General features: G+C 41.9%; 1 protein-coding gene across 3 annotated transcripts; it reads right to left on the bottom strand.

The window, feature by feature from the left end:
• Positions 1-893: 893 nt before the first annotated feature.
• LOC141217343 (uncharacterized) lies at positions 894-26,526 on the bottom strand. 3 transcript variants are annotated; one of them, XM_073665766.1, is made up of 8 exons: positions 26,449-26,526; positions 12,497-12,636; positions 12,189-12,368; positions 11,983-12,106; positions 11,807-11,904; positions 11,520-11,610; positions 6,972-8,177; positions 894-6,718 (listed from the first exon to the last, which is right to left on the bottom strand). In XM_073665766.1, exons 2-8 carry the CDS (start codon positions 12,563-12,565, stop codon positions 6,684-6,686), a joined length of 1,803 nt encoding a protein of 600 aa, XP_073521867.1. In that variant the 5' UTR covers positions 12,566-12,636; positions 26,449-26,526; the 3' UTR covers positions 894-6,683. The 3 variants fall into 3 exon arrangements, with proteins under 3 accessions (XP_073521867.1, XP_073521866.1, XP_073521865.1); XM_073665765.1 differs by adding an exon at positions 24,885-25,147 and having other exon boundaries at positions 894-8,177; positions 26,449-26,501; XM_073665764.1 differs by having other exon boundaries at positions 894-8,177.
• Between the last annotated feature and the right edge of the window lie 34,422 nt (positions 26,527-60,948).

Genomic DNA, 60,948 nt, shown 5'->3' with positions numbered 1-60,948 from the left:
AAGTTCCTTGAGGGGTCTAGTTTCCATAATGGTGCCACTTGTGGGGGGGTTTCCACTATTTAGGCAAATCAGGGGCTCTCCAAACGCAACAAGGAGTCCGCTAATTATTCATGCAAATTTTACATTCAAAAAGCCAAATGGCGCTCCTTCCCTTCCGAGCCCTGCCGTGCGCCCAAAAAGTGGTTTCCCCCCACATATGGGGTATCGATGTGCTCAGGAGAAATTGCACAAATTTTGTGGTCCATTTTTTCCTGTTACCCTTGTGAAAATATAAAATATTGGGTCTATTTTCTGTCATAAAGGTTCCTCAAAGTCACGTCGAATGTGATGTGGTCCCTAAGAAAAATGGTTTTGTAAATTATGTTGGAAAAATGGGAAATCGCTGGTCAACTTTTAACCCTTATAACTTATTAACAAAAAAAAATTTTGGTTCAAAAATTGTGCTGATGTAAAGTAGACATGTGGGAAATGTTATTTATTAACTATTTTGTGTGACATATCTCTCTGATTTAAGGGCATGAAAATTCAAATTTCTGATTTTTTCACAAAGTAATTGAAGTCACATCGAAGAAATTTTAACACTATCATGAAGTACAATATGTCATGAAAAAATAATCTCAGAATCAGGGGGATCCGTTGAAGCGTTCCAGAGTAATTACATAATAAAGTGACAGCGGTCAGAATTGTAAAAATTGGCCTGGTCATTAACGAGCAAACCACGTTCGGGGGTAAAGGTGTTAACACAACAAAAATTTAACAGAGCAAATAATATATATCACATCAAAGGAAAGTATCTACATATCAGACAATTGTCTAGTACCAATAAGATGGTGACATATCTATGCTAGGATATGAATGGCAGACCATTTGGGAATAATCAGAAACACCAAACATGAGTTCAGTCATAAACCTTTATTTCACAAGCAATTGGTTACATGGTGGCACTGCAGAAGCGGGTGCCCACACTACATAAAATACAGTGATTGTATAATACACAGTTATATATGTACATTAGGTGATATCCAGAAGTCTATTGATCCTATCCTGAACATTATTGGAGAGTTTGGTGAATGGTCAGGCCTGTCCATTAATCGGGATAAGTCGGTTATACTACCATTTGATGATATCCCTAATTCGAGCATATTAGAACATACACGAACACAAACGGTTGAGAAATTCTAATAAGGAGTATAAATATCACAAGAAGATCTCCGGATTACATTGCACTGATTCTATATCTTCTTCTGGAAAAGTTTAAGGGTATGTGCACACGATGCAGAAATGAAGCAGAAAATTTCTGCATCATTTCTGCATCTCCCTGGCAGAAAAAACGCATGCAGATTGTGCATGCGTTTTTCCTGCGGAATACATGCGGATTCACATGCGTTTCCACATGTGTTTCCGCATGTGGATTGACAAGCGCTTTCCAGGCGATTTTAGCATCACTTGGAAAGTGCTTGACAACTAGGTCACACTATATAAATCCATTCAAACAGCATGGATTTATATAGTGTGACCCGAGAGAATGCTAAAAATAAAAAATAAATGTATACTTTACCCTCTGATGGCCCGCGCTGTCCTGCTCACTCCGTTCTCCCGGCAACTTTGAATTGAAAGACCTGCCGACGTCAGCGTCACGTGACCCGTCACATGACTCTGACATCAGCGCAGGTCCTTCAACTCACTGCAAGTGCTGGGAACCAAGCAGGAGCGCTGCGCGGGCCGACAGATGGTAAGTATATATATATTTTTTATTTTATTCTTGTTTTACAGCTTTTTTAACGGTACCTGGGTGTGGATGAGACTCTCCTCTCCTCTACACCCGGGTACCATCCGCACATTAGAACGCACCAATTACGCAAGTACAGATGCAGTCTTGCGGAATTGGCGCAAGTCAATGGTGGCGAAAATGCCGCGTTTACGCAAAATTAATTGACATGCTGCGGATTTTTGAGCGCAGCGTTTACGCTGCGGAAAAATCCGCATCATGGGCACAGCACATGCGGATTTCAATTGGGGAACATTGCTTCCCTTCTACCATGCGTTTTTCATGCGTTTAAGCGGCGTTTACGCAACTGCAAAAACGCCGCGGAAACGCATTAAATACGCATCGTGTGAACTCAGCCTAACCCATTTCCAAACTTGTGTTTAATAGTACGCACAAGGTAGTGACCCCCGGTTCAGCACAGGCTCCGGCCTTGAGCCCGCACTGAACCAGGCACATGTCAGCTGATTTATACAGCTGACGTGCCTGACGTGCCCACAACAGCCGCGGGTAGAATCATGGCTGTCAACTAGTTAAATGCCGCTGTCAATCTCTGACACCGGCATTTAACTCGCACTTCCGGGAAGCGTGTTGTTAGCGCTGCCCATCAGTGACCCCGTCACATTATTGCGGGTCACCGATGGGTTGGCATGAAAACCCGAGGTCTTCAGGAGACCCCTGTGGTTGTCATTTCTAGATTGCTATGAGCGCTGCCCAGTGGTCGGTGCTCATAGCAAGAGAGCATTTCTGCTGCATACAGGAGACTATTGAAGAAAGCAAAACATGTAAAAAAAATGTTTTTAAAAATATTAAAAAAATATATAAAAGTTTAAATCTACCCCCTTTCGCCCCATTCAAAATAAAATAATAAAAAAAAATACATACATATATTTGGTTACACTGTGTTCAGAATCGCCTGATCTATCAATATAAAAAAATAATTAATCCGATCGGTAAACGGCGTAACGAGAAAAAAATTCTAAACGCCAGAATTACGTTTTTTTGGTCGCCGCAACATTGCAATAAAATGCAATAACGGGCGATCAAAACATCGGATCTACCCCAAAATAGTATCAATAAAAACCAGCAGTTCAGCACGCAAAAACTAAGCCATCACCCGGTCCCAGATCCCAAAAAATGGAGACGCTACGGGTCTCGGAAAATGGCGCCTTTTTTTTTATTATTATTTATTTATTTTTAGCAAACTTTGGATTTTTTTCACCACTTAAATAAAAAAGAACCTGTACATGTTTGGTGTCTACGAACTAGTAATGACCTGGAGAATAATAATGGCAGGTCAGTTTTAGCATTCAGTGAACGTGGTAAAAAAAAAGAAAAACAACTGTGGAATTGCACTTTTTTTGCAATTTCACCACACTTGGATTTTTTTTTCCCGTTTACCAGTACACGATATGGTAAAACCAATGGCGTTATTCAAAAGTACAACTCGTTCCCCCAAAAAAAGCCCTCACATGGCCATACTGCCCGAAACATAAGAAATTTATGGCTCTGGGAACAAGGTGGGCAAAAAACAAAAATGCAAAAACAGAAAATCCCAAGGTCATTAAGGGGTTAAAGAGAAAATCAATGCGTAGTGGAGATTACCATTATCGGCTGTAGGAAAAGGGAACTTATTAAAAATGATATTGATGCCCCAACTCTTATACATTCTGCATAATGCCCCTATTTGGATCCATAATTCCCATTTTCAGAAAATTCATAGCAAGTTTCGTTCTCTTATATGAAAAAAGAAATCGGCTAGGATAAAATGTGAATATCCTCAAAGTGATGAGGAATCTGGTGGATTGGCGAATCCTAATGCACTAATATATTATATTGCAACATTTGGGTGGGTGGCATAGCGCTGCAAACCCAAATAGTATTAAGGGGTTAATTACCTCAGGACACCGTGGAATATTCCTATTCATATAGATAAACTGAATGACCTCACACACAAGAAATCACTATACCCTACACTTGCTCTACTCTACAAGGTCTGGGATAGGGGTAAAGATATAATGGAAATAGGAGACTGCAATGAATCTACACCTATATGGTTTAATAATAAATATGCAGAGTTCTATAAATTAGAGGGATTTCGAAGTTGGGTGGATAAAGGAATATATACGATATAAAACATATTCTGTGAAGGGATACGATACTTAAGTCCTTTGATGAATTAAAGAGGGAATTTGGGTTGACAAATAAACAATTCTATGAATATCTACAGTCATGGCCAAAAGTATTGAGAATGAGACAAATAGTAATTTTTCCAAAGTTTACTGCTTCATTTTTTGTAATGGCAATTTGCATATACTCCTGAATGTCAAAGAGTGATCAGCTTAACAGCAATTACTGTACTTGCAAAGTCAATATTTGCCCAGAAAATGAACTTTAACCCCCAAAACACATTTCAACATCATTGCAGTCCTGCCTTAAAAGGAGCAGCTAACATCGTTTTAGGGATTGATCCATTAACACAGGTGTGGGTGTTGATGAGGACAGGGCTGGCGATCAATCAGTCATGATTAAGTAAGAATGACATCACTGGACACTTTAAAAGGAGGCTGGTTCTTGGTATCATTGTTTCTCTTCAGTTAACCATGGTTATCTCTAAAGAAACACGTGCAGCCATCATTGCACTGCACAAAAATGGCCTAACAGGGAAGAGTATCGCCGCTACAAAGATTGCACCTCAGTCAACAATCTATCGCATCATCAAGAACTTCAAGGAGAGAGCTTGTTGTCAAAAGGCTCCAGGGCGCCCAAGAAAGACCAGCAAGCGCCAGGACCGTATCTTAAAACTGTTTCAGCTGCAGGATCGGACTACCAGCAGTGCCGAGCTTGCTCAGGAATGGCAGCAGGCTTGTGTGAGTGCTTCTGCACGCACTGTGAGGCAGAGACTGTTTGAGCAAGGGCTGGTTTCAAGGAGGGCAGCAAAGAAGCCACTTCTCTCCAGAAAAAACATCAGGGACCGACTGATATTCTGCAAAAGGTACAGGGAGTGGACTGCTGAGGACTGGGGCAAAGTCATTTTCTCTGATGAATCCCCTTTTCGATTGTTTGGGACATCTGGAAAACAGCTTATTCGGAGAAGAAGAGGTGAGCGCTACCACCAGTCTTGTCTCATGCCAACTGTAAAGCATCCTGAAACCATTCATGTGTGGGGTTGCTTCTCAGCCAAGGGAATCGGCTCACTCACAGTCTTGCCTAAAAACACAGCCATGAATAAAGAATGGTACCAGAATGTCCTCCAAGAGCAACTTCTCCCAACCGTCCAAGAGCAGTTTGGCGCCCAACAATGCCTTTTCCAGCATGATGGAGCACCTTGCCATAAAGCAAAGGTGATAACTAAATGGCTCATGGAACAAAACATAGAGATTTTGGGTCCATGGCCTGGAAACTCCCCAGATCTTAATCCCATTGAGAACTTGTGGTCAATCATCAAGAGACGGGTGGACAAACAAAAACCAACAAATTCTGGCAAAATGCAAGCATTGATTATGCAAGAATGGACTGCTATCAGTCAGGATTTGGTCCAAAAGTTGATTGAGAGCATGCCAGGGAGAATTACAGAGGTCTTGAAGAAGAAGGGGCAACACTGCAAATATTGACTTGCTGCATTAACTCATTCTGTCAATATAACCTATCGGTACTCATAATATGATTGCAATTATATTTCTGTATGTGATATAAACATCAGACAAACACTAATAAAAACCAGAGGCCAGCAGATCATGTGAAAATATAATTTTGGTGTCATTCTCAAAACTTTTGGCCATGACTGTACAGTTTCGGCATTCATTTAATGCACAATCAAGATGGACTCCCTTTTGGGTAGAAAATAATACTTTTGTTAAGTTGGTATTAGAGAAGGGAAATACTAAGGGTCGTATTTCTGATATTTACTGAATCCTTCTTGATAATTATTTAAAAATATTTCCTTCTCCAGCTAGACAAAAATGGATGGAGATATAGGTCCAATTTCTGAGGATCAATGGGGAGCGGTATTAGAACTGGTACCCCAATTATCTTTACATGAGGCTCAGAGATTCTCCCAGATCATATTAATACATAGGAAATATAAGACGCCTAGATTCCTATGTAACATAGGATATTGGACTGCTGCTGAATGTCCAAGATGTAAAATGGATGCTGCGGGCCTATTACATCCGCTAAGGGAATGCCGGGAGTTAGGTAAATACTGGGAAGGAGTTCTGTCTATTATAAAGAGGGTGTATAAAATAGATATTCAACCAGACCAAAAAATGCCTATTAGGTATATTAGAGGATGATGTGGAATTTCACCCAATTTCAATAGGGATTTCACGTATTTTATTTCAAGCTAGGAAACATTGCATCCAAATGGATTAACCCCTCGCCTCCAGAAATTAGTGAACTCAAAAATAGGATAAATAAATATTATCAGATTAGAAAAAGGGGTATATAAAAAACAAAACTGAATTAATAAATTTGAGAAAATATAGGGCTTATGGTTGGATACACCTGGAATGCCATCAAGGGGGTTATTGTTGGAGAGACAATTTGACTTATAGGGGAAGGGGGGTATTGGCGAGGTCTAATGTTTCATTCTAATGTGTATTGGAATTCCTTAACATGTGGTATGGGTAATATAGCACACCTATATGTGTATAGGATTATAATGTTTATTACAATATTATGGTTATATAAGAGATTTCAAGAATGTGGAATGTTAATTGTAAGATATAGTAACTGCAAGTTATTAGACGGTAATGGGCAAGCTGAAAGGATATATAGGAGAGATGCATGTATGTCATCCCTATGGTATGTTATTTTTTATTGTATGTACTAGTTTCTTGTTTTGTAAAAAAAAAACTAATGAAGAAAATTTCAATAAAAATATATTGGATTAAAAAAAAGATTAGAAAAAAGGCTTCTACCCTGTGTGAGTTCTCTGGTGCTTAACCAAAGCTGATTTTCTTGTTAAAACATTTCCCACATTCTGAACAGGAAAAGGGCTTCTCCCCTGTGTGAGTTCTCTGGTGATTAACCAAAACTGATTTTTTGTTAAAACATTTCCCACATTCTGAACAGGAAAAGGGCTTCTCCCCTGTGTGGGTTCTCTTGTGACTATCAAGAATCATTTTACAATTAAAACATTTCCCACATTCTGAACAAGAAAAGGGCTTCTCCCCTGTGTGGGTTCTCTGGTGCTTAATCAAACCTGATTTCTGGTTAAAACATTTCCCACATTCTAAACAGGAAAAAGGCTTATCCCCTGTGTGAGTTCTCTGGTGGCTATCAAGAATTATTTTACAATTAAAACATTTCCCACATTCTGAACAAGAAAAAGGCTTCTCCCCTGTATGGATTCTCTGGTGCTTAATAAAACCTGATTTCTGGCTAAAACATTTCCCACATTCTGAACAGGAAAAGGGCTTCTCCCCTGTGTGGGTTCTCTGGTGGTTATCAAGATGCGCTTTTTGGTTAAAACATTTCTCACATTCTGAGCAACAAAAAGGCTTCTCCCCTGTGTGGGTTCTCTGGTGGTTATCAAGATGCGCTTTCTGGTTAAAACATTTCCCACATTCTGAACATGAAAAAGGCTTCTCCCCTGTGTGGGTTCTTTGGTGATTAACATAAAATGATTTCTGGTTAAAACATTTCCCACATTCGGAACAGGAAAAGGGCTTCTCCCCTGTGTGAATTCTCTGGTGCTTAATCAAACATGATTTATGGTTAAAACATTTCCCACATTCTGAACAGGAAAAGGGCTTCTCCCGTGTGTGGATTCTCTGGTGATTAACAAAAACTGATTTCTGGTTAAAACATTTCCCACATTCTGAACAGGAAAAGGGCTTCTCCCCTGTGTGGGTTCTCTGGTGTATAATCAAACCTGATTTCTGGTTAAAACATTTCCCACATTCTGAACATGAAAAAGGCTTCTCCCCTGTGTGAGTTCTTTGGTGGATATCAAGATTCGCTTTCCGGTTAAAACATTTCCCACATTCTGAACATGAAAAAGGCTTCTCCCCTTTGTGAGTTCTCTGGTGATTAACGAAAACTGATTTCTGATTAAAATATTTTCCACATTTGGAACTAAAAAATCTATTGTCCGCTGTGTGTATTTTTTGATGTTTAAGAATAGACTTTCCGAGGGTAAAACTATTTCCATTTTCTGAACGTGAAAATGATTTCTTTGCTTTAGGAGCAGTTAGTTTTTTAATGCTTATTTTATTTTGATTTTCCTTAGTAGTCGGTAATGAATCAGAAGATAGGACCTGTTTCTTAGGATCAGATGATTGATGTTTACTGTGAAGGGATGATGGTATATCTGGAGTAATGGCATTCACTTCAATTGTATCCTGTGGGATCTCAAGATCATCAGATTTAAAAATCTCCTGTCCCTCCGATCTCCTGGTACAATCATCTACCAAGAAAAAAAAACAATTATTAATTTTGATTAAAATATCCTTGAAATTTATATTTTTGAACATTTCTATTTAAAATGTCTAAACAAACACATCCCTGGGCTACATGCTAGTCCAGGGAAATGAAGAGATATATGCTCAAGTTTAAAAATCTATTTTATTAGACACAAATCGAAAAAATAGAGGAATATTTTAAATATTTTAAATTTTCCTCTATTTTTTAGATTTGTGTCTATTAAAATAGATTTTTAAACTTGAGCATATATCTCTTCATTTTCCTGGACTAGCATGTAGCCCAGGGATCTGTTTGTTTAGATTGATTTAGAAGTGGTATGCAATCTTTATTTATTTTTCTATGGGATTCTTGTGTTAATTGTACTTAAAATGTCTGTAGAAATGGCAAGTTATTGACAGAATGACAGTTCACAGTCTAAAAGAAAACCTCATAGGATGAACCAGTAGAGCGTGGTGTCCAACTGTTTGTTCATTCTGCCTCTAAATATGGAATAAAAAGCCACCAAACAATGTTATGTAGGCAAAAATAATACCAATAAAAACTTCTACTCATCTCACAAAAAAAGAAGCCCCCACTCAGGTCCATCATCTGTCAATGGAAAACCAGATGTTTCCACATTATTAGTGGCTCAAAGGCTCTTGAAAAACAACATGGCTTCCATAAACCAATCCAGCAATATCTGATCTCCCAAAGTCAGATCTCCCCCTCGCTTCTTAGCCTTGCAGTGCGCCCAAACCACATTTAGCATCCATGTATTTGGCATTACTATAGTGAGAAGAACCCACTTAATTTACGGTGTGTGTCTCCTGGAGCACAATCTGGGCACTATGTGTTGGGTTATAAAATGACAAATGTGCAATTTTCACTCTCCAACATCCACTGCGTGCTAATTTCCGGAAAGTGACTGTGTAGTCAAAATAGTCACTACTCCTATAGATTATTTCACTGAGGGTTATAATTTCCAAAATGGAGTCACTTTATGGGGATTTCTACTGCTCTGGTTTTCTGCCATTTTGTTATATTAGGGCTTCTGCAAAAGGTGTTTCCCATCTCCTCTGGGACATCTACTTCTCCTGCTTTAACTTGTGTGACATCTGCTTTGTCACTAGGCGCTGCCTTATTCATTCTGCAGGCGGCGCTGGTGATGGAGGAGACATCTGAACCAGAAGCTCTGGGCGGTGCAGGCTCTGTCCACCACTAAGATTAGGGTGCCTGGGACCTGTAGTACCATTCAGTCTGGCAGTATGGGTGTGTGTGCTGTCCAGCTGGAGTAATCTGCTCCCTGCTTCAGCCATTTGGAAAGCACCACACCCTACTAAAGCTGGAAGCATATTGCTGGAAGCTGCCAGATACAGCCTTGTTCTTCTCTGATTCAGTCCTCTGTACTCAGCTCCCGGCTTGTGTATTTGTTTCTGTTGTGACCTCGGCCCGTTTACTGACTACTTTTGTGTCTTCTGATTTTGTATTTTCTCTATCCTCTTGGTTCTGATCCGGATACCTGACTATTCTTCTTCCCATCTATTTCCACAGAACAGCAGGTAACACCGTGGCCCAAGCCTAGGGGTCTCTGTGTTAGTCCAGATCCATGTAGAGGGGTTAAAGGGTGATGAGCAAAATAATTTGTGAAATCTATAAACGGGGTAGATAAGGCAAGCCTGTTCGTGGTAGCCATCTTTTGAGCTTCCAGGTGACCATAAACAGCGCCCCAAATACATTGTGTCTGCGAACTATTCCAGCAAAATCTGCATTCCTAATAGCTAAATGTCGCTCCTTCCCTTTTTAACCTGCCATGTGCCCAGACAGTAGTGTACAAGCGTATATAGGGTATTGTCAGATTCAAGAGAAGTTGGAAAATAATTTGTAAGGTCCATTTGTTTCCTATTATCCTTTGTGAAGAATTCCAAAGTTATCACCATATAAAGTGACAAACGTCAGATTTGAAAAATGGGGCCTGATTAGGAACGCAGAACTGGCTGCAAGAAGGGGTTAAATCAGAGGATTACTGAAGTCAAAAACTTTGTCTACAGACAATAAAACATCTACTGAAATTATCAAACTCAACAGTCTTCATCAGAGAAAAACGAGTAACTAGTGGTGAAACCTCTCTGGGGTAATTGGAGTATGGGGCTCGGTGGCTCTTGGGAATCTAAACTATCGTAAGGGACAATATTTTCTGTCAGATGAGTGCCAAGAAGAAATATTACACATTTAAGGTGAACTTTTTATAATAGTGCAGAGCTGAGGCGTCTTAAATTTAGATCTCAGGCATTTGGAAGAGGCAATGGAGATATTTTTGAAAGACTACCAGGGAGTTACAGAGTCACATAAGTGGGGTATGCCGATCCAACGACAATGAAACTATCATACAGAATGAACTTGTAAAAAAAAGAAAGAATATACAGACATGTAACATCCCCAACAACAACGTATGTATGAAGGGAGAAATCCAACACTAAACTGGAGTTGCACTCATTTATGGTGGACCATTTGGCTCGAACAAGCCGGAACCCCGAACACGAACCTGAATTTGAAATGCCGAACAAATTCGCTCAATACTATTTATGACGTGGAGTGAATCCATGAAACCAGGGCTCGAGCCAACACATCTCCTGCAGGCGTGAATAAATGTATATTACAGCCATCAGCCACGCACAGCTTAGAGATATATCATGGCACAGGTGTAATGTTTTCTGTATAGTTTATCACAATCTGGTTTGAAGTTAGTTGGTTTAAAAAGAAATTGAAAAGTCAGAATAAAGGGAAACTCTGTTGTTATTGTACAGAAATTCACACTTGGCCTCACTGCACATTTAATGTTGTCAATAATAAAAGGGAGGTTTGGTCATAAAGACTGGACCTGGTCTTGTAGGGACCATATGAGCACATTCAGGAGCACAGAAGGGAGAGAAGGTAGATTCATCCAATAAGATATCAGGGTTCTAGGAAGCCAACAGCATCATTACCCTCCACTTTCTCTTACAGGCTCATCATAATATTTTTCTTCAAGTGATTTTCTCACTTGTCAGCACATTCTACGTACGCTATCATTTGACTTTGTAGTTTACAGATCTAGGCAGGTAAGAATCAGCGTCTCCTAATCCCAAGGGGTGGGTGGATCCTCCAGGTTGTAAGTTCTATAGAAAAGGGCTTTCACAATTACACAAAGTAATTTGAATATTTTCGGACGGAGGAGAATGTTATGCTCTAGCGGCAAAATGGTGATCACACGATTGTGATACAGCCGGACTACACCACCGATAAAGCAGCCACAGCCGGTGACTGAGAAGAATCTGTGACTTCTCTGCATTTAGTGGTTACTACTCACCTGGGTGGTCATATGTAGGAATCTCCTCTTTACACCGCTCATCACCCCTCACATATGTCTCTGTAGTATTAATATGGGTCAGATCTTCACCCTGAAACAAATATTATAAAAGTCAGAGACAGATGGAGAAGTCCCATCTATGATCGGCTCTAATCCTGCCATCTCCACCGTTCTCATTACACAAATATAAAACATAATAATGGTGGATAAAACAAGACTGAGCACAAGACCTTCACAGCTATCTGCACATCATAGGAGAGATCACATGACACCTTCTCTCCATCTACCTGATGATCCTGAGGAACATTGGGATCTTCTTGTTTACAGTCCTGTGGAAGAAGAGGACGGGGACATCTCTCTGATGTTGTCCTCTTACTGGATAGATCTGGAGGAAACACATACAGGGACTGGATTCATTCTTTACATACAGTAAAGGCCATGTGTATTTAGTCCTGTCTATTACCTGGTGATGTGAGGGACTGGGGAACCTCCATCATGACGTCCTTGTACAGATTTTTATGTCCTTCTAAATACTCCCACTCCTCCATGGAGAAATAGACGGCGACATCCTGACACCTTATAGGAACCTGAAACATACAATGATACCGTCATCCCCCGATCTCTTCATAGCGTTACTGTATAATGTCCCAGCATTCCCAGCAGTGTCACCTCTCCAGTCAGCAGCTCAATCATCTTGTAGATGAGTTCTAGGATCTTCTGGTCATTGATGTCCTCATGTATCAGGGGGTGAGGTGGAGGCCCCGTGATTGGGCTCAGGGGTCTTCCCCATCCCTCAGACACAGCGTCCTGACAGCGCCCACTAGAGGTCTTCTTCACTACTGTGTAATCCTGTTATGGAGAGACACTTTAATAAATATCACTACAGACAATTCCAGAGTCCTCACCTCTCCAGTTCTGTCCATCTGTTATTCCCATAGATAAGAATGATGTAATGTGACATCATCAGAATCTCTCACCTCTCCAGTAAGCCGGTAGAGGATCTCTAGGGTGAGGTGTAATATCCTCTCCACCATCTTGTCCATCATTTTCCTGGATAAATCAGGACAATTTTCATATATAGATGACCTTCTCTGAGAGGATCCGGTATTTTAAAGATCTGAATGAGAAAAAGATAAGCTGATGGATAAAACCATTTTTCTGCAAACGATGATGCGGAATCCAAAATGTACCACGAGTACCCTTCATCCCTTAATCTGGTGTTCAGGTCTATTGCCTGTATATTAAAATATGTGACATTCGAGCAGTACCTTCTCAACAGTAAAAATTGGCCCTTGGGTTTTCCTCTATTTATGGGGATGGGGATGGTGGTTATCCCACTTCAATAGTTTATTAGTGCTTGAAGGTTTATGGTAGATGAGTGTCCCTAGGGTCCCATTACAATCTTTCTTGATAAGCACATACAGGAAAGGCAACTGGTAATAATTGGTGTTGGTCTGCTCCTTTAAACAAAATGTACTTTTCAGGTTATCCCCCCAGTACCCTCACTTATCTTCCCTTCTTTTGAGGCCCACACAGTCAGACTCTACTGGCCCTTCTCCCTGCGAGTGGTGGTTGTGTATCGCCCTCCGGGCCCCTCCCGTCAGTTTGTGGATCACTTTGCCACTTGGCTTTCAAACTTTCTATCCTATGACATCCCCACCCTCATCATGGGAGACTTTAACATCCCAATAGGTGATTCCCTCTCCCCATCTGCCGCTCATCTTTTATCGCTAACTTCCTCCTTCGGCCTTTCACAGCTTACTAATTCTCCTACACATGAAGATGGAAATACTCTTTGACCTGATCTTCGCCCGACTCTGTTCGATACATGACTTTACTAACTCTCCTCTTCTGCTCTCTGATCACAACCTTCTTTCATTCTCTGTCAAGAACTGTCACCCTGCTAAAGACACCCCCACTTTCCACACTTATAGAAATATACATGACATCAACACCCAGAAATTTATGAAAACGTTGCAATCATCTTTGGCCTCAATCTCCTCCCTCTCATGCCCTGACTCTGCACTGAAGCATTACAACGAAACATTGCAATGCGCCCTGGATGAAGGAGCACCTCCTACACAGAGAACAACTCGGCACAGACGGCGAGAACCCTGGAACACGCTGCAAACAGCGGTGCGCCAGGTGTGCCGAATGGCTGTGGTTAAAATCTAATGAGGCCGAAGATTTCCTCCATTATAAATTTCTGCTTAAAACCTATAACTCCGCCCTTCACCTCTCCAAACAAACTTACTTTAACAACCTCATCATCTCATGGTCCAATAATCCTAAACACCTGTTTGACACTTTTCACTCTCTCCTTAATCAAACAGCACAGGCCCCAACCACCGACCTCAGCACTGACGATCTAGCCAATTATTTCAAAGAATAAATTGACAATATATCCGACAGGAAATTTTCTGTCAATACCCAAATGTTATGCATGCTCCTTCCTCCCACACTGCATCTTGCTCATTTTTGGACATCGAACCAATCATGGAAGAAGAAGTGACAAGGCTCCTTGCTTCCTCTCACTCTACCACCTGCACCAGTGACCCTATTCCTTCACATCTCCTTCAGTCCCTTTCTCCAGCTGCCACCACTCATCTAACTAAAATATTCTATCTCTACCTCTCATCTTGGATTTTTCCCTCCTTTATTTAACCCCTTTACACCCGAGGGTGGTTTGCACATTAATGACCAGGCCAATTTTTACAATTCTGACCACTGTAACTTTGAGGGAATTACTCTGGAATGCTTCAACGGATTCCGCTGATTCTGAGATTGTTTTTTTGTGGCATATTGTACTTCATGATAGTCATAAAATTTCTTCGATATCACTTGCGTTTATTTGTGAAAAAAATCGGTAATTTGGCAAAAATTTTGAAAATTTCACAATTTTCAAAATTTTAATTTTTATGCCCTTAAATCAGAGAGATGTGTTACACAAAATAGTTAATAAATAGCATTTCCCACATGTCTACTTTACATCAGCACAATTTTGTAACAAAAAATGGACCCCAAAATTTGTTGTGCAATTTCCCCTGAGCACGCAGATTCCCCATATGTGAGGAAAAAACACTGTTTGGGCGCACAGCAGGGCTCGGAAGGGAAGGAGCGCCATTTGACTTTTTGAATGTAAAATTTGCTTGAATAATTAGTGGACGATATGTTACGTTTGGAGAGCCCCTGATGTGCCTAAACAGTGGAAACCCCCCACAAGTGACTCCAGTTTGGAAACTAGACCCCTTAGGGAACTTATCTAGATGTGTGGTGAACACCCTGAACCCCCAAGTGTTTTACTGAAGTTTATAACATTGCACCGTAAAAATAAAATAAAAATAAAATAAAATTTTCACACTTTTTAAACAAAAATGTTTTTCAGCCCCCAATTTTGCATTTTCATAAGGGTACCAGGAGAAATTGCACCATGCAGTTTGTTGTGCAATTTCTCCTGAGTAGGCAGATACCCCATATGTGGGGGATAACCACTGCTTGGGCATACGGCAGGGTTCAGAAGGGAAGGAGCGCCATTTGACTTTTTGAATGTAACATTTGCTTGAATAATTAGCGGACGCCATGTCGCGTTCTGGGAGACCCTGAAGTCTCTAAACAGTGGAAACCCCCACAAGTGACACCATTTTGGAAACTAGACCCCTCAGGGAACTTATTTAGATGTGTGGTGAACACCCTGAACCCCCAAGTGTTTTACTGAAGTTTATAACATGGAGCTGTGAAAATAAAAAAATCAAACTTTTTCCACAAAAATTATGTTTTAGCCCCATTTTTTTTATTTTCACAAGGGTAAGAGGATAAAATGGACCCCAAAAAACTGTTGTGCAATTTTTCCTGAGTACGCCAATACCCCATATGTGGGGTGTCACTGTGTGACTTTTTGAACGCAAAATTGGCTGGAATCGAGAGTGGATACCATGTCGCGTTTGGAGAGCCCCTGATGTGCCTAAATAGTGGAAACCCCCCACAAGTGACCCCATTTTGGAAACTACACCCCTCAAGGATTTTATCAAGTGGTATAGTGAACATTTATAACCCAGAGGTACGACACAGAATTTGATAACATTAGGTCATCATATTGAATAACTTGTCATTAGTCTTGAGTGCAAGTGCTCGCTATTTGAGTTTGCATTGGGTGCTTAGATATGCACCATGTATCGTGGGTGCTCGAGTGACATGCTCTAGTCCCCGCCCCGCATGTTTCACGGTTATTAAAAACACATGCGAGGATCGCTCGTGCATGGCAGGCAATCCCCGCAAGGTTTTTTTGGCTGTATAACAAATGCAAAACATTTGTGAAGGAGACTCGAGCATGTCACCCAAGCACCCGCTATAATCGGTGCATACCAGAGCAGCCGATGCAAACTCAAGTAGCGAGCATTTGCGCTCAACATTAGTCACCATATCGTCGTCATTTTTTTCCTTTACTTCTGAAATAATCCCAACCCTAACCTTAGCCCAACCATAACTCTAGCCCAACCCTTGCCCAACTCTAACCCTAGCCTAACCCAAACCTTAGCCTAACCTTAACCCTAGCCTTACCCTAGCCCAACCCTAACCCTAGCCCAACCCTAACCCTAGGCCAACCCAACCCTAGCCCAACCATAACCCTAGCCCAACCATAACCCTAGCCCAACCCCAACCCTAACCCTAGCACAACCCTAACCCAACCCTAACCCTAGCCCAACCCCAACCCTAGCCCCACCCCAACCCTAACCCCAGCACAACCCTAACCCTAGCACAACCCTAACTCCAACCCCAACCCTAACCCCAGCACAACCCTAAAGTTTATTTTTTACGCCGTTCCTCGTGCGGTATAAGTGATTAGACGACTTTATTCTTCAGGTCGGTGCAATTACAGTGATACCAGATTCGTATCGGTTTTTTATGATTGACAGCTGTCACACACTAAAAGATGCATTTTATTGCAGACTAGTTTTTACATTGCCATATTTTTCCATATTTCAGCCGACAGAGTCATGTGATGGCTTGTTTTTTGCGGGACAAGTTGACGTTTTTATTGGTACCATTTTTGGGCACGTGACATTTTTTGATTGCTTTCTATTCTGATTTTTAGAAGGCAGAATGAACAAAGACCAACAATTCAGGAATTGTTTTTTTGAGTGTTTTTTTATGCCGTTCTGCGTGTGGTAAAACTGATAAGGTAGCTTTATTCTTTGGGTCAGTATGTTACAGCGGTACTACTTTTATATATTTTTTTATATTTTGGTGCTTTTACACAATAAAAACTATTTTATAGAAAAAAAGAATTGTTTTTGCATCTCTTTATTCTGAGAGCTATAACTTTTTTATTTTTCGGCCGTTGGAGCTGCATGGTGGCTTGTTTTTTGCGGGACAAGATGTCGTTTTCAGCAATACCATTTTTATTTACATTTGTCTTTTTGATCGCGTTTTATTCCATTTTTTGTTTGGCGGTATGATGATAAAGCATCGTTTTATGTTTCGTTTTTTATTTATTTTTTATATCGTGTTCACTAAAGGGGTTAACTAGCAGGACAGTTTTATAAGCCAGGTAGTTCCGGACGCGGCGATACCAAATATGTGTACTTTTATTGTTTTTTGTGTTTTTTCATAAGATTATTTATTTATGGGTACAATATATATATTTTTTTTATTATTATTTTTCATTTTTTTTATATATATTTTTACAATTTTTTTTTTTTCCACTTTCTGACATTTTTATTACTTATTCACATTATCTCACGTATGGGACTTTCACTTTTTGCAGCCTGATCGGCTGCATGGCATAGAAAGCAGAAGCTCCCCATGCCATGCAGCCTGTCAGCGCTGAACAGGGTGAAGTTACTTTGGTCGTGCACTGTGCATAACCAAAGCAACTTCTTGCCTCCTTGTGTCCCAGATGTTGTCTTGATGACGTCAGGTTACCATGGCAACATCCGGGACCGGACTCAGAAGCCGATGGACGCCGGCAGAGAAGGTAAATATCGCGCTTATCTCCTCTTGCCACCGGAATCCTGCGATCGATTTCGATCGCAGCATTTCGGGGGTTAATGTGCCGGGAGCGGTGCAGGACCGCTCCCTGCACATACAGTAGCACTGGGTTTCAGCTGTAACAATCAGCTGACACCCGGCGGCGATCTCGCCCGTACCGCTTGTGTGCGGGCGAAATCGCCAGGGCGTATTAATACGTATCAGGCCTATAAGGCCCAGGGATACGTACTAATACGCCCTGGGTCATAAAGGGGTTAAACACTCCAGCATACATCCATTACTTAAAAAACCATCCCTCGACCAGAACTGTGCTGCTAACTACAGACCTGTTTCCAATCTTCCCTTTACTTCTAAACTCCTGGAACGACTGGTCCACTCCTGTCTAATCCGCTATCTCTCAGATAACTCCCTTCTTGACCCTTTACAATCTGGTTTCCGCTCTTTACATTATACTGAAACTGCACTCACTAAAATCTCTAATGATCTACTAACAGCCAAATCTAATGGTCGCTACTCCCTGCTGATTCTCCTGGATCTCTCTGCAGCTTTCGACATTGTGGATCTACCTCTCTGACCGCTCCTTCACAGTGTCTTTTGCTGGCTCCTCTTCTTCTCCCCTTTCCATTATTGTCGGGGTTCCTCAAGGATCAGTCCTAGAGGCCCTTCTTTTCTCCTTATACACAGCTCCTATTGGACAAACAATCAGCAGATTCGGTTTTTAGTACCATCTCTATGCTGATGACACCCAATTATACACCTCTTCTCCGGACATCACCCCTGCATTAATACAAAATACCAGTAATTGTCTTTCCTCTGTCTCTAACACTATGTCCTCCCTCTGTCTAAAATTGAATCTGTCAAAAACTGAACTACTCGTATTTCCTCCCTCCACTAACCTATCTATGCCTGATATTGCCATCTCCGTTTGTGACTCCATCATTACTCGCGAGCAACAAGCCCGCTGTCTTGGGGTCATACTTGATTCAGATCTTTTCTTCACTCCTCACATCAAATCACTCGCTCGCTCGTGTCATCTACACCTCAGAAACATCTCTAGAATCAGAACTTTTCTTACCTTTGACTCGGTAAAAACTCTTACTGTAGTTCTTATTCATTCTAGTTTGGACTATTGCAACTCTTTACTTATTGGTCTCCCTCTTTCTAAACTTTCCCCTCTCCAATCCGTCCTGAACGCAGCAGTCAGGGTCATATTCCTCACCAACCGACACAACGATGTCTCTTCCCTGTGCCAGTCATTGCACTGATTGCCCATCCAATACAGAGTTCAATATAAACTTATTGCTCTTACCCACAAAGCTATCCACGATTCAGCACCGCCCTACATCACCTCCCTCGTCTCAGTCTACCACCCGTGCCCTCCATTCTGCTAATGACTTAAAACTAAAATCCTCCGTAATCCGAACCTCTCACTCCCGTCTCCAAGATTTCTCGCATGCTGCACCAATTCTTTGGAATCTACTACCCAGGACAATTCGATTAATTCTCAATACCCACAGTTTTAAGCATGCCATAAAAACCCATTTATTTAGACTGGCCTATCACCTCAACACACTTATCTAACTGTCTCAGTTTGGCCCAAATTAAAATTTTCTTCAAAATCCTGCTCATACCATCTATGCACTGAATAGCCTCTGTCTTTACTGTACACATATTGGCTGGGGACCAGTTCTTGTAGTATTATGTACTTACCCTATTTAGTATACTAAGGCTGTATTATACAATATATGTACATTTTACCTTTTGTGTCTCCCCTATTTCCTTATAGACTGTAAGCTTGTGAGCAGGGCCCTCACTCCTTTTAATATCTGAGTTATGCTTATTCTGGAAAGTCTGTATTGTCTGTATAAGTCCCCCCTAAAATTGTAAAGTGCTGTGGAGTATGTTGGCGCTATAAAAATAAAAATTATTATTATAATTAACCCCTTAATAACATCTGACGTACTAATACGCGTCTGTGCCCTGGGACTTAAGAGCCAGACCCGTATTAGTACGTCATCGCGATCGCGCCCGCACACAGGCTGTGCGGGCGCGATCGCCGCCGGTTGTCAGCTGATTGTCACAGCTGACACCCGGTACTATGTGCAGGGAGCGGTCACGCACCGCTCCCAGCACATTAACCCCCGCGATGCTGCGATCGAAGTCGATCGAAGTCGATCGCGGCATTGCGGGGGCAAGGGGAGGTGATCGGCGATACTCACCTCCTCTTCCGGCTTCCAGCGCAGTCTGCAAAGGCTTCCCGGGTGTTGCCATGACGACCCGATGTCGTCATGACAACATCCGGGTCACCATAGAGCAGGAAGATTGCTTGGACATGCGCAGTGCATCTCCAAGCAATCTTCACACTGTGCACTTCTGACAGCCTTCATGGCATAGGGATGGTGCTCCATTCCTGTGCCATGCAGGCGATCAGAAAAAAAAAAGTGAAAGTCCCAGAGTGGGACAAAGTAATAAAGTGTATAAACTGTGTGAAAGTGGAAAAAAAAAAAAAAAAATGTGCAAAAATATTATAAAAAAATAAAAAAAATAATACACCAAAAATAAAAATATAATGTACCCATCAATAAATATTATTATAAAAAAAATAAAAAAAAACCAATAAAAGTACGCATATTTGGTATCGCCGCGTCCGGAACAACCTGACCTATAAAACTGTCCCACTAGTTAACCCCTTCAGTGAACACGGTAAAAAAAAAAAAAAAAAAAACCAAGCAAAAAACAATGCTTTATCACCATACCGCCAAACAAAAAGTGGAATAACACGCGATCAAAAAGACGCATATAAATAAAAATGATACCGCTGAAAACGTCATCTCGTCCCGCAAAAAACAAGCTGCCATATAGCTCCATCAGCCGAAAAATAAAAAAGTTATAGCTCTCAGAATAAAGCGATACTAAAAAATATTTTTTTCTATAAAATAGCTTTTATTGTGTATAAGCGCCAAAACATAGAAAAATGATACAAATGTGGTACCGCTGTAAACATACTGACCCGAAGAGTAAAGCTGCCTCATCAATTTTACCACACGCGGAACAGAATAAAAAAAAAAAAAAAAAAAACAATTCCTGAATTGTTGGTTTTTGTTTATTCTGCCTCCCAAAAATCGGAATAGAAAGCGATCAAAAAATGTCACGTGCCTGAAAATGGCACCAATAACAACGTCAAGTCATCCCGCAAAAAACGAGCCGTCACATGACTGTCTGCCAAAATCTGGAAAAATTATAGCTCTCAAAATATGGCGATGCAAAAACTAGATTTTACAAAAAATGCGTCTTTTAGTGTGTGACAGCTGTCAGTCATAAAAACCCCATATGATTCTGGCATTGCTGTAATCACACCGACCCGAAGAATAAAGTCGTCTAATCACTTATACTGCACAAGGAACGGCGTCAAAAATAAACTCTTGAGTTAGGATTGGGCTAGGGTTAGGGCTGGGTTTGGGGCTAGGGTTGTGCTGGGGCTAGGGTTGTGCTGGGGCTAGGGTTGTGCTGGGGCTAGGGTTGTGCTGGGGCTAGGGTTGTGCTGGGGCTAGGGTTGTGCTGGGGCTAGGGTTGTGCTGGGGCTAGGGTTGTGCTAGGGTTAGGGCTGGGGTTGGGATTTTTTTCAAAAGTAAGAAAAAAAGATGACGATATGGCGACTAGTGTTGAGAGCAAGTGCTCGCTACTTGAGTTTGCATCGGGTGCTCTGGTATGCATTTAGTATCGTGGGTATTTGAGTGACATGCTCGAGTCTCTGCCCCATATGCTTCGCGGCCAAAAAACTTTACGGGGATTGCCTGCCATGCACGAGCGATCCCCGCATGTTTTTTTTTGGGTGTCTAATAACCGTGAAACATGCGGAGCAGGGACTCGAGCATGTCACTCGAGCACACGCTGTACATGGTGCATACCTGAGTACCCGATGCAAACTCAAGTAGCGAGCACTTGCGCTCAAGAATAATGAAAACTTATTCAATATGATGACCTAATGTAAACAAATAATGTGCCGTACCTCTGGGTTCAAAATGTTCACTATACACCTTAATAAAATCTTTGAGGGGTATAGTTTCCAAAATGGGGACACTTGTGGGGGAGCTCCACTGTTTAGGCACATCACGGGCTCTCCAAACGCGACATGGTGTCCGCTAACAAATTGAATGGAAAATCGGCTCAAATTGTTAGCGGACGCCATGTTGCGTTTGGAGAGCCCCTGTGTGTCCAAACATTGGAGCTCCCCCACAAGTGACCCCATTTTGGAAACAAGACCCCCCAAGGCACCTATCTAGATGCATAGTGAGCACTTAGAACCCCCAGGTGCTTCACAAATTGATTCGTAAAAATGAAAAAGTGAAAATAAAACACTTTTTCATTTTTATGAATCAATTTGTGAAGCACCTGGGGTTCCAAGTGCTCACTATGAATCTAGATAGGTGCCTTAGGGGGTCTAGTTTCCAAAATGGGGTCACTTGTGGGGGAGCTCCAATGTTTGGGCACACAGGGACTCTCTAAATGCAACATGGTATCCGCTAACAAATTGAATGGAAAATCGGCTCAAATTGTTAGCGGACACCACATTGCGTTTGGAGAGCCCCTCTGTGCCCAAACTTTGGAGCTCCCCCACAAGTGACCCCATTTTGGAAACTAGACCCCCAAGGCACCTTTCTAGATGCATAGTGAGCACTTGGAACCCCCAGGTGCTTCACAAATTGATTCGTAAAAATGAAAAAGTGAAAAAAAAAACACTTTTTCATTTTTATGAATCAATTTGTGAAGAACCTGGGGTTCCAAGTGCTCACTATGAATCTAGATAGGTGCCTTGGGGGGTCTAGTTTCCAAAATGGGGTCACTTGTGGGGGAGCTCCAATGTTTGGGCACACAGGGACTCTCCAAATGCAACATGATATCCGCTAACAAATTGTCGGCTCAAATTGTTAGCGGATATCATGTTGCATTTGGAGAGTCCCTGTGTGCCCAAACATTGGAGCTCCTCCACAAGTGACCCCATTTTGGAAACTAGACCCCCCAAGGCACCTATCTAGATGCATAGTGAGCACTTGGAACCCCTAGGTGCTTCACAAATTAATTCGTAAAAATGAAAAAGTGTTTTTTTTTTCACTTTTTCATTATTACGAATCAATTTGTGAAGCACCTGGGGGTTCCAAGTGCTCACTATGCATCTAGAAAGGTGCCTTGGGGGGTCTAGTTTCCAAAATGGGGTCACTTGTGGGGGAGCTCCAAAGTTTGGGCACAGAGAAGCTCTCCAAACGCAATGTGGTGTCCGCTAACAATTTGAGCCGATTTTCCATTCAATTTGTTAGCGGATACCATGTTGAATTTAGAGAGTCCCTGTGTGCCCAAACATTGGAGCTCTCCCACAAGTGACCCCATTTTGGAAACTAGACCCCCCAAGGCACCTATCTAGATGCATAGTGAGCAGTTGGAACCCCCAGGTGCTTCACAAATTGATTCATAAAAATGAAAAAGTGTTTTTTTTTTCACTTTTTCATTGTTACGAATCAATTTGTGAAGCACCTGGGGGTTCCAAGTGCTCACTATGCATCTAGATAGGTGCCTTGGGGGGTCTAGTTTCCAAAATGGGGTCACTTGTGGGGGAGCTCCAATGTTTGGGCACACAGCAGCTCTCCAAACGCAACATGGTGTCGCTAACAATTTGAGCCAATTTTGCGTTAAATTTGTTAGCGGACACCATGTTGCATTTAGAGAGCCGCTGTGTGCCCAAATATTGGAGCTCCCCCACAAGTGACCCCATTTTGGAAACTAGACCACCCAAGGCACCTATCTAGATGCATAGTGAGCACTTGGAACCCTCAGGTGCTTCACAAATTGATTCATACAAATGAAAAAGTGTTTTTTTTTTCACTTTTTCATTGTTACGAATCAATTTGTGAAGCACCTGGGGGTTCCAAGTGCTCACTATGCATCTAGATAGGTGCCTTGGGGGGTCTAGTTTCCAAAATGGGGTCACTTGTGGGGGAGCTCCAATGTTTGGGCACACAGGGACTCTCTAAATGCAACATGGTGTCCTCTAACAAATTTAACGGAAAATCGGCTCAAATTGTTAGCGACACCATGTTGCGTTTGGAGAGCCGCTGTGTGCCCAAACATTGGAGCTCCCCCACAAGTGACCCCATTTTGGAAACTAGACCCCCCAAGGCACCTATCTAGATGCATTGTGAGCACTTGGAACACTCAGGTGCTTCACAAATTGATTCATAAAAATGAAAAAGTGTTTTTTTTTTTCACTTTTTCATTGTTACGAATCAATTTGTGAAGCACCTGGGGGTTCCAAGTGCTCACTATGCATCTAGAAAGGTGCCTTGGGGGGTCTAGTTTCCAAAATGGGGTCACTTGTGGGGGAGCTCCAAAGTTTGGGCACACATGGGCTCTCCAAACACAACATGGCGTCCGCTAATTATTCAAGCAAATTTTACAATCAAAAAGTCAAATAGCGCTCCTTCCCTTCCGAGCCCTGCCGTGCGCCCAAACAGTATTTTTTCCCCACATATGGGGTATCTGTGTGCCCAGGGGAAATTGCACAACAAATTTTGGGGTCCATTTTTTCTTGTTACCCCTGTGAAAATAAAAAAAATTGGGTATAAAGTAACATTTTTGTGAAAAAAGCTAAATGTTCATTTTTTTCTTCCACATTCAAAAAATTCCTGTGAAGCACCTGAAGGGTTAATAAAGTTCTTGAATGTGGTTTTGAGCACCTTGAGGGGTGCAGTTTTTAGAATGGTGTCACTTTTGGGTATTTTCTGTCATAAAGACCTCTCAAAGTGACTTCAAATGTGATGTGGTCCCTAAAAAAATTGTTTTGTAAATTTTGTTGGAAAAATGAGAAATCGCTGGTCAACTTTTAACCCTTATAGCTCCCTAACAAAAAAAAATTTTGGTTCCAAAATTGTGCTGATGTAAAGTAGACATGTGGGAAATGTTATTTATTAACTCTTTTGTGTGACATATCGCTCTGATTTCAGGGCTTAAAAATTAAAATTTTGAAAATTGCAAAATTTTCAACATTTTCGCCAAATTTCCGTTTTTTTCACAAATAAACGCAAGTGATATCGAAGAAATTTTTCCACAATCATGAAGTACAATATGTCACGAAAAAACAATCTCAGAATCAGGGGGATCCGTTGAAGCGTTCGAGAGTAATTACCTCATAAAGTGACAGTGGTCAGAATTGTAAAAATTGGCCCGGTCATTAACGTGCAAACCACCCGCGGGGCTTAAGGGGTTAAAATCAGATGTAAATCTAAGGCCCACTCTATTGATGTTGAGTTCCCCGACAAATGAAAAAGATTGTTCACTCGTCCCTGACCAGGTGATAAAAATGTAGTCAATATATTTGTACCATACCCCCACCTGATGAAGACGGCTTAGACCGTCGAAACGCGTTGTGGCAGTGGTATTGGAGGAAGAATAAAGGTCGGTTATCATCTAATAAATTGTCCAGTATTCCTTTGGCGCTCCCTGAGACCGCTGCACCATTGTTTACATAAGAAATATTTCCATACGGGATAAACAACTGAGGACCTGCGGTGACGTGGCATCTGGTCCAGCAGGATCGTGTGACCATCCGAGGAGCACGGAGTTGCGATGCAAACACCGATAGGACGGTACTACAAATAGAGAGAGGTGACCTGGAGCCTCATTAATAACACGCTTAATCTTGGTTGTGTAGACGTACACAACCATCACAGGTGAGTGCACTGGCACTTTTTAATTTATATAAATAGACCTGTGAGTCTACACATGCGCCCTTTCCCTTTTCTTTTTGCATACCCCAATATATGGATCACATCACTTATGATCATCCCTGAATATTGAGGATTCCTCCCACCAGTCCAGGGATAAGTTAGCATATGAGGGGGCACAGGGGCTCCCCATCGCAGTACCCCTGAGCTGGTGGAAGTACTTCCTGTCAAATAGAAAGGAGTTATGAGTAAGAGTGAATTTTAGAAGATCCTCCATGAAGTCATTATGTCTGCTACACTCTATTGATCTCAATTTCAAGAAATGTCTTACTCCTTTGATACCATCCTCATGTGGTATATCACTGTACAAAGCCTCGCTATCTAGTAAGGCCTGCTCCCCTACATGCATGTATACATGCTCAAGGGTCTACATGTAGGGGAGCAGCCAAAGGAAAACCAATTCCAGAGGAATTATTCCAACTGCAGGACCTCAGGCGGTACTGGGGGAACATTATACTTTGTGGGGCATCATACATACTGCATAAGGGACATAATGGGGACTTTACACTGTGTGGGGCATCATACATCCTGCATAAGGGGCATAACGGGGGCATTAAACTGTGTGGGGGGCATCATACATACTCCATAAGGGGCATAATGGGGGCATTACACTGTGTGGGGGCATCATATATACTGCATAAGGGGCATAATGGGGCCATTACACTGTGTGGGGGGCATCATACATCCTGCATAAGGGGCATAATGGGGGCATTAAACATCCTGTATAAGGGGCATAATGGGGGCATTACACTGCGTGGGGGCATCATACATACTGCATAAGGGGCATAATGGGGGCATTACACTGTGTGGGGGGCATCATACTTCCTGCATAAGGGGCATAATGGGGGCATTACACTGTGTGGGGGGCATCATACATCCTGCATAAGGGGCATAATGGGGGCATTACACTGTGGGGGGCATCATACATCCTGCATAAGGGGCATAATGAGGGCATTACACTACGTGGGGCCAGTAAAGGGGTCCTGTACTATGAGAACAATACGTTTCCTCCCTTCCTGTCTCCATAGTTGGGTCGTATGTATCTATTACAGGAAACAGAACAAAAACCTTATGATTCTTATAAAGGGGGAACAGAAGATCCCAAAAGAGTCTCCGTGCTGAAGGGGTTAATGCCCCCTGCGCCCAGTAATGGGGTCTCCACATACCTCCACCTGCTGAGCCGCCACCACATATATGGCTGCTCTGTGCACACAGGACCTGTGATGAGGTCAGAGGAGGGGAGGAGTCAGGGGTCACATGATCAGGGGCCTCAGTGGATGCAGGACTCTGCTGTGCTGGTTGTCATGGTGCTGGATGAGCTGAAGTTTATGTGTGGGGTCAGGAGACGAAGCTGAAGTTGGTTTCTTATTCGGGGCTGAAATTGGTTTCTTGTTCGGCAATTTCTTTTTTGCTGTTTTTTACAGGTTTAATTGCAAAAAATAGACAAATAAATGAAAAAAATATATATTGCAGCGAGGTGCCCTGATGTGAAAACGCTTAAAAGCAGCTACAAATGTCATAAAACTGGCACAAAAATGGGCATCAAAGTGGGCACTGAAGGACGTTACTGAAAGGGTTAAATGACTTTGGGCCACTGATCTCACATCAACATTACATACATAGTGATGGCCCACATCAAATTCAGGTCACTCCAGCCTGGCCCAAATGGGTTCTGGGCATCAAAGCTGGCAATTTGCCACTTTTCACAGATTTGAATAAGTAACTTGTTATGGGGCCGGGTGGTGGAACCTCTGTGCCGAGGTGCAAGGAGGGACCCAGAGGGGCGTGACTAAGTATTCACCCGAACCGACCCTGGTCGTACGGCAGCTAACGACACCGTGACCAGGGAGGATCCGGGCTGAGGGACCAGGTGCTACTCTGGGGACGACCTTGTAAGAGAGCAGGTGGCTCCCACCGGTCAGATGGCTGGGACTGACCGGTATGGCGGATGGACACGGCAAGCAGGCGGAAGTCTCTGGTAGCTGGCAGGTGGTCACAGTTCGAGAAAGCAGGGCAGGTAACAGTCTTTAGGTTTACCAGGAAGATGGTCACAGCAAGTAACAGCAGGGACTCCAGGCAGGCTGGCAGGAAACAGGCAGGTGCTCCCAGGTGAGCGGGCAGACAGACGAGGCGGGTATCTGGCAGGTAACTGGTGGGCGCTCCCAGGTGAGCAGGCTGATGGACACAGCAGGTAACAGGCGGGTGCTCCCAGGTGAGCGGGCAGACAGACGAGGCAAGTAACAGGCAGGTAACTGGCGGACGCTCCCAGGTGAGCGGTCTGACAGACGAGGCAGGTAACAGTCAGGTAACTGGTGGACGCTCCCAGGTGAGCTGTCTGACAGACGAGGCAGGAACAGTCAGGTAACTGGCGGACGCTCCCAGGTGAGCGATCTGACAGACGAGGCAGGTAACAGGCAGGTAACTGGTGGACGCTCCCAGGTGAGCGGTCTGATAGACAAGGCAGGTAACAGGCTGGCAGGCTGGACGAGGAGTCAGGCTAGCAGCGGAACCTGAGGGCTGAAGCACAGGTGAGACACAGTGCAAACAACTTTGCTCGGGCACCTCCATTTTGGAGGAGGTGCCTTATATATGGGAAGTCCTCCGGCAATTGGCCGGGGACTCCTTAGGACGACGCGCGCGGCCCCTCTAAGAGAAGGGGAGCACGCGCGCGCCCTAAGCACAGTGCCCGGGAAGGAGCGCGCGCCGGCAGCAGCGAGGGAAGGAGCGCGCGCTGGCAGCAGCGAGGGAAGGAGCGCAGGAGGACGCCGCACGCTGAACAGGAAGGTGAGAGGGACGGCGTCTCTGCCTAGCAGAAGGCAGAGACACCGATGCTAGAGTACCCCCCCCCTTTAGGCCCCCCTTTTTTGGGCCAGAGAGAAATTTCTCAAGGAGAAGCGGAGCGTTGATGTTCTCCCTGGGTTCCCAAGTTCTTTCCTCAGGACCAAACCCCTTCCAATCCACCAGAAAAAAAGGTTCTCCCTCTTACCCTCTTGGTGGCCAGGATACTCTCCACTTCAAAGACGTCCTCAGCAGAAACCGGAGTAGGAGGAGTACCTGGATTGTCGGAAAAAGTGTTAAGGACAATGGGTTTGAGGAGGGATACGTGGAAGGAGTTGGGAATGCATAGGGTGGCTGGGAGTTTTAATTTGTAGGCCACTGGGTTAATTTGCCTGAGTACTTCGAAGGGTCCGATGAACCGAGGGCCCAACTTGTAGGAGGGTACTTTGAGCCGCACATATTTGGAAGAGAGCCAAACCTTGTCTCCCAAACGGAATTGAGGTGGATCCAGACGTCTCTTATCAGCATATCTCTTCATCCGCTCGGAGGACAGAAGAAGAGCGGACCTGGTATTCTCCCAAATAGTAGAAAACTCGCTGACAAGAGACTCTGCGGCAGGGTTGTCCACAGAAGCGGAGACAGGAACTGGAATCCGGGGGTACTGGCCATTGACAATAAAGAACGGGGATTGGGAAGAGGATTCGCTCTCATGATTATTATAAGAGAAATCGGCCCATGGTAGGAGATCCACCCAATCTGAATGGTGGGCATTAATGAAGTGCCGGAGGTAGCTGGTCAGGATCTGATTGATTCGCTCCACTTGACCATTGGACTGTGGGTGGTAAGCGGAGGAGAAATCCAGGGTGACGTCTAGCAGCTTACATGTGGCTCTCCTGAAGCGTGAGGTGAACTGAACCCCACGATCCGACACGATGTGGAGGGGTAGGCCTTGGAGACGGAAGATATGGCGGATAAAGTCTTTAGACAGCTCGGGTGCAGATGGGAGGCCAGGCAGGGGAATGAAGTGGGCCATTCTAGAAAAGCGGTCAACGACCACCCAGATGAGATGATCTAGTGAATCCTGCTTTGAGCAGGGGGTTGGACCAGATGACCCAGGAGGTCCCTTCCAACTCTACCATTCTATGATTCTATGATTCTAAATGACTGTACAACCGGCAGAAACAGGAAGATCGGTGATAAAGTCCATAGCAATGTGCTGCCATGGAGCAGCAGGTACGGGCAGGGGCAAGAGATGGCCAGCTGGTAGATGTCTGGGAACTTTGTTACGGGCACAGGATGAACAGGCCGCGACGAAGTCTACAACGTCCTTACACAAGGTAGGCCACCAGTAATGCCGGGAAATGAGCTGGAAGGTCTTCTTTTGGCCAGCATGGCCAGCTAGTTTAGAAAAATGTCCCCAGCGAAGAACCCTTTCCCGATCGGATACTGCTACAAATGTCTTACCGGGTGGAAGACGAGTCAGATCCAAGGGGGCCACATTCATCACCTTGGAGGAGTCAATGATGTGCGTAGGCTCCTCCTCTAGATCGGAGGACAGGGAGGACCGGGACAAGGCATCAGCTTTGACGTTCTTGTCCGCTGGGCGGAAATGAAGAATGAAGTCGAAACGGGCAAAAAACAACGACCACCGGGCCTGGCGAGGATTGAGTCTCTGGGCATTTTGGAGATATGCCAGGTTTTTGTGATCCGTGTAGATGATTACCGGGTAGAGAGCCCCTTCTAGCAGATAGCGCCACTCCTCCAGTGCCAATTTGATGGCTAGCAATTCACGGTCTCCTATGGAGTAGTTGCTCTCAGACGAGGAGAAGATTTTGGAAAAGAAGCCGCAGGTTACCATTCTCCCGGTAGAAGATTTTTGGGTGAGTACCGCTCCGGCTCCGGAGGAGGAGGCATCAACCTCCAGGTAGAATTGTTTATTATAGTCCGGACGATGCAGGACGGGGGCAGAGGCGAAGGCTCTCTTTAAGGAAAGGAAGGCCTCCTCGGCTTCAGGTGACCATACCTTGGGATTTGCCCCCTTACGGGTGAGCACAGATATGGGAGCAGTCCGGGATGAGAAGTGTGGGATGAAAAGACGATAGTAATTAGCGAAGCCCAGGAATCGCTGTATCGCCTTCAAACCTTCTGGACGGGGCCATTTTAGAACAGAAGAGAGCTTCTCCGGATCCATTTGTAGACCTGTCTGGCAGATAACATAGCCCAAGAATGGAAGGGAGGTCTGGTCGAAGAGGCACTTCTCGTATTTGGCATAGAGGTGGTTCTGCCGGAGTCTAAGCAGGACCTGACGAACATCCCTCCGGTGTGTGGGGAGATCCGGAGAGAAGACCAAGATATCGTCCAGGTAAACCACTACGCAGGAGTACAAGAGGTCACGGAAGATGTCGTTGACCAGCTCTTGAAAGACAGCGGGTGCGTTACAGAGACCAAAGGGCATCGCAAGGTACTCATAGTGACCGTCCCGGGTATTGAATGCTGTCTTCCACTCGTCTCCTTGATGGATACGGACCAAGTTATATGCCCCTCGTAGATCCAGCTTGGAGAAGATCCTGGCGCCCTTGAGACGGTCAAACAATTCGGAGATGAGTGGCAGGGGGTATTTGTTTTTTATAGTGATTAGATTGAGTCCTCTGTAGTCAATACAGGGACGTAGCGAGCCGTCTTTCTTTTTGACAAAGAAGAATCCGGCTCCAGCCGGGGAGGTAGATTTTCGGATAAATCCCCTAGCCAGATTCTCCTCAATGTATTCAGACATGGCCCGGGTTTCGGCCGCAGACAACGGGTAGATACGCCCACGGGGAGGAGTGGCACCAGGTACCAGGTCGATCGGGCAGTCATATGGCCTATGGGGTGGCAACGACTCTGACTCCTTTTTACCGAAGACGTCCGCATAGGGCCAGTATGGAGCCGGGAGACCGGGAAGATTAGCTGGAGTAGGCGGAAGGCGAGCTGGTCGGACCGGAACCAGGCAGGTCCTATGGCAGTTTGGACCCCACCGGAGTACTTCGCCAGATCGCCAGTTCAATACGGGTTCATGTGTCTGGAGCCAAGGTAGACCTAGCAACAGGGAGTGAGAGAGTCCAGATAGCACATGGAAGGAGATCTTCTCAGAGTGCAGCATTCCCACCTGCAGAGTTAAGGGTTCAGTGACGAGCAGGATGGGTACTGGAAGGAGTTTACCATCCACGGAGGCAACTGACAAATGTTCAGTGAGAGGCTTTGTGGGAATACGGTATCTCTCAACTAAGGACTGGGAGATGAGGTTCCCAGCCGCTCCAGAGTCCAGGTGAGCGTTTTCCAAGTGCCGATCCTCTCCCCAGGAGAGAGAGACAGGCAAAGTCAGGGAGGGAGAGGACTTACTTTTGTCTAGGACGACCTCTCCGAGCGATCCTAGACACCGGCGTTTCCCGACCTCTCCGGGCAGGAACGAATCAGGTGCTCCTTGCTGCCACAATAGAAACAGCTCCCCTAGGCCCGGCGTGACTCCTGGTGGGATTTGACCAACTTGGTCCGGTCGACCTGCATGGGCTCGGGTGAGTGCGCCCGGGGAGTGACTGAAGAAGAGACAGGTCTCTGGAAGTTAGGAGCAAACCTTCTCTCACGGGTGGTTTCCTTGGTACGTTCCTGGAACCGGATGTCAATCCGGGTAGCAAGTGACATTAGGTCGTCCAGGGTGGGAGGGATGTCCCGACCGGCAAGTTCATCTTTAATCCGAATGGAAAGACCCTCCCAGAAGACGGACAGCAGGGCCTCGTTATCCCAGGCAAGTTCAGAAGCGAGGGTACGGAACCATATGGCATATTGGCCTACGGTGAGACTCCCTTGGCGGAGACGTAGCTGAGAGGAGGCTGACGAGGTCTTTCATCCCGGATCATTGAAGACTTTCTGGAAAGCAGTGAGGAAAACTGACAAGTTGGATACTAGGGGATCCCCTCTCTCCCACAGGGGATTTAGCCAAGCCAGTGCCTGTCCAGTGAGATGGGACATTATGAAAGCCACTTTGGCCCGGTCGGTGGTAAAGTGATGTGCCAAGAGTTCAAAGTGCAGGGTGCACTGGTTTATGAAGCCCCGAGCTTGAGCGGGGTCACCTCCGAAACGAGGAGGTGCAGAAAGCCGGAGTCCAGAGCAGGATGCCATGGTATTGATCGGCAGCGGCGCTGCCGGGGTGCGAGTCGTGCAACTAGCGGTGGTTGTAGGTGGAGCAGTCAGTGTGTCCAGGCGGGAGTGGACATTCCGCAGATGGTTCAGGATGGACTCCTGCTGGGATCTCTGACGGGAGACTTCCTGGTATAGGTCAGAGAGCGAGGGAGCTTGGGTGCCACCAGGTTCCATGGCCCGAGCAAACTGTTACGGGGCCGGGTGGTGGAACCTCTGTGCCGAGGTGCAAGTAGGGACCCAGAGGGGCGTGACTAAGTATCCACCCGAACCGACCCTGGTCGTACGGCAGCTAACGACACCGTGAATAGGGAGGATCCGGGCTGAGGGACCAGGTGATACTCTGGGGACGACCTTGTAAGAGAGCAGGTGGCTCCCACCGGTCAGATGGCTGGGACTGACCGGTATGGCGGATGGACACGGCAAGCAGGCGGAAGTGTCTGGTAGCTGGCAGGTGGTCACAGTTCGAGAAAGCAGGGCAGGTAACAGTCTTTAGGTTTACCAGGAAGATGGTCACAGCAAGTGACGGCAGGGTCTCCAGGCAGGCTGGCAGGAAACAGGCAGGTGCTCCCAGGTGAGCGGGCAGACAGACGAGGCGGGCATCTGGCAGGTAACTGGTGGGCACTCCCAGGTGAGCAGGCTGACGGACACAGCAGGTAACAGGCGGGTGCTCCCAGGTGAGCGGGCAGACAGACGAGGCAAGTAACAGGCAGGTAACTGGCGGACGCTCCCAGGTGAGCGGTCTGACAGACGAGGCAGGTAACAGTCAGGTAACTGGTGGATGCTCCCAAGTGAGCGGTCTGACAGACGAGGCAGGAACAGTCAGGTAACTGGTGGACGCTCCCAGGTGAGCGGTCTGACAGACGAGGCAGGTAACAGGCAGGTAACTGGTGGACGCTCCCAGGTGAGCGGTCTGATAGACAAGGCAGGTAACAGGCTGGCAGGCTGGACGAGGAGTCAGGCTAGCAGCGGAACCTGAGGGCTGAAGCACAGGTGAGACACAGTGCAAACAACTTTGCTCGGGCACCTCCATTTTGGAGGAGGTGCCTTATATATGGGAAGTCCTCCGGCAATTGGCCGGGGACTCCTTAGGACGACGCGCGCGGCCCCTTCAAGAGAGGGGGAGCGCGCGCGCCCTAAGCACAGTGCCCGGGAAGGAGCGCGCGCCGGCAGCAGCGAGGGAAGGAGCGCAGGAGGACGCCGCACGCTGAACAGGAAGGTGAGAGGGACGGCGTCTCTGCCTAGCAGGAGGCAGAGACGCCGATGCTACATAACTGGTGTTTTTCATTAGTTAAATGACTTTGGGCCACTGATCTCATACTAGTATTTCATACATAGTGATGGCCCACATCAAAATAAGGCCACTCCAGCCTGGCCCAAATGGGCTCTGGGCATTAAAATGGGCATCAAAGCAGGCAAATAGCCACTTTTCACACATTTGAATAAGTAACTGGTGTTTTTCAGGGGTTAAATTACGTTGAGCCACTGATCTCACACTGCCACTACTTATGTAGTAATGGCCCGCATCAAATTCATTTTCCTCCAGCCTGGCCCAAATGGGTTCTGGGCATCAAAATGGGCATCAAAGCTGTCAATTTGCCACTTTTCACAGATTTGAATAAGTAACTGGTGTTTTTCATTAGTTAAATGACTTTGGGCCACTGATCTCATACTAGTATTTCATACATAGTGATGGCCCACATCAAAATAAGGCCACTCCAGCTTGGCCCAAATGGGCTCTGGGCATTAAAATGGGCATCAAAGCAGGCAAATAGCCACTTTTCACACATTTGAATAAGTAACTGGTGTTTTTCAGGGGTTAAATGACGTTGAGCCACTGATCTCACACCACCACTACATATGTAGTAATGGCCCGCATCAAATTCATTTTCCTCCAGCTTGGTCTAAATGGGTTCTGGGCATCAAAATGGGCATGAAAGCTGGCAAATAGCCACTTTTCACAGATTTGAATAAGTAACTGGTGTTTTTCAGGGGTTAAATGACTTTGGGCCACTGATCTCATACCAGTATTTCATACATAGTGATGGCCCACATCAAAACTAGGTCACTCCAGACTGGCTCAAATGGGATCTGGGCATCAAAATGGCCATTAAAGCGGGCAAATAGCCACTTTTCACAGATTCAAATAAGTAACTGGTGTTTTTCAGGGGTTAAATTACTTTGAGATACTGATCTCACACCGCCACTACAAACAGAATGATGGCCCACATCAAATTCAGGTCACTCCAGCCTGGCCCAAAAGGGTTCTGATCATCAAAATGGCCATCAAAGCTGGCAAATAGCCACTTTTCACAGATTTGAATAAGTAACTGGTGTTTTTCAAGGGTTAAATGACTTTGGGCCACTAATCTCACACCACCACTACATACATAGTGATGGCCCACATCAAATTCAGGTCACTCCAGCCTGGCCCCAATGGGTTCTGGGCATCAAAATGGGCATCACAGGACAATAAAACTTTCACACTTCTTATCTATGAACTGCTCCAATATTTACGGCCATGGCTGTTTATCTCTTCTCCTATACTGATAGTTCTGCTTTTCATCACCTGTCTCATCTATTGCATTATTTCTGTGTCCTATTTTGTATAAATATGTGACTCTTCAGATTTTGTGGTATACTAGCCTGATGAAGAGACCTGAGTAGTCTAGAAAGCTGCAATTTGTTACCATCTTTTCAGTTAGCCATTAAAGGTATCAACCACTGAGGACTCTCAAATCTAAATACAAAGTTATGATAATTTTGTGAATAAAACAACAACCACATGTGCAGAGAACTTTTATTTTAACAAACTAATATTTCTTCTTAGTTATCGAGTTTATCGCCATTTTGCCTCACAAAAATAATATGTCCGGGTGTAATGCCAGGTTTTAAAAACAGTTTTCAAGAATTCTGGAGTCACAAGTTTTACGCCGTCACCTGGGTGGAAGTGTTCAGCTATTCCATTATAATACTTCCACTCCCGATTATCATCCATGCAGTGGAAACACACAAAATGATTTCCTGTGTTGTAGGTGACTGCTACAGTGTTGTACCTTTTAAAAAAAAAAAATAATTAAAATACATAATATTTGTGAACTCACATAAGGGTTTATTCACATGGCTACTTTAAGTCTATTTCATGCTGAGGCACAGCAATAAGTACACCAACTGCATTTACCTTGTAAATCTATACAGAGACATAAATATTATTTTGGTAGCTTCCTTTAAGAAGCACTCCCATTATTTTTTTTATTTCATATCTCACCAAATGACATCTTCCCCAGGTTTTCAGCATGGCTCTGGTTGTCTTTCGAGTCATGTGACTTCCTGGCTTATACTGGGCTTTATGTGTGAGCTGGAAATCGCTATTATAATTTAATAATTTGAATGAAGCTCCATTTAACCCCGTAACACAACATCACATACATGTACATGATTGCAGGGATGACGGCATGTGGAATTGGGTCAGGAGCTGGGCTCTCTCTACACGGAGATATGGAATATATTAAATATCTGTTTCTAACAGCCAGTAATGAGCTCCAGCAGCTGCTGTTAACCATTTAACTTCTGCTGTCAATCTCTGACAATCAGCATTTAAATGGAATGCCAGCTTCCATCTGCGATCTCTGACACGATCACTGACGGTTTACTATGACAGCCTGCTTAATGCTTCCGTTTCTACCACCCTGGTGCTCCTCCGAAACTCAGCCTAAGGCTATGTGCCCACATTGCAGAAATGAAGCAGACATTTTCTGCTTCATTTCTGCATCTCCCTGGCGGGAAAAACGCATGCGTAATTTGCATGTCTTTTTAACGCCTAAATCAAGCATTTTGGCATGTTTACCTTTCATGCGTATTGTCAAGAGCTTTTCTAAGTGATGCTAGCATCACTTGGAAAAGTGATTGACAAGTGCTGACAGGTTGGTCACACTTGTCAAGCATAGTGCTTGACAAGTGTGACCAACTTTTACTATTGATGCTGCATATGCTGCATCAATAGTAAATGATAGAATGTAAAAATAATTAAAAAAAAATAAAACAATCATTATTCTCACCCTCTGATGGCGCGATCTCCCGTCCGAGATCCTCGTGCAGTCTTCTGTAGTGGTGAAGGACCTGTGAGGACGTCAGCTGTAGAGATGAGCGTTGTTCGACTCGGACTGTTCGCCAATCTCAAATTCGAGCTGTTTTGGGCGGTGTTCGAGCCGTTCGGCGAACACGAACGATTTGAGAAAAATTCGGCTGTTCGAGGTTATGTTCGATAACTGTTCGTGCACCAAAATCATAACTGGATTTTTTCTCAGTAATGATGAAAATTAATGTTAATACGCAGTTTGAGTGGCAGGTCTGCGCCCCAAAACAGGTGTGACTGCTGTCCCCCCAGTCACAGAGGATGAAGAGGCCGCGGATGCACAAGATATGGCAGACGGTGGTTGGCCCGGCCGGCTAGGCCGCATTGTAGCACACTGAGCTTCCCACTGCAACTTATGCTTCATGTCCATGTGCCGGTTCATGCATGAAGTACTCAAACTATGTATTTTTTGGCCTCTACTTAGCTTTTGCTGACAAATGTTACAGATAACACGAGTTGGGTCATCTTTATCGATCTGAAAAAATGCCCAGGCTATGCAAGGCTTAGCACCCATGCGACCTGAAGAGCCACCACGACTTGTGGTGAGAGGCAGAGTTGTGTTTGAGGATGCAGTTGTTGACGTGCTTCCAGTACTACGTCTCTGTCCAGGAAGACGCAACCTGACCTCGTCGTCACTAGCATCTTCCTCCACCTCCTCTGCTGACCTCATCTCTTGGCTGACTGTGGGTTGACAGTAAGTGGGATCTCCGACCTCATCATCATCACCCTGTGCGTTATCACACCCGTCGTCCTCAGAGCCAACCTGTTCCTGCCCTGACAAAAAACTAAAGTTGTCGCTCCAATCAGGTATTTGAGTCTTATCATCGTCTTCCTCATTGTCTCCACCAACAGGAGTTACAGTTTGGGAATGAGGGTCTACATTATGGTCAGAACCTTCTGCGTCTGGTCCTGGATCCGACTCATAAAGATTCTGGGCATCAGTGCAGATCATTTCCTCGTCTGGATTCACAGAAGCGCTGGAGTCGACCTCTGATTCCCAGGCTATAGTATGAGTAAACAGCTCTGCAGACTCAACCATCTGTTCTACCTCATACTCAGACGGGCAGCTGGAGATTTGGGAGCTGTGAGGAAGCAAGTGCGATTTGGGTGACACCTTTGAGGACTGGAGTATTTGTGATGTTGAAGTTGATGTGGAGGAGAGCCCACTTAAAGGAGCACTTGATATCCGTTGAAGCACCTGCTGTTTTTGTGCCTCATCTGGAATTTGTAGCGATTGGCGTGGCCGTAAGAAAGGGATCTTATCACATTGTCCGCTAAAAGAAGTAGACATTTTAGTTTGGCTGGAAGATGGTCTTTCTTCTGCACCTACCCCACGGACACAACCTTTTTTCCCCTTCCCAACACGCCTATTCCCCTTTCCACCAGCAGCAGGCCTTTTTCCACTCATTTTGGTGGTTAACTAATTCACAACTCTGGAGTTGTTTGCACAAAAAAACAATGGATGGTAACCGAGCAGAGCTGAGTGGCCAAACTGTGGTATTAGGCCAAAACTATTGGCTGGGTTAGATGCAGAAAAAAATTATTTTTAATTTGCAACCTGATGGAGGTCAGTATAGATGGACTAATAGACCAAGTCCCACACACCGCTAGAAGCCCAAATATTTTTTCAGAGCTAGATGCAGAAAAAAATTATATTCAATTTGCAGCCTGCTGGAGGTCAGTATAGAAGGACTAATAGAACAAGTCCCACACACTGCTAGAAGCCCAAATATTTTTTCAGAGCTAAATGAAGAAAAAAATTATTTTTAATTTGCAACCTGATGGAGGTCAGTATAGATGGACTAATAGACCAAGTCCCACACACTGCTAGAAGCCCAAATATTTTTTCATAGCTAGATGCAGAAAAAAATTATTTTTAATTTGCAACCTGATGGAGGTCAGTATAGATGGACTAATAGAACAAGTCCCACACGCTGCTAGAAGCCCAAATATTTTTTCAGAGATAAATGAAGAAAAAAATTATTTTTAATTTGCAACCTGATGGAGGTCAGTATAGATGGACTAATAGACCAAGTCCCACACACTGCTAGAAGCCCAAATATTTTTTCAGAGCTAGATGCAGAAAAAAATTATTTTTAATTTGCAACCTGATGGAGGTCAGTATAGATGGACTAATAGACCAAGTCCCACACACCGCTAGAAGCCCAAATATTTTTTCAGAGCTAGATGCAGAAAAAAATTATATTCAATTTGCAACCTGCTGGAGGTCAGTATAGAAGGACTAATAGAACAAGTCCCACACACTGCTAGAAGCCCAAATATTTTTTCAGAGCTAAATGAAGAAAAAAATTATTTTTAATTTGCAACCTGATGGAGGTCAGTATAGATGGACTAATAGACCAAGTCCCACACACTGCTAGAAGCCCAAATATTTTTTCAGAGCTAGATGCAGAAAAAAATTATATTCAGTTTGCAACCTGATGGAGGTCAGTATAGATGGACTAATAGAATGATGCTATGCCCAAAAGATTTTACTTCACTAGGTGCAGTAAAAAAATTGGTATTCTATACACAGGTGGTATATCTTGCAACACAGATAGGCTACTCCACTGACTAACACACTCTGCAATAGGCCAAAAAGGATTAGCTTTGCTAGATTCAGCCAAATGCTGTGAAAAAAACTTGCACAGCACTGGCACAGACCTGCCTGGCAAAAACTGATAGGAACTGATGTAACCTAGTCCTGAAAAGGACTCCAATTACAATTAGTCTTTACTCCCACAATCTATCTATTTAAGAGCACAGACCTGCTTGATAAAAGTCGTAGGAAATGCTGTAACCTAGTCCTTAAAAGGACTGCAATCACAACTATTCCCTACTCCCAAGCTATCTGTATATTTGTGCGAAAATTGGCTTGAAATTAACAAGGTATAGCGCACACAGCAACAGCGGTGCCGTCTAGCACGCAGCTGCAGCAGTGAGAAAATGGTGGCGACGGGGAAAATGGCTTGGTCTTATAGGGCAAGGACATGTGACATACACTGCCAATCACACATGCCCTTGCTTGTGTGAAAAAAAGCACTTCGCTCCGTGTGTGCGCTGCTGATAGGCTGACAGATTGCACCTCCCCACTGCAAATGCGGGAAAGAGAAAAAAAAATGGAGATCTTCATTGTTCCTGCAGAGATCCATCCCCTGCCCCTCCCCCCGCCCCGCTGTACACTCAAACTGCGTATTAACATTAATTTTCATCATTACTGAGAAAAAATCCAGTTATGATTTTGGTGCACGAACAGTTATCGAACATAACCTCGAACAGCCGAATTTTTCTCAAATTGTTCGTGTTCGCCGACCGGCTCGCACACCGCCCAAAACAGCTCGAATTTGAGATTGGCGAACAGTTCGAGTAGAACAACGCTCATCTCTATTCGGAACACTTCCATTGTTCTGGGAATTCTGCTGAAGTTTAATAATGCTTCGGAACTCTTCCATTGTTATTGGAATTCCGCTGACGTTTAAAAATGCTTCGGAACTCTTCCATTGTTTTCGGAATTCTGCTGAAGTTTAAAAATGCTTCGGAACTCTTACATTGTTCTCGGAATTCTGCTGAAGTTTAAAAGTGCTTCGGAACTCTTCCATTGGTCTCGCAATTCTGCTGAAGTTTAAAAATGCTTCGGAACCCTTCCCTTGTTACCGGAATTCCGCTGAAGTTTAAAAATGCTTCAGAACTCTTCGATTGTTCTCGGAATTCCGCTGAAGTTTAAAAATGCTTCGGAACTCTTCCATTGTTCTAGGAATTCTACTGAAGTTTAAAAATCCTTCAGAACTCTTCCATTGTTCTCGGAATTCCACTGAAGTTTAAAAATGCTTCGGAACTCTTTGATTGTTCTCGGAATTCCGCTGAAGTTTAAAAATTATTCGGACCTCTTCCATTGTTCTCGGAATTCCGCTGACATTTAAAAATGCTTCGGTACTCTTCCATTGTTCTCGGATTTCTGCTGAAGTTTAAAAATGCTTTGGAACATTTCCATTGTTCCTGGAATTCCGCTGAAGTTTAAAAATGCTTTGGAACTCTTCCATTGTTCTCTGAATTCTGCTGAAGTTTAAAAATGCATCAGATCCCTTCCATTGTTCTCAGAATTCCACTGAAGTTTAAAAATTATTCGGAACTCTTCCATTGTTCTTGGAATTCCGCTGAAGTTTAAAAATGCTTCGGAACTCTTCAATTGTTATCGGAATTCTGCTGACATTTAAACATGCTTCGGAACTCTTCCATTGTTCTGGGAATTCTGCTAAAGTTTAATAATGCTTCGGAACTCTTCCATTGCTATCGAAAATTCTGCTGAAGTTTAAAAAGGCTTCAGAACTCTTCCATTGTTCTCGGAATTCCTCTGAAGTTTAAAAATGCTTCGGAACACTTCCATTGTTCTGGGAATTCTGCTGAAGTTTAATAATGCTTCGGAACTCTTCCATTGTTTTTGGAATTCCGCTGACGTTTAAAAATGCTTCGGAACTCTTCCATTGTTTTCGGAATTCTGCTGAAGTTTAAAAATGCTTCGGAACTCTTACATTGTTCTCGGAATTCTGCTGAAGTTTAAAAGTGCTTCGGAACTCTTTCATTGTTCTCGCAATTCTGCTGAAGTTTAAAAATGCTTCAGAACCCTTCCTTTGTTACCGGAATTCCGCTGAAGTTTAAAACTGCTTCGGAACTCTTCCATTGTTCTCAGAATTCCGCTGAAGTTTAAAAATACTTCGGAATTCTTCCATTGTTATTTGAATTCTGCTGAAGTTTAAAAATGCTTCGGAACTCTTCCATTGTTCTCGGAATTCTATTGAAGTTTAAAAATGCTTCAGAAATCTTCCATTGTTTTCAGAATTCTGCTGAAGTTTAAAAATGCTTCGGAACTCTTACATTGTTCTCGGAATTCTGCTGAAGTTTAAAAATGCTTCGGAACCCTTCCATTGTTACCGGAATTCCGCTGAAGTTTAAAACTGCTTCGGAAAACTTCCATTGTTCTCAGAATTCCGCTGAAGTTTAAAAATACTTCGGAACTCTTCCATTGTTCTCGAATTCCGCTGAAGTTTAGAATTGCTTCGGAACTCTTCCATTGTTCTCAGAATTCTGCTGAAGTTTAAAAATGCTTCGGAACTCTTCCATTGTTATCGAAAATTCCTCTGAAGTTTAAAAATGCTTTGGAACTCTTCTATTGTTCTCGGAATTCCGATGACATTTAAACATGCTTCGGAACTCTTCCATTGTTCTTGGAATTCTGCTAAAGTTTAATAATGCTTCGGAACTCTTCCATTGTTATCGAAAATTCCGCTGAAGTTTAAAAATGCTTCAGAACTCTTCTATTTTTCTTGGAATTCCTCTGAAGTTTAAAAATGCTTCGGAACTCTTCCATTGTTCTGGGAATTCTGCTGAAGTTTAAAAATGCTTCGGAACTCTTCCATTGTTATTGGAATTCCACTGACGTTTAAAAATGCTTTGGAACTCTTCCATTGTTTTCGGAATTCTGCTGAAGTTTAAAAATGCTTCGGAACTCTTCCATTGTTTTGGGAATTCCACTGACGTTTAAAAATGCTTTGGAACTCTTCCATTGTTTTGGGAATTCTGCTGAAGTTTAAAAATACTTCGGAACATTTCCATTGTTCTCGGAATTCCGCTGAAGTTTAAAAGTGCTTCGGAACTCTTCCATTGTTCTAGTAATTCTGGTGAAGTTTAAAAATCCTTCAGAACTCTTCCATTGTTCTCGGAATTCCACTGAAGTTTAAAAATGCTTCGGTACTCTTCCATTGTTCTCGGAATTCTGCTGAAGTTTAAAAATGCTTCGGAACTCTTCCATTGTTCTCGGAATTCTGCTAAAGTTTAAAAATGCTTCGGAACTCTTCCATTGTTCTAGTAATTCTGCTGAAGTTTAAAAATCCTTCAGAACTCTTCCATTGTTCTTGGAATTCCACTGAAGTTTAAAAATGCTTCGGAACTCTTCCATTGTTCTCGGAATTCCGCTGACGTTTAAAAATGCTTCTGAACTCTTCCATAGTTCTCAGAATTCTGCTGAAGTTTAAAAATGCTTTGGAACTTTTCCATTGTTCTCGCAATTCCGCTGAAGTTTAAAAATGCTTCAAAACTCTTCCATTGTTCCCGGAATTCCGCTGAAGTTTAAAAATGCTTCGGAACTCTTCCATTGTTTTCGGAATTCCACTGAAGTTTAAAAATACTTTGGAACTTTTCCATTGTTATCGGAATTCCGCTGAAGTTTAAAAATGCTTTGGAACATTTCCATTGTTCTCGTAATTCCGCTGAAGTTTAAAAATGCTTTGGAACTCTTCCATTGTTCTAGGAATTCTGCTGATGTTTAAAAATCCTTCAGAACTCTTCCATTGTTCTTGGAATTCCACTGAAGTTTAAAAATGCTTCGGAACTCTTCCATTGCTCTTGGAATTCCGCTGAAGTTTAAAAATAATTTGGAACTCTTCCATTGTTCTCGGAATTCCGCTGACGTTTAAAAATGCTTCTGGACTCTTCCATTGTTCTCGGAATTCTGCTGAAGTTTAAAAATGCTTTGGAACTCTTCTATTGTTCTCGGAATTCCGATGACATTTAAACATGCTTCGGAACTCTTCCATTGTTCTTGGAATTCTGCTAAAGTTTAATAATGCTTCGGAACTCTTCCATTGTTATCGAAAATTCCGCTGAAGTTTCAAAATGCTTCAGAACTCTTCTATTTTTCTTGGAATTCCTCTGAAGTTTAAAAATGCTTCGGAACTCTTCCATTGTTCTGGGAATTCTGCTGAAGTTTAAAAATGCTTCGGAACTCTTCCATTGTTATTGGAATTCCATTGACGTTTAAAAATGCTTTGGAACTCTTCCATTGTTTTCGGAATTCTGCTGAAGTTTAAAAATGCTTCGGAACTCTTCCATTGTTCTTGGAATTCTGCTGAAGTTTAAAAGTGCTTTGGAACTCTTCCATTGTTCTCGCAATTCTGCTGAAGTTTAAAAATGCTTCGGAACTCTTCCATTGTTCCCGGAATTCCGCTGAAGTTTAAAAATGCTTCGGAACTCTTCCATTGTTATTGGAATTCTGCTGAAGTTAAAAATGCTTCGGAACTCTTCCATTGTTTCCGGAATTCCGCTGAAGTTTAAAAATGCTTCGGAACTCTTTGTTTGTTCTCGGAATTCCGCTGAAGTTTAAAAATTATTCGGAACTCTTCCATTGTTCTCGGAATTCCGCTGACGTTTAAAAATGCTTCTGAACTCTTCCATTGTTCTCGGAATTCTGGTGATGTTTAAAAATGTTTTGGACCTCTTCCATTGTTCTCGGAATTCCGCTGACATTTAAAAATGCTTCGGTACTCTTCCATTGTTCTCGGATTTCTGCTGAAGTTTAAAAATGCTTTGGAACATTTCCATTGTTCCTGGAATTCCGCTGAAGTTTAATAATGCTTCGGAACTCTTCCATTGTTATTGGAATTCCGCTGACGTTTAAAAATACTTCGGAACTCTTCTATTGTTTTCGGAATTCTGCTGAAGTTTAAAAATGCTTCGGAACTCTTACATTGTTCTCGGAATTCTGCTGAAGTTTAAAAGTGCTTCGGAACTCTTCCATTGTTCTCGCAATTCTGCTGAAGTTTAAAAATGCTTCGGAACCCTTCCATTGTTACCGGAATTCCGCTGAAGTTTAAAACTGCTTCGGAAAACTTCCATTGTTCTCAGAATTCCGCTGAAGTTTAAAAATACTTCGGAACTCTTCCATTGTTCTGGGAATTCTGCTAAAGTTTAATAATGCTTCGGATCTCTTCCATTGTTATCGAAAATTCCGCTAAAGTTTAAAAATGCTTTGGAACTCTTCCATTGTTCTCGCAATTCCGCTGAAGTTTAAAAATGCTTCAGAACTCTTCCATTGTTCCCGGAATTCCGCTGAAGTTTAACAATGCTTCAGAACTCTTCCATTGTTCTCGGAATTCTGCTGAAGTTTAAAAATACTTCGGAACATTTCCAGTGTTCTCGGAATTCTGCTGAAGTTTAAAAGTGCTTCGGAACTCTTCCATTGTTCTAGTAATTCTGGTGAAGTTTAAAAATCCTTCAGAACTCTTCCATTGTTCTCGGAATTCCACTGAAGTTTAAAAATGCTTCGGTACTCTTCCATTCTTCTCGGAATTCTGCTGAAGTTTAAAAATGCTTCGGAACTCTTCCATTGTTCTCGGAATTCCGCTAAAGTTTAAAAATGCTTCGGAACTCTTCCATTGTTCTAGTAATTCTGCTGAAGTTTAAAAATCCTTCAGAACTCTTCCATTGTTCTCGGAATTCCACTGAAGTTTAAAAATGCTTCGGAACTCTTCCATTGTTCTAGGAATTCTACTGAAGTTTAAAAATCCTTCAGAACTCTTCCATTGTTCTTGGAATTCCGCTGACGTTTAAAAATGCTTCTGAACTCTTCCATTGTTCTCGGAATTCTGGTGATGTTTAAAAATGCTTCGGACCTCTTCCATTGTTCTCGGAATTCCGCTGACATTTAAAAATGCTTCTGAACTCTTCCATTGTTCTCGGATTTCTGCTGAAGTTTAAAAATGCTTTGGAACATTTCCATTGTTCCTGGAAATCCGCTGAAGTTTAAAAATGCTTCGGAACTCTTCCATTGTTCTCTGAATTCTGCTGAAGTTTAAAAATGCATCAGAACCCTTCCATTGTTCTCAGAATTCCACTGAAGTTTAAAAATTATTCGGAACTCTTCCATTGTTCTTGGAATTCCGCTGAAGTTTAAAAATGCTTCGGAACTCTTCAATTGTTATCGGAATTCCGCTGACATTTAAACATGCTTCGGAACTCTTCCATTGTTCTGGGAATTCTGCTAAAGTTTAATAATGCTTCGGAAATCTTCCATTGCTATCGAAAATTCTGCTGAAGTTTAAAAAGGCTTCGGAACTCTTCCATTGTTCTAGTAATTCTGCTGAAGTTTAAAAATGCTTCAGAACTCTTCCATTGTTCTCGGAATTCCACTGAAGTTTAAAAATGCTTCGGAACTCTTCCATTGTTCTCGGAATTCCGCTGACGTTTAAAAATGCTTCTGAACTCTTCCATAGTTCTCAGAATTCTGCTGAAGTTTAAAAATGCTTTGGAACTTTTCCATTGTTCTCGTAATTCCGCTGAAGTTTAAAAATCCTTCAAAACTCTTCCATTGTTCCCGGAATTCCGCTGAAGTTTAAAAATGGTTCGTAACTCTTCCATTGTTTTCGGAATTCCACTGAAGTTTAAAAATACTTTGGAACTTTTCCATTGTTGTCGGAATTCCGCTGAAGTTTAAAAATGCTTTGGAACATTTCCATTGTTCTCGGAATTCCGCTGAAGTTTAAAAATGCTTCGGAACTCTTCCATTGTTCTAGGAATTCTGCTGAAGTTTAAAAATCCTTCAGAACTCTTCCATTGTTCTTGGAATTCCACTGAAGTTTAAAAATGCTTCGGAACTCTTCCATTGCTCTTGGAATTCCGCTGAAGTTTAAAAATGATTCGGAACTCTTCCATTGTTCTCGGAATTCCGCTGACGTTTAAAAATGCTTCTGAACTCTTCCATTGTTCTCGGAATGCTACTGAAGTTTAAAAATGCTTTGGAACTCTTCTATTGTTCTCAGAATTCCGATGACATTTAAACATGCTTCGGAACTCTTCCATTGTTCTTGGAATTCTGCTAAAGTTTAATAATGCTTCGGAACTCTTCCATTGTTATCGAAAATTCCGCTGAAGTTTAAAAATGCTTCAGAACTCTTCTATTTTTCTTGGAATTCCTCTGAAGTTTAAAAATGCTTCGGACCTCTTCCATTGTTCTGGGAATTCTGCTGAAGTTTAAAAATGCTTCGGAACTCTTCCATTGTTATTGGAATTCCACTGACGTTTAAAAATGCTTTGGAACTCTTCCATTGTTCTCGCAATTCTGCTGAAGTTTAAAAATGCTTCGGAACTCTTCCATTGTTCCCGGAATTCCACTGAAGTTTAAAAATGCTTCGGAACTCTTCCATTGTTATTGGAATTCTGCTGAAGTTTAAAAATGCTTCGGAACTCTTCTATTGTTTCCGGAATTCCGCTGAAGTTTAAAAATGCTTCGTAACTCTTCGATTGTTCTCGGAATTCCGCTGTAGTTTAAAAATGCTTCAGAACTCTTCCATTGTTCTAGGAATTCCACTGAAGTTTAAAAATGCTTCGGAACTCTTTGTTTGTTCTCGGAATTCCGCTGAAGTTTAAAAATTATTCGGAACTCTTCCATTGTTCTCGGAATTCCGCTGACGTTTAAAAATGCTTCTGAACTCTTCCATTGTTCTCGGAATTCTGGTGAAGTTTAAAAATCCTTCAGAACTCTTCCATTGTTCTCGGAATTCCACTGAAGTTTAAAAATACTTCGGTACTCTTCCATTGTTCTCGGAATTCTGCTGAAGTTTAAAAATGCTTCGGAACTCTTCCATTGTTCTCGGAATTCTGCTAAAGTTTAAAAATGCTTCGGAACTCTTCCATTGTTCTAGTAATTCTGCTGAAGTTTAAAAATCCTTCAGAACTCTTCCATTGTTCTTGGAATTCCACTGAAGTTTAAAAATGCTTCGGAACTCTTCCATTGTTCTCGGAATTCCGCTGACGTTTAAAAATGCTTCTGAACTCTTCCATAGTTCTCAGAATTCTGCTGAAGTTTAAAAATGCTTTGGAACTTTTCCATTGTTCTCGCAATTCCGCTGAAGTTTAAAAATGCTTCAAAACTCTTCCATTGTTCCCGGAATTCCGCTGAAGTTTAAAAATGCTTCGGAACTCTTCCATTGTTTTCGGAATTCCACTGAAGTTTAAAAATACTTTGGAACTTTTCCATTGTTATCGGAATTCCGCTGAAGTTTAAAAATGCTTTGGAACATTTCCATTGTTCTCGGAATTCCGCTGAAGTTTAAAAATGCTTCGGAACTCTTCCATTGTTCTAGGAATTCTGCTGAAGTTTAAAAATCCTTCAGAACTCTTCCATTGTTCTTGGAATTCCACTGAAGTTTAAAAATGCTTCGGAACTCTTCCATTGCTCTTGGAATTCCGCTGAAGTTTAAAAATGATTTGGAACTCTTCCATTGTTCTCGGAATTCCGCTGACGTTTAAAAATGCTTCTGAACTCTTCCATTGTTCTCGGAATTCTGCTGAAGTTTAAAAATGCTTTGGAACTCTTCTATTGTTCTCGGAATTCCGATGACATTTAAACATGCTTCGGAACTCTTCCATTGTTCTTGGAATTCTGCTAAAGTTTAATAATGCTTCGGAACTCTTCCATTGTTATCGAAAATTCCGCTGAAGTTTCAAAATGCTTCAGAACTCTTCTATTTTTCTTGGAATTCCTCTGAAGTTTAAAAATGCTTCGGAACTCTTCCATTGTTCTGGGAATTCTGCTGAAGTTTAAAAATGCTTCGGAACTCTTCCATTGTTATTGGAATTCCATTGACGTTTAAAAATGCTTTGGAACTCTTCCATTGTTTTCGGAATTCTGCTGAAGTTTAAAAATGCTTCGGAACTCTTCCATTGTTCTTGGAATTCTGCTGAAGTTTAAAAGTGCTTTGGAACTCTTCCATTGTTCTCGCAATTCTGCTGAAGTTTAAAAATGCTTCGGAACTCTTCCATTGTTCCCGGAATTCCGCTGAAGTTTAAAAATGCTTCGGAACTCTTCCATTGTTATTGGAATTCTGCTGAAGTTTAAAAATGCTTCGGAACTCTTCCATTGTTTCCGGAATTCCGCTGAAGTTTAAAAATGCTTCGGATCTCTTTGTTTGTTCTCGGAATTCCGCTGAAGTTTAAAAATTATTCGGAACTCTTCCATTGTTCTCGGAATTCCGCTGACGTTTAAAAATGCTTCTGAACTCTTCCATTGTTCTCGGAATTCTGGTGATGTTTAAAAATGCTTTGGACCTCTTCCATTGTTCTCGGAATTCCGCTGACATTTAAAAATGGTTCGGTACTCTTCCATTGTTCTCGGATTTCTGCTGAAGTTTAAAAATGCTTTGGAACATTTCCATTGTTCCTGGAATTCCGCTGAAGTTTAATAATGCTTCGGAACTCTTCCATTGTTATTGGAATTCCGCTGACGTTTAAAAATACTTCGGAACTCTTCTATTGTTTTCGGAATTCTGCTGAAGTTTAAAAATGCTTCGGAACTCTTACATTGTTCTCGGAATTCTGCTGAAGTTTAAAAGTGCTTCGGAACTCTTCCATTGTTCTCGCAATTCTGCTGAAGTTTAAAAATGCTTCGGAGCCCTTCCATTGTTACCGGAATTCCGCTGAAGTTTAAAACTGCTTCGGAAAACTTCCATTGTTCTCAGAATTCCGCTGAAGTTTAAAAATACTTCGGAACTCTTCCATTGTTCTGGGAATTCTGCTAAAGTTTAATAATGCTTCGGAACTCTTCCATTGTTATTGGAATTCTGCTGAAGTTTAAAAATGCTTCGGAACTCTTCTATTGTTTCCGGAATTCCGCTGAAGTTTAAAAATGCTTCGGAACTCTTCGATTGTTCTCGGAATTCCGCTGTAGTTTAAAAATGCTTCGGAACTCTTCCATTGTTCTAGGAATTCCACTGAAGTTTAAAAATGCTTCGGAACTCTTTGTTTGTTCTCGGAATTCCGCTGAAGTTTAAAAATTATTCGGAACTCTTCCATTGTTCTTGGAATTCCGCTGACGTTTAAAAATGCTTCTGAACTCTTCCATTGTTCTCGGAATTCTGGTGATGTTTAAAAATGCTTCGGACCTCTTCCATTGTTCTCGGAATTCCGCTGACATTTAAAAATGCTTCGGTACTCTTCCATTGTTCTCGGATTTCTGCTGAAGTTTAAAAATGCTTTGGAACATTTCCATTGTTCCTGGAATTCCGCTGAAGTTTAAAAATGCTTCGGAACTCTTCCATTGTTCTCTGAATTCTGCTGAAGTTTAAAAATGCATCAGAACCCTTCCACTGTTCTCGGAATTCCACTGAAGTTTAAAAATTATTCGGAACTCTTCCATTGTTCTTGGAATTCCGCTGAAGTTTAAAAATGCTTCGGAACTCTTCAATTGTTATCGGAATTCCGCTGACATTTAAACATGCTTCGGAACTCTTCCATTGTTCTGGGAATTCTGCTAAGTTTAATAATGCTTCGGAACTCTTCCATTGTTATCGAAAATTCTGCTGAAGTTTAAAAAGGCTTCAGAACTCTTCGATTGTTCTCGGAATTCCGCTGAAGTTTAAAAATGCTTCGGAACTCTTGCATTGTTCTAGGAATTCTACTGAAGTTTAAAAATCCTTCAGAACTCTTCCATTGTTCTCGGAATTCCACTGAAGTTTAAAAATGCTTCGGAACTCTTTGATTGTTCTCGGAATTCCGCTGAAGTTTAAAAATTATTCGGAACTCTTCCATTGTTCTCGGAATTCCGCTGACGTTTAAAAATGCTTCTGAACTCTTCCATTGTTCTCGGAATTCTGGTGATGTTTAAAAATGCTTCGGACCTCTTCCATTGTTCTCGGAATTCCGCTGACATTTAAAAATGCTTCGGTACTCTTCCATTGTTCTCGGATTTCTGCTGAAGTTTAAAAATACTTTGGAACATTTCCATTGTTCCTGGAATTCCGCTGAAGTTTAATAATGCTTCGGAACTCTTCCATTGTTGACGTTTAAAAATACTTCGGAACTCTTCCATTGTTTTCGGAATTCTGCTGAAGTTTAAAAATGCTTCGGAACTCTTACATTGTTCTCGGAATTCTGCTGAAGTTTAAAAGTGCTTCGGAACTCTTCCATTGTTCTCGCAATTCTGCTGAAGTTTAAAAATGCTTCGGAACCCTTCCATTGTTACCGGAATTCCGCTGAAGTTTAAAACTGCTTCGGAAAACTTCCATTGTTCTCAGAATTCCGCTGAAGTTTAAAAATACTTCGGAACTCTTCCATTGTTCTGGGAATTCTGCTAAAGTTTAATAATGCTTCGGATCTCTTCCATTGTTATCGAAAATTCCGCTAAAGTTTAAAAATGCTTCGGAACTCTTCCATTGTTCTCGCTATTCCGCTGAAGTTTAAAAATGCTTCAGAACTCTTCCATTGTTCCCGGAATTCCGCTGAAGTTTAACAATGCTTCGGAACTCTTCCATTGTTCTCGGAATTCTGCTGAAGTTTAAAAATACTTCGGAACATTTCCAGTGTTCTCGGAATTCCGCTGAAGTTTAAAAGTGCTTCGGAACTCTTCCATTGTTCTAGTAATTCTGGTGAAGTTTAAAAATCCTTCAGAACTCTTCCATTGTTCTCGGAATTCCACTGAAGTTTAAAAATGCTTCGGTACTCTTCCATTCTTCTCGGAATTCTGCTGAAGTTTAAAAATGCTTCGGAACTCTTCCATTGTTCTCGGAATTCCGCTAAAGTTTAAAAATGCTTCGGAACTCTTCCATTGTTCTAGTAATTCTGCTGAAGTTTAAAAATCCTTCAGAACTCTTCCATTGTTCTCGGAATTCCACTGAAGTTTAAAAATGCTTCGGAACTCTTCCATTGTTCTAGGAATTCTACTGAAGTTTAAAAATCCTTCAGAACTCTTCCATTGTTCTTGGAATTCCGCTGACGTTTAAAAATGCTTCTGAACTCTTCCATTGTTCTCGGAATTCTGGTGATGTTTAAAAATGCTTCGGACCTCTTCCATGTTTCTCGGAATTCCGCTGACATTTAAAAATGCTTCTGAACTCTTCCATTGTTCTCGGATTTCTGCTGAAGTTTAAAAATGCTTTGGAACATTTCCATTGTTCCTGGAATTCCGCTGAAGTTTAAAAATGCTTCGGAACTCTTCCATTGTTCTCTGAATTCTGCTGAATTTTAAAAATGCATCAGAACCCTTCCATTGTTCTCAGAATTCCACTGAAGTTTAAAAATTATTCGGAACTCTTCCATTGTTCTTGGAATTCCGCTGAAGTTTAAAAATGCTTCGGAACTCTTCAATTGTTATCGGAATTCCGCTGACATTTAAACATGCTTCGGAACTCTTCCATTGTTCTGGGAATTCTGCTAAAGTTTAATAATGCTTCGGAAATCTCCCATTGCTATCGAAAATTCTGCTGAAGTTTAAAAAGGCTTCGGAACTCTTCCATTGTTCTAGTAATTCTGCTGAAGTTTAAAAATGCTTCAGAACTCTTCCATTGTTCTCGGAATTCCACTGAAGTTTAAAAATGCTTCGGAACTCTTCCATTGTTCTCGGAATTCCGCTGACGTTTAAAAATGCTTCTGAACTCTTCCATAGTTCTCAGAATTCTGCTGAAGTTTAAAAATGCTTTGGAACTTTTCCATTGTTCTCGTAATTCCGCTGAAGTTTAAAAATGCTTCAAAACTCTTCCATTGTTCCCGGAATTCCGCTGAAGTTTAAAAATGCTTCGGAACTCTTCCAATGTTTTCGGAATTCCACTGAAGTTTAAAAATACTTTGGAACTTTTCCATTGTTGTCGGAATTCCGCTGAAGTTTAAAAATGCTTTGGAACATTTCCATTGTTCTCGGAATTCCGCTGAAGTTTAAAAATGCTTCGGAACTCTTCCATTGTTCTAGGAATTCTGCTGAAGTTTAAAAATCCTTCAGAACTCTTCCATTGTTCTTGGAATTCCACTGAAGTTTAAAAATGCTTCGGAACTCTTCCATTGCTCTTGGAATTCCGCTGAAGTTTAAAAATGATTCGGAACTCTTCCATTGTTCTCGGAATTCCGCTGACATTTAAAAATGCTTCTGAACTCTTCCATTGTTCTCGGAATGCTACTGAAGTTTAAAAATGCTTTGGAACTCTTCTATTGTTCTCGGAATTCCGATGACATTTAAACATGCTTTGGAACTCTTCCATTGTTCTTGGAATTCTGCTAAAGTTTAATAATGCTTCGGAACTCTTCCATTGTTATCGAAAATTCCGCTGAAGTTTAAAAATGCTTCAGAACTCTTCTATTTTTCTTGGTATTCCTCTGAAGTTTAAAAATGCTTCGGACCTCTTCCATTGTTCTGGGAATTCTGCTGAAGTTTAAAAATGCTTCGGAACTCTTCCGTTGTTATTGGAATTCCACTGACGTTTAAAAATGCTTTGGAACTCTTCCATTGTTCTCGCAATTCTGCTGAAGTTTAAAAATGCTTCGGAACTCTTCCATTGTTCCCGGAATTCCACTGAAGTTTAAAAATGCTTCGGAACTCTTCCATTGTTATTGGAATTCTGCTGAAGTTTAAAAATGCTTCAGAACTCTTCCATTGTTTCCGGAATTCCGCTGAAGTTTAAAAATGCTTCGGAACTCTTCCATTGTTCTAGGAATTCCACTGAAGTTTAAAAATGCTTCGGAACTCTTTGTTTGTTCTCGGAATTCCGCTGAAGTTTAAAAATTATTCGGAACTCTTCCATTGTTCTCGGAATTCCGCTGACGTTTAAAAATGCTTCTGAACTCTTCCATTGTTCTCGGAATTCTGGTGATGTTTAAAAATGCTTCGGACCTCTTCCATTGTTCTTGGAATTCCGCTGACATTTAAAAATGCTTCGGTACTCTTCCATTGTTCTCGGATTTCTGCTGAAGTTTAAAAATGCTTTGGAACATTTCCATTGTTCCTGGAATTCCGCTGAAGTTTAAAAATGCTTCGGAACTCTCCATTGTTCTCTGAATTCTGCTGAAGTTTAAAAATGCATCAGAACCCTTCCACTGTTCTCGGAATTCCACTGAAGTTTAAAAATTATTCGGAACTCTTCCATTGTTCTTGGAATTCCGCTGAAGTTTAAAAATGCTTCGGAACTCTTCAATTGTTATCGGAATTCCACTGACATTTAAACATGCTTCGGAACTCTTCCATTGTTCTGGGAATTCTGCTAAAGTTTAATAATGCTTCGGAACTCTTCCATTGTTATCGAAAATTCTGCTGAAGTTTAAAAAGGCTTCAGAACTCTTCCATTGTTCTCGGAATTCCTCTGAAGGTTAAAAATGCTTCGGAACACTTCCATTGTTCTGGGAATTCTGCTGAAGTTTAATAATGCTTCGGAACTCTTCCATTGTTCTTGCAATTCTGCTGAAGTTTAAAAATGCTTCGGAACCCTTCCATTGTTACCGGAATTCCGCTGAAGTTTAAAAATGCTTTGGAACTCTTCGATTGTTCTCGGAATTCCGCTGAAGTTTAAAAATGCTTCGGAACTCTTCCATTGTTCTAGGAATTCTACTGAAGTTTAAAAATCCTTCAGAACTCTTCCATTGTTCTCGGAATTCCACTGAAGTTTAAAAATGCTTCGGAACTCTTTGATTGTTCTCGGAATTCCGCTGAAGTTTAAAAATTATTCGGAACTCTTCCATTGTTCTCGGAATTCCGCTGACGTTTAAAATGCTTCTGAACTCTTCCATTGTTCTCGGAATTCTGGTGATGTTTAAAAATGCTTCGGACCTCTTCCATTGTTCTCGGAATTCCGCTGACATTTAAAAATGCTTCGGTACTCTTCCATTGTTCTCGGATTTCTGCTGAAGTTTAAAAATGCTTTGGAATATTTCCATTGTTCCTGGAATTCCGCTGAAGTTTAATAATGCTTCGGAACTCTTCCATTGTTATTGGAATTCCGCTGACGTTTAAAAATACTTCGGAACTCTTCCATTATTTTCGGAATTCTGCTGAAGTTTAAAAATGCTTCGGAACTCTTACATTGTTCTCGGAATTCTGCTGAAGTTTAAAAGTGCTTCGGAACTCTTCCATTGTTCTCGCAATTCTGCTGAAGTTTAAAAATGCTTCGGAACCCTTCCATTGTTACCGGAATTCCGCTGAAGTTTAAAACTGCTTCGGAAAACTTCCATTGTTCTCAGAATTCCGCTGAAGTTTAAAAATTTTTCGGAACTCTTCCATTGTTCTCGGAATTCCGCTGAAGTTTAGAAATGCTTCGGAACTCTTCCATTGTTCTCAGAATTCTGCTGAAGTTTAAAAATGCTTCGGAACTCTTCCATTGTTATCGAAAATTCCGCTGAAGTTTAAAAATGCTTCAGAACTCTTCTATTGTTCTTGGAATTCCTCTGAAGTTTAAAAATGCTTCGGAACTCTTCCATTGTTTTCGGAATTCTGCTGAAGTTTAAAAATGCTTCTGAACTCTTCCATTGTTTCCGGAATTCTGCTGAAGTTTAAACATGCTTCGGAGCTCTTCCATTGTCCTCGGAATTCTACTGAAGTTTAAAATTGCTTCGGAACTTTTCCATTGTTCTCGCAAGTCCGCTGAAGTTTAAAAATGCTTCGGAACTCTTCCATTGTTCCCGGAATTCCGCTCAAGCTTAAAAATGCTTCGGAACTCTTCAATTGTTATCAGAATTCCGCTGACATTTAAAAATGCTTCGGAACTCTTCCATTGTTCTGGGAATTCTGCTAAAGTTTAATAATGCTTCGGATCTCTTCCATTGTTATCGAAAATTCCGCTAAAGTTTAAAAATGCTACGGAACTCTTCCATTGTTCTTGCAATTCCGCTGAAGTTTAAAAATGCTTCAGAACTCTTCCATTGTTCCCGGAATTCCGCTGAAGTTTAACAATGCTTCGGAACTCTTCCATTGTTCTCGGAATTCTGCTGAAGTTTAAAAATACTTCCGAACATTTCCAGTGTTCTCGGAATTCCGCTGAAGTTTAAAAGTGCTTCGGAACTCTTCCATTGTTCTAGTAATTCTGGTGAAGTTTAAAAATCCTTCAGAACTCTTCCATTGTTCTCGGAATTCCGCTGACGTTTAAAAATGCTTCTGAACTCTTCCATAGTTCTCAGAATTCTGCTGAAGTTTAAAAATGCTTTGGAACTTTTCCATTGTTCTCGCAATTCCGCTGAAGTTTAAAAATGCTTCAAAACTCTTCCATTGTTCCCGGAATTCCGCTGAAGTTTAAAAATGCTTCGGAAATCTTCCATTGTTTTCGGAATTCCGATGACATTTAAACATGCTTTGGAACTCTTCCATTGTTCTCGGAATTCTGATAAAGTTTAATAATGCTTCGGAACTCTTACATTGTTATCGAAAATTCCGCTGAAGTTTAAAAATGCTTCAGAACTCTTCTATTGTTCTTGGAATTCCTCTGAAGTTTAAAAATGCTTCGGAACTCTTCCATTGTTCTGGGAATTCTGCTAAAGTTTAATAATGCTTCGGATCTCTTCCATTGTTCTCGGAATTCCGCTGAAGTTTAAAAATGCTTCAGAACTCTTCCATTGTTCTAGTAATTCTGCTGAAGTTTAAAAATCCTTCAGAACTCTTCCATTGTTCTTGAAATTCCACTGAAGTTTAAAAATGCTTCGGAACTCTTCCATTGTTCTCGGAATTCCGCTGAAGTTTAGAAATGCTTCGGAACTCTTCCATTGTTCTCGGAATTCCGCTGACGTTTAAAAATGCTTCTGAACTCTTCCATTGTTCCCAGAATTCTGCTGAAGTTTAAAAATGCTTTGGAACTTTTCCATTGTTCTTTCAATTCCGCTGAAGTTTGAAAATGGTTCGGAACTCTTACATTGTTCCCGGAATTCCGCTGAAGTTTAAAAATGCTTCGGAACTCTTCCATTGTTTTCGGAATTCCACTGAAGTTTAAAAATACTCTGGAACTTTTCCATTGTTATCGGAATTCCGCTGAAGTTTAAAAATGCTTTGGAACATTTCCATTGTTCTCGGAATTCCGCTGACGTTTAAAAATGCTTCGGAACTCTTCCATTGTTCTAGGAATTCTGCTGAAGTTTAAAAATCCTTCAGAACTCTTCCATTGTTCTCGGAATTCCACTGAAGTTTAAAAATGCTTCGGAACTCTTCCATTGTTCTCGGAATTCCGCTGAAATTTAAAAATGATTCGGAACTCTTCCATTGTTCTCGGAATTGCGCTGACGTTTAAAAATGCTTCTGAACTCTTCCACTGTTCTCGGAATGCTGCTGAAGTTTAAAAATGCTTTGGAACTCTTCTATTGTTCTCGGAATTCCGACGACATTTAAACATGCTTCGGAACTCTTCCATTGTTCTCGGAATTCTGATAAAGTTTAATAATGCTTCGGAACTCTTCCATTGTTATCGAAAATTCCGCTGAAGTTTAAAAATGCTTCAGAACTCTTCTATTGTTCTTGGAATTCCTCTGAAGTTTAAAAATGCTTCGGAACTCTTCCATTGTTCTGGGAATTCTGCTGAAGTTTAAAAATGCTTCGGAACTCTTCCATTGTTATAGGCATTCCACTGACGTTTAAAAATGCTTTGGAACTCTTCCATTGTTTTCGGAATTCTGCTGAAGTTTAAAAATGCTTCGGAACTCTTCCATTGTTCTTGGAATTCTGCTGAAGTTTAAAAGTGCTTTGGAACTCTTCCATTGTTCTCGCAATTCTGCTGAAGTTTAAAAATGCTTCGGAACTCTTCCATTGTTCCCGGAATTCCGCTGAAGTTTAAAAATACTTCGGAACTCTTCCATTGTTATTGGAATTCTGCTGAAGTTTAAAAATGTTTCGGAACTCTTCCATTGTTCTCTGAATTCTGCTGAAGTTTAAAAATGCATCAGAACCCTTCCATTGTTCTAGGAATTCCACTGAAGTTTAAAAATTATTCGGAACTCTTCCATTGTTCTTGGAATTCTGCTGAAGTTTAAAAATGCTTCGGAACTCTTCAATTGTTATCGGAATTCCGCTGACATTTAAACATGCTTCGGAACTCTTCCATTGTTCTGGGAATTCTGCTAAAGTTTAGTAATGCTTCGGAACTCTTCCCTTGTTATAGAAAATTCTGCTGAAGTTTAAAAAGGCTTCAGAACTCTTCCATTGTTCTCGGAATTCCTCTGAAGTTTAAAAATGCTTCGGAACACTTCCATTGTTCTGGGAATTCTGCTGAAGTTTAATAATGCTTCGGAATTCTTCCATTGTGATTGGAATTCCGCTGACGTTTAAAAATGCTTCGGAACTCTTCCATTTTTTTCGGAATTCTGCTGAAGTTTAAAAATGCTTCGGAACTCTTACATTGTTCTCGGAATTCTGCTGAAGTTTAAAAGTGCTTCGGAACTCTTCCATTGTTCTCGCAATTCTGCTGAAGTTTAAAAATGCTTCGGAACCCTTCCATTGTTACCGGAATTCCGCTGAAGTTTAAAACTGCTTCGGAAAACTTCCATTGTTCTCAGAATTCCGCTGAAGTTTAAAAATACTTCGGAACTCTTCCATTGTTCTGGGAATTCTGCTAAAGTTTAATAATGCTTCGGATCTCTTCCATTGTTATCGAAAATTCCGCTAAAGTTTAAAAATGCTTCGGAACTCTTCCATTGTTCTCGCAATTCCGCTGAAGTTTAAAAATGCTTCAGAACTCTTCCATTGTTCCTGGAATTCCGCTGAAGTTTATCAGTGCTTCGGAACTCTTCCATTGTTCTCGGAATTCTGCTGAAGTTTAAAAATACTTCGGAACATTTCCAGTGTTCTCGGAATTCCGCTGAAGTTTAAAAGTGCTTCGGAACTCTTCCATTGTTCTAGTAATTCTGGTGAAGTTTAAAAATCCTTCAGAACTCTTCCATTGTTCTCGGAATTCCACTGAAGTTTAAAAATGCTTCGGTACTCTTCCATTCTTCTCGAAATTCTGCTGAAGTTTAAAAATGCTTCGGAACTCTTCCATTGTTCTCGGAATTCCGCTAAAGTTTAAAAATGCTTCGGAACTCTTCCATTGTTCTAGTAATTCTGCTGAAGTTTAAAAATCCTTCAGAACTCTTCCATTGTTCTCGGAATTCCACTGAAGTTTAAAAATGCTTCGGAACTCTTCCATTGTTCTAGGAATTCTACTGAAGTTTAAAAATCCTTCAGAACTCTTCCATTGTTCTTGGAATTCCGCTGACGTTTAAAAATGCTTCTGAACTCTTCCATTGTTCTCGGAATTCTGGTGATGTTTAAAAATGCTTCGGACCTCTTCCATTGTTCTCGGAATTCCGCTGACATTTAAAAATGCTTCTGAACTCTTCCATTGTTCTCGGATTTCTGCTGAAGTTTAAAAATGCTTTGGAACATTTCCATTGTTCCTGGAATTCCGCTGAAGTTTAAAAATGCTTCGGAACTCTTCCATTGTTCTCTGAATTCTGCTGAAGTTTAAAAATGCATCAGAACCCTTCCATTGTTCTCAGAATTCCACTGAAGTTTAAAAATTATTCGGAACTCTTCCATTGCTATCGAAAATTCTGCTGAAGTTTAAAAAGGCTTCGGAACTCTTCCATTGTTCTAGTAATTCTGCTGAAGTTTAAAAATGCTTCAGAACTCTTCCATTGTTCTCGGAATTCCACTGAAGTTTAAAAATGCTTCGGAACTCTTCCATTGTTCTCGGAATTCCGCTGACGTTTAAAAATGCTTCTGAACTCTTCCATAGTTCTCAGAATTCTGCTGAAGTTTAAAAATGCTTTGGAACTTTTCCATTGTTCTCGCAATTCCGCTGAAGTTTAAAACTGCTTCGGAAAACTTCTATTGTTCTCAGAATTCTGCTGAATTTTAAAAATGCTTCGGAACTCTTCCATTGTTATCGAAAATTCCGCTGAAGTTTAAAAATGCTTCGGAACTCTTCAATTGTTATCGAATTTCCGCTGACATTTAAACATGCTTCGGAACTCTTCCATTGTTCTGGGAATTCTGCTAAAGTTTAATAATGCTTCGGAACTCTTCCATTGTTATCGAAAATTCTGCTGAAGTTTAAAAAGGCTTCAGAACTCTTCCATTGTTCTCGGAATTCCTCTGAAGTTTAAAAATGCTTCGGAACACTTCCATTGTTCTGGGAATTCTGCTGAAGTTTAATAATGCTTCGGAACTCTTCCATTGTTCTTGCAATTCTGCTGAAGTTTAAAAATGCTTCGGAACCCTGCCATTGTTACCGGAATTCCGCTGAAGTTTAAAAATGCTTTGGAACTCTTCGATTGTTCTCGGAATTCCGCTGAAGTTTAAAAATGCTTCGGAACTCTTCCATTGTTCTAGGAATTCTACTGAAGTTTAAAAATCCTTCAGAACTCTTCCATTGTTCTCGGAATTCCACTGAAGTTTAAAAATGCTTCGGAACTCTTTGATTGTTCTCGGAATTCCGCTGAAGTTTAAAAATTATTCGGAACTCTTCCATTGTTCTCGGAATTCCGCTGACGTTTAAAATGCTTCTGAACTCTTCCATTGTTCTCGGAATTCTGGTGATGTTTAAAAATGCTTCGGACCTCTTCCATTGTTCTCGGAATTCCGCTGACATTTAAAAATGCTTCGGTACTCTTCCATTGTTCTCGGATTTCTGCTGAAGTTTAAAAATGCTTTGGAATATTTCCATTGTTCTTGGAATTCCGCTGAAGTTTAATAATGCTTCGGAACTCTTCCATTGTTATTGGAATTCCGCTGACGTTTAAAAATACTTCGGAACTCTTCCATTGTTTTCGGAATTCTGCTGAAGTTTAAAAATGCTTCGGAACTCTTACATTGTTCTCGGAATTCTGCTGAAGTTTAAAAGTGCTTCGGAACTCTTCCATTGTTCTCGCAATTCTGCTGAAGTTTAAAAATGCTTCGGAACCCTTCCATTGTTACCGGAATTCCGCTGAAGTTTAAAACTGCTTCGGAAAACTTCCATTGTTCTCAGAATTCCGCTGAAGTTTAAAAATTCTTCGGAACTCTTCCATTGTTCTCGGAATTCCGCTGAAGTTTAGAAATGCTTCGGAACTCTTCCATTGTTCTCAGAATTCTGCTGAAGTTTAAAAATGCTTCGGAACTCTTCCATTGTTATCGAAAATTCCGCTGAAGTTTAAAAATGCTTCAGAACTCTTCTATTGTTCTTGGAATTCCTCTGAAGTTTAAAAATGCTTCGGAACTCTTCCATTGTTTTCGGAATTCTGCTGAAGTTTAAAAATGCTTCTGAACTCTTCCATTGTTTCCGGAATTCTGCTGAAGTTTAAACATGCTTCGGAGCTCTTCCATTGTCCTCGGAATTCTACTGAAGTTTAAAATTGCTTCGGAACTTTTCCATTGTTCTCGCAAGTCCGCTGAAGTTTAAAAATGCTTCGGAACTCTTCCATTGTTCCCGGAATTCCGCTGAAGCTTGAAAATGCTTCGGAACTCTTCAATTGTTATCAGAATTCCGCTGACATTTAAAAATGCTTCGGAACTCTTCCATTGTTCTGGGAATTCTGCTAAAGTTTAATAATGCTTCGGATCTCTTCCATTGTTATCGAAAATTCCGCTAAAGTTTAAAAATGCTACGGAACTCTTCCATTGTTCTTGCAATTCCGCTGAAGTTTAAAAATGCTTCAGAACTCTTCCATTGTTCCCGGAATTCCGCTGAAGTTTAACAATGCTTCGGAACTCTTCCATTGTTCTCGGAATTCTGCTGAAGTTTAAAAATACTTCGGAACATTTCCAGTGTTCTCGGAATTCCGCTGAAGTTTAAAAGTGCTTCGGAACTCTTCCATTGTTCTAGTAATTCTGGTGAAGTTTAAAAATCCTTCAGAACTCTTCCATTGTTCTCGGAATTCCGCTGACGTTTAAAAATGCTTCTGAACTCTTCCATAGTTCTCAGAATTCTGCTGAAGTTTAAAAATGCTTTGGAACTTTTCCATTGTTCTTGCAATTCCGCTGAAGTTTAAAAATGCTTCAAAACTCTTCCATTGTTCCCGGAATTCCGCTGAAGTTTAAAAATGCTTCGGACATCTTCCATTGTTT

Source organism: Phyllobates terribilis, unplaced genomic scaffold (assembly GCF_046119375.1).
Source record: "Phyllobates terribilis strain yellow unplaced genomic scaffold, ASM4611937v1 Scaffold_238__1_contigs__length_3037890, whole genome shotgun sequence".
Taxonomy (NCBI): domain Eukaryota; kingdom Metazoa; phylum Chordata; class Amphibia; order Anura; family Dendrobatidae; genus Phyllobates; species Phyllobates terribilis.
Note: the sequence above shows the minus strand (reverse complement) of the source record. Positions and strands in the feature narration are given on the sequence as shown.

Coding starts and splice junctions, on each gene's coding strand:
- LOC141217343 (XM_073665764.1), bottom strand. CDS start 12,565: ATGATGGACAAGATGGTGGAGAGGATATTACACCTCACCCTAGAGATC. Junction 11,905..11,982: donor CCAGTCCCTCACATCACCAG/GTAATAGACAGG, acceptor TGTTTCCTCCAG/ATCTATCCAGTAAGAGGACA. Junction 11,611..11,806: donor ATGTTCCTCAGGATCATCAG/GTAGATGGAGAG, acceptor TATTTGTTTCAG/GGTGAAGATCTGACCCATAT.